The 72,089-nt window shown below is 38.0% G+C and overlaps 1 protein-coding gene and 1 non-coding gene across 2 annotated transcripts; one reads left to right on the top strand and one right to left on the bottom strand.

Annotated features, from left to right (window-relative positions):
- Nucleotides 1-42,757: 42,757 nt before the first annotated feature.
- Nucleotides 42,758-51,035, bottom strand: CCDC160 (coiled-coil domain containing 160). The gene is made up of 3 exons (XM_006215983.4): nt 50,833-51,035; nt 49,649-49,706; nt 42,758-43,804 (listed from the first exon to the last, which is right to left on the bottom strand). The coding sequence occupies exons 2-3, from the start codon at nt 49,658-49,660 to the stop codon at nt 42,803-42,805; spliced, it is 1,014 nt and encodes a 337-aa protein (XP_006216045.2). The 5' UTR covers nt 49,661-49,706; nt 50,833-51,035; the 3' UTR covers nt 42,758-42,802.
- Nucleotides 48,613-48,685, top strand: TRNAV-AAC (transfer RNA valine (anticodon AAC)). Its single transcript has one exon. It is a non-coding gene; the product is annotated as a tRNA-Val (tRNA).
- Nucleotides 51,036-72,089: the final 21,054 nt, after the last annotated feature.

Genomic DNA, 72,089 nt, shown 5'->3' with positions numbered 1-72,089 from the left:
AAAACGTTTCTCACATAATTGCCACACTAACCCCATAAGATGGATACTGCCTGCATTTTACAAATGAGAGACATCACTAAGGTTTAAAGGGGTTAGCTAACCAGCTTGCCCAAGGTCACACAGCTTGTTAGAGGCAGAGCCCTGCTATTTCCACCACAATATCCTGCCTCCCACTGAGTGTGGACCTCATTTTGATGAACCTGCTGATAATATGGAAATGTCAGTAACACTGAAAGAAAGTGGCTGGGTTGACAGTAAGTTGCAATTGTCAGAAAAAGAACTAAAGGCATACTCATAAATGCATCCTTGATTTTAGGAGAGTTGCTTTCAAAGTGTTCCAGGTTGGGGTGAGAAAGTCATTTTTAAGACTTCTTTTGCTTTTTTGAAGGTAATTTTCTTTGGTTGCTTGTAAGAACTTGTCTCTGATCTTTTGCAATTTTACTGTGACATGCCTATATGTGGTATTTTGTGTGTGTTATTTAGCTTGTATGTGGTTCCATCTCTGTGTTAATGTCTTTACTCAATTTTGGAAAATGCTCATCCATAATCTCTTCAAATATTACTTCTGCCCTATTCATTCTCTCTCCTCTCCTTCTGGGACTTTAAATCCATATATATCAAACATTTTCAATATGTCCCACATGTCTGTTTGTTCTTTTCTCAATTTTTTATTCTTTTTTCTCTCAGTACTATGATACAGGTGCTATGTATTTATCAGTTCACTGATCCTGTCTTCTGCCAGGTCTGTTTTGTTATTAAATGTTTATAGTTAGTTCTTAATTTCAGATATTAGTTTTCAGCTCTAGAATTTCCATTTGATTCTTTTTTTCTAGCTTTATTGAGTTATAATTTACATATAATATTGTGCAGGTTTAAAGTATAAAATGTGATGATTTGATACATGTATATATTACAAAATGATTAACCACAATAAGGTTAACACATCCATCACCTCACACATTTTTGCTTTTGTTGTTGTTATAGTGATAACATTTAGGATTTGCTCATAGCAATTTTCAAGTGTACAATACAGTATTGTTAACTACGGTCACCATGCTGTACATTACATTCCCCAAACTCATTCATCTTACAACTAAGAGTTTGCATTCTTTCACCAACATCTCCCCATTTCTCCACTACCCCAGCCTTAGTAACCATGGATCTGCTCTCTGTTTCTATGACTTTGATATTTTTCAATTCCACGTAAGAGATTTACAGTATTTGTCTTTCTCTGTCTGATTTAATTCACTTAGCATAATGCCTTCACGGTCCATCCATATCACAAATATCAGGATTTCCTTTTTTAAAAAAATTTTAAAGGGTGATACTGGGGATTGAGCTCAGGACCTCATGCATGCTAAGCATGTGCTCTACCACTGAGCTATACCCACCCCGCTTTCCTTCTTTTTTATGGCTGAATAATATTCCATTTTGTGTATATGTATATTGTGTGTGTGTATACATATATATCTCACATCTTTTTAATCCATTCATCCACTGAGTCACACTTAGTTTGTTTCCATGTCTTGGCTATTGTAAATAATGCTGCAGTGAACATGGGGTGCAGATATCTCTTTGAGATAGTAAATTTGTTTCCTTTGGACATATATACCAATGAGTGGAATTGCTGGATCATGTGGTAGTTCTAGTTTTAATTTTTTGAGGACCTTCCATACTGTTTGCAACACTTTAAAGAGTGGAGAGTGTGTTGTGGGCTTTACTGTCACATTGACCTACTTCACATTCCAGTTTTGTCATTTTTCATTCTGTGACCTTGGACAAGTTACTCAACCTCTCTATGTCTTGGTTTCCTCAACTGTAAAATAGAGATAACAATAATGTTGTGAAAATTAAATGAAGTAACATGTAGTAAATACTCCATAAATACTAATTTTTAAAGTGATGTAGTCAAAATAGAATATATTCAAAGAGGAGAAAGCACTTCCTTATTCATCCCATGAGGATTTATCAAGCACCTCCATTGTCCTAGGAGGGACACTTCAAGGAACTAAGGATGTTCAGCCTAGAGAAGATAACATGCGGAGTAGGAGTATGTCTTAATATTTTCAGGACTGTCATGTGGAAGAGGCATTAGATTTTTTCTGAATGGCTTCATGGACTAGAACTAAAACCAGTGGGTGTTAGCCACAGATTTTGGATCAATGTAAGAAAAATGGAATTCTCTGCTTTCTGAGATAGTGAGTTAACTGTCAGTTGCAAACAGCCAAGCAGAAGCTAGACAAAGATTTGGCAAGGTGTTGTAAAGGAGATTCTAGTATCACATGGGTGATTTGAGTAGATGACACTCAATGCTCATTAATCCTTCCAGACCTGACGAGTCTATGATGATATGAAAATGCTTTTGCTCTTTCTTATCTGTGAGGTTGTATAAGGTATATACATCTTTTACCTGCTTCCAATTTCTTCATCAAATCACATCTGGAACTAAATAGAATGACTTGAAGTCAAATACAGGTCGACCTGGGAAACTTTAGTTGCTTGTATTTTAGCTATTTAGTTTACAAGTGACTCTTTTGTAACCACATCACTCAGAGTCCCCAACCACTCCCCCAACTCCTGTATGTTACTACTGAGCAAAATGGTGGCCCGGGCTTCCTGGGAGACAGAGGCTGAGGGAAGTCTGACGAATTTTTAAAGAAATTTTTGAAACATTCCTATGTGCTTCTTAAAACAATTGTCATTTGTGGGATGGGGAAAGACGTCAACTTAAAATTTCAACCAGAGATTCAGGAATGGCTTCTGAGAACAGCTAAGATTTGGTAGAGTTTTCTGAAGAGTTGAGTATGAAAAAGACAGCTTGCTATTTTTATAGACTAGTGCTTAGGAATTCATAAACTGTAACTGTTGTTGTTAGAAAATTTGAATCAGGGACGTTTGACTTAGGAAGTGGCTCAGACATGGTCTTTATTTGTCATCTAAATTAAAATGTGAAACAGAATGAACCAAAACAGAAAGTTACATAGAAAAATGTATCATACTTTATTCTTCATTACTTACTAAATGGATGAGGATGAGCCAGAGAACAAAAGCACTAGGCAAATCTGCTAAATAAATGAATAAACTGTAATGCGACACCAGCTAACCTTTATCCACAAAATACATAAATAACCAGGCAATTTAAATGAATCTACAATATAGATTAGTCTCACATACATAAAAAAAGAAGTTGATAAGTACATTTTAAAGTTTCACAACCAGTTTTCTTGGCACTTTGAGATAGTGTCTTTAAAAAAATACAGAGAAGAAATTGAAATGTAAGCCAACAATATAGATTTTAATTCTTACTTCTGGATTAGACGTGAATGGATGTTATCAATAATTCTGGAGCCAGAAAACATGTGTACTGATTTGGCTCAACTTGTTTTTATTTGTGAGTAATTTGCTTCTAACTGACCAACAAAAATCTTAGTAGATTTTGTTTGTGGGAATTTTTTTTCTCGCAGTAATTATTTTCTTACCAAAAGATAATTCATTTTCAACAGGCTGCTCAGGGAAAGGTTAAAGAAAGGACACGTACCATAGTAGGTGACAAAAACACTCTACAGTTCATGAACTACATTGATATCTCTTATAAACCTATTTTTGAATAGCTATAGTGAATACTATTGGCATCCAGTAAGTAACAAAATCATAGCTTATAAAACCAAGTCAAAGTACACTAGACCCATTTTTCCCCAGTTGTCTTTGAGGTTTGTGCCACAAAATATATAATACCATCTGATATACTCTGCAGCACCTCACTGTGTACAAAAGTGTGTTCACATTCCGTCTCATTTGATCCTCATAACAATCCTATGAATAGACAATATTATCCAGATCTTGAAGATGAGGAAACTGATACTTAAAGAATTTAAGTGATTTGCCCAACATCTTACAATGAGACAAGGCAGTTCCAGGACTCTGGGCTATTTACTGCCCCAGAGTGGTCATTCTTTATCTCCGGAAGGATATATTCAGTCTAGAAGTGACAACCTATTGCTCTATTAGTAATGAAACCATTCTGATTAAAAGTCCAAAATACAAAGCATTTCTTATGTTGATTTCCTCTCCTTTGGAAAGAGTTATAGTAAGTGTTAACAATTTTTAAATATTTTGAGATTTTAGTTAAGACTTCCCAGAATGTTTATCAATATATAACATGAGAATTTATATTATGTGATTGCTTCATCTGGGTACCTGAATTAGGCACAAAGCCCTATTTATTTTTCTTACTGGTGGAAGAAGCAATATATCATAGTTATATGACATGTGTCACTCAGTAATAATAATTACATGCAATAACAATAATACCTGTTAGAGATCAATCATCTACAGTATACTGGGCACTCTATGTACATAACTCTGTGAATAACAACTATTACTCTCATTTTGTAGATCAGGTATCCAAGTTTCAGAGAGGTTAAATGATTTGCTTGAGACTACATAGCTAATAACTGAAAAGGCTGGGATTTAAACACAGATCATCTGACTTCAAAACTCACTCTATTAACTGATAAACTATACTACTTTTAACATAAAAGGAGTAGGAAATCATATACGATTTCAAAAATAAAAGATGTTTAAAAAAGTAAAAAAAAAAAAAGAATAAAAGCAGAAACTCTTAATTAAATTCTTACTTTGACAACTTTTTAGGGATCATTTCTCAATCAGTAGTTGTATAGGTCTCTCCCCCTCTCATTTTCTCTATATAAATAATACTTTCTAATAGAATAAAATACATCTGCATATGCATATACTATATATGTGCATATACATAAAGATATGTTTAATACTTTCTAGTCCACATTCTAATTTTTTTCTTAATTTTGGAGAAACTGGAGGTACGTACTGATACTTCCAATTCCATTCCAACTCTACAAGATACTTCCTGCTTGGATCCACTTCATAATTTTTATCTCCCTTCTTCCAACAAGAAGTCTGTTTTCCAACAATATTAACTCATTTTCTCCAATACATATAAAATAGTTTTAGAATTGCTGCACTCATACAACTACATAAAATAAACGAACATAAATATGTTGAGGATTTGTATGAAGTTCCTCTTTATCCCTAGTCCGAGAAAATATAGAAATTAACACATTGTAACTGACTATACTTCAATTTAAAAAAAAGTTACTTGGATTGGTTATTTTCAATGTGGTTATGTTATTCATTTGAAATACAGTTGGGTTCATTTGTCTTTGTTTGCCTTCAGTTTTAGGTTTCTCTCATTTATCCTGTTGATTCAATTTTATTTTTGAAAATGTAGAACATTGGCATGATTTCAAAAGTCAAAACTCTACAAAACTGTATCCTCAGAGAAGTGTGACTCCTTCCTCTACCCTTTCCAACCTGCCCCTGCCCCCTCTTCTCTGAAAAAGAATTTTAGCCATTATAATGATTTGTGGCCTCCCAAAGGTCAGCCTTACCTGATAAAATCTTATTCCTTATTATTTCATTTGGGGGGAGTAATTAGAAGAAAACATCTGAAAACTCTTCTTAGGGGGGGTGATAATGAAAAAATGGTTCAGAAACACTGATCTGTTCTCCATCTTTATAATTTTGTCATTTTTATAATGTTAAATAAATTGAATCATACAGTACATGACCTTTTGAGATTGGATTTTTTCCACTCAACATAATATCTTTCACATCCATCTAAGTTGTTGTGTATATGAAAATTTCTTTCCTTTATATTGCTAGGTAACATTCCATGGCATGAACATATCAGTTTGCTTAACCAGTCACCCATTGAAAGTCTTCTGGGCGGTTTCCAGTTTTTAGAGATTGTGAGTAAAGCCTCTATAAACATTTGCATATAGGTTTTTGTGTGAACATAAATTTTCATCTCTCTGGGATAAATGCCAGGAGTACAGTTTCTGTGTTGTGCAGCATGTGTATGTTTAATTTTATAAGAAACTGACAAACTATTTCCAGAATGTCTGTACCATGTTAGATTCCCACCAGCAATGTATGAGAGATTCAGTTTCTCCACATCTTTACTAGCATTTGCCATCATCAGTATTTTTAATTTTAGCCCTTTTGACAGATGTGCAGTAATATCTCATTGTGGTTTCAATTTGCATTTCTCGACTGGCTAATGATGTTGAACATCTATTCATGTGCTTATTTGCTTATTTGTAGTTTTCAGCACACCAATCTTGTAACCTCTTTTGTTAGAATTTTACCTAATTATTTTATTTGATGATTGAAAATATTGTTGTACTTTTAATTCTGGTTTCCACTTGTTCATTTTTGTGTTTTATCCTGTGCCCAATGACCTTGTTGAATTCATCTATTCTTTGTGCTTCCTGGTAGATTCCGTGGGATTTTATACTTAGGCAAGTTGACATCTGCAAATAGGGACAGTTTTATTTCCATCATTCTAATCTGTATGTCTTTCTTTTTCTTGCCTTTTTGTACTGTTTAGGACTTTCAGTACCATGATGAATAAGAGTGGTGAGAGCAGAAGGCATCCTTGCCTTTTTCTTGTTCCCTGGGGAAAGCATTACACCATGAAGTATAATGTCAGCTGTAGGTTTTTTTGTAGGATGATCCTTATTAAGTTGAGCAAGTTCCCCTTTATTCTTAGCTGGGTGAGAGTTTTTATCATCAATGTTATGGACTGAATATTTGTGTCCCCCTAAAATTCATATCTTGAGGCCCTAATTCTCAATGTGGTGGTATTTGGAAGTGGGGTCTTTGGGAGGTAATTAGAGTTAGATTAAGTGATGAGAGTGAGACTTTTATGATGGGACGAATGCCCGTATAAAAAGAAGAGACACAAAATCTCTCCAAGTGGAAAGGCAGCCATCTGAAAGCCAGGAAGAAGTTCCACACCTCATCAGCTGACACCTCGATCTTGGACTTTGTAGCCTCCAGAACTGTGAGAAATAAATTTCTGTTCTTTAAGCTGCTCGGTTTATGGTATTTTGTTATAGCAGCCTCAGCTAAGATAATGAATAAGTTTACAATTTTGTCAAATGCTTTTTCTGAACTAGTTTATGTGACAACTTTTTTTTTCCTTTTGCCTGTTGTTGAAATAATTTTCTATGCCCACGATGGAGCTGCTCCTGTCCTGGGAGCCATGTCAGCAAGTTGAAATTTAAACTTTCATGTCCCAGAAATGGTCCACTTGACACAGTATATTCAGCCAGCCAATCCCCAAATGCCTAGTAAACTCTGGGCTTTCTCACCCACACAAGGTTGGCTATGTGGCTCCAGCCAATCAGGTATTTTCTAAGTCTCTCTTTTTTTTTTTTAACATTTTATCTTTTTTATCAATTTTTCTTCTTTAAATTATTTTTTGGGGTAATTAAGTTTATTTATTTATTTAATGGAGGTACTGGGAATTGAACCCAAGGCCTCCTGCATGTTAAACATGTACTCTACCACCAAGCTACACCCTCTCCCCTTTAATTGTCTCTTTCTTGTTCTTTATTTTTTATCCTATAAAAGTTTCTTGTCTTCCACCCCATTTTGCAGTTGTTCGAAAGGAGACTCTTCACTTCATGAAGCATTAAATAAAATTTGTTTATGTCACCGAAATTGTTTTCTGTAATCCTTTTTTAAAACACTGTTAACATGGTAGATTACATTTTGACTACTGAAACAGTCTTGAATTCCTGGAATGAACCCTACTTGATTGTGGTGTATAATTCTTTTTACATATTACTGGCTTTCATTTGCTAATACTTAGTTGAGAATTTTTGTGTCTCAGTTCATGCAAGATACTGGTCTGTAGTTTTCTTTTTTTTGTACTGCTTCTGCTAATCTGGGTAACACTGGCCTCATAAATGGTGAATGTCCCTCTTCTTCTATTTTCTGGGAAGATATTGTGTAAAATTGATGTTAATTCTTATTTAAATGCTTGGTAGAAGTCTCTGGGGCTGGAGATTTCTTTTACAGGAGTTTTAAAATCACAAATTTATATTATTTAATAGCTATAGCCTTATTATTATTATTTATTTCTTCTTGAGTGAGTTGGTATTTTGCAGGTCTTGAAAAATTGGTAAATTTCATCTACATTGTCAAATTCCTGTGCAAAGAGTTGCACAGAATCCCTCTACCCTATTAATGTCTGCAGAGTTTATATCTTATCTTTCATTTCCAATATTTGTGATTTGTGCCATCTCTCTTTTTTCATGAGAAGTCTTTCAGGAGACTTATCAATTTTATTGGTCTTTTCAAAGAACTAGAGTTTTGATTCATTGATTTTTCTCTGTTTTTCTTTGTTCACTTTCATTCATTTCCGCTCTGACCTTTATTATTTCCTTCCTTCTTCTTGCTTTGGGCTTATTTTGATCTTTTTTCTAGGTTCTTCAGGTGAGGGCTTGATTAATGTTTTGAGAACTTTCTTTTTTTCCCTAACCATTTAGTGTTATAAATTTCCCTCTGAGTACTGCCTTAGCTGCATTTCACAACTTTTAATGTGTTGTATTTTCATTTTCATTCAGTTCAGTGTAGTTCTGAGTCCTTTGAGATTTCCTATTTTAGCCATTAAATTATTTCAAGGTGTGCTGTTTAACTGCCAAGTGCTTGGAGATTTTACTATTAGCTCTCTGTTCTAGTATGGTTCCATTGTGGTTAGAGAACAGTCTCTATATGATTTCAATTCATTTAATTTTTTTGAGGTTTCTTTTATGACCCAGGATGTGGTCTATTTTGGTAAGTGTGCCATGTGCTTTTAGAAAGAATGTATGTTCTGCTATTGTTAAGTGCAGTATTAAATCCAGTTAGTTAATTGTTGTATTAGTTTTATGCGGCTGCTGTAACAATTACCACAGACTTAATGGCTAGAAACAACACGTATTTACTATCTTATAGTTCTGTAGTTCAGAAGTCTGTAATGGATCTCACTGGGCTAAAAAAAAGTTTGTCAACAAGGCTGCATGCCTTTCTGGAGGCTCTAGGACAGAATCCACTACTTTGCCCTTTCTGGCTTCTAGAGGCTGCTCACATTTTTTAGCTCATAACTTTCTTCTTCTGTCTTTGAAGCCAGCAGTGGGTTGAATTCTTTTCATTTCACATCACTTTGAGCTCCTCTTTCGTGGTTAAGGACCATTGTGATTACATTTAACCTATCAGATAATCTAGAATTATCTCCATATTTTAGGGTCAACTGATAAGCAACCTTAATTTCATCTGTTACCTTAATTTTCTTTGCCATGTAATGTAACATACTCAGAGGTTCTGGGGATTAAACATGAATATCTTTAGGGGGCTATTATTCTGCCTACCACAATGGTATTTTTCTTCTATATTCATATTGATTTTCTATCTAGTAGTTCTGTTGAGAGAGGGGTTGTTAAAGTCCTTGACTGTATTGTGGATTGGTCTATTTTTCCTTTCAACTCTATCTGTTTTTGCTTCATGTATTTTGAAGCTCTGTTCTTTGGTGTACACATTTAGGATCACTGCATCTTCTTGGTAGATTGTACCTTTTATCATTATGAAATGTCCCTCTTTATCCCTGGTAAAATTTCCTCTGAAGTCTGCTTTTCATGATATTAATAAAGCCATTCCTGCTTTCTTTTGATTAGAGTTCACAGAATATATCCCTTTCCAACCTTTTACTTTCATGCTCCCTATATAATTATATTTGAAGTTAGTTTTTACAGAGAGTATATAGTTGAGCCGTGTTCATTTATCCACTTTGCAGCCTCTGTTTTTCAACAGATGTACTAACATTTACTTTTAATGAAATATTGATATATTAAGGCTTAAGTTTTTCATTTTATTATTTTTCTTTTTGCTCATTTTCTCTTTTTAATTGAAGTAAAATTCATATAACTTAAAATGAACAATTTCAAATTGTACAATTTAGTGGCACATTCACAATGTTGTGCAACCATCCCCTCTATGTAGTTCCAAAATAGTTTTATCACTACAGGAAGAAACTCTGTACCCTATCAGCAGTCCATTCTCATTCCCTCCTCCCCTTAGACCCTGGCAACTACTATTCTACTTCCTATTTTTGTAGATTTGCCTGTTTGGGGTACTTCATATGAATGTAGTCATACAATATGCGATCTTTCATGTCTGGCTTTTTTCACTTAGCATGGTTTTGAGTTTCAGCCGCATTGCAGCATGTCAGTACTTCATTCCTTTTTATAACTCAATAATATTCCATTGTATGGGTGTATCATATTTTACTTATTCACTCTGATTTTATAGATTTGAGTTATTTCAAACTTTTGGCAATTGTGAATAATGCTGCTATGAACATTTTGTGTATAAGTATTTGTTCAAATGCCTGTGACATTGTGATTTATAAGATACATATATAGATATATTTGATCATGCAGGTGACCAAAATATATTTCTCATATATGTTTGGGTTTTGTCCATGGTTTCTGGCTCACAGCTCCCCAAACCCCTGGAATTCCCTAAGCGATAAGAGCAATGGGAGCATTTTTTGTTATAATATTTGGTCTCTTGTCCTCAGTTCCTAAAATCCATTCAGAACCATAAAGGGGAAATGGATGTCTTCTTACTCATAATAAGCCCCTTTCCACTTCAACTGGGTTTGTGTTAATGAAGTGACTTTTGGAAACCACCTAAGGATGGGGGCTGGTTGCCAGGGAAACCAACCACGTGATTAGAGGGTTGGAACTTTCAGTCCCTCCCCTTGAATTCCACGGAGGAGAAGGGGCTGGAAGTTGAATCGGTCATCAGTGGCCATCAATTTAATTGATCATTCCTAAATAATGAAGCTTCCATAAAAACCCAAAAGGAAGGGGTTTGGAGAGCGTCTAGGTTGGAGAACCAGAATTCTTCCATGTGCCACTATGCCGGGCCCCAAATTCCACAAGGACGAGCTCCTTCATTCAGGATCTCACCCTATATTTCTCTTCATCTGGCCATTGCTTCATATCCTTTAATATCCTTTGTAATAAAATAGTAATCTAGGAAGTATAAGGGTTTCCCGAGTTCTGTGAGCCGCTTGAGCAAATTAATTGAACCCAAGGAATGAGGGGGTCATAATAGTGCTTCTATGAACATTTTGTGTGTAAGTATTTGTACACAAATAATTGTGTAAAAATAAACCTCTGATTTATGGCCAGTAGGTCAGAAGAACAGGTAACAACCTGGAGTCGCTATTGGCCTCTGAAGTGTGTGAGTAGGTGGGGGGGGGTCAGTCTTGTGGGACTGAGACCTTAACCTGTGGAATCTGGAACTATTTCCAGGTAGATAATATCAGAATTGAGTTGGATTACAGGACAGTCAGCTGGTGTCCAAGAACTGCCTCACGCTGTGTGGACCTTTTCCTCAGTCGCCCTACCCCCGGCTCCAACACATACACACACTGGAATTGGTGACCAGAAACTGTTCATACCTATTTTCAGTTCTTTTGATTATCTCCCTCGGAGTGGATTGCTGAGTCATTTAGTAATTCTATATTTAATGTTTTTAGAAACATCCAGACTATTTCTAATGTGGCTGCCTCATTTACATACCTACCGGAAAGGTACAATGGTTCTAGTTTCTCCATATCTTCACCTACACTTTTATTAACATTTTTAATAGCCATCTTAGTGGGTTTGAAGAGAATATGAACCATACCCCATTGTGAATTTGAGTTGCATATCTCTGATGCCTAATTTTGTTGAACATCTTTTTTTGTGCTTATTGTCCATTTGTATGTCTTAGGAGAATTGTCTGTTCAGAACCGTTTTTCATTTTTAAGTTGAGTTGCTTATCTTTCTGTTGTTAAATTAAAAGAGTTCTTTATATATTCTGGATATAACGTTGTATTAGATATGATTTGCAAATATTTTCTCCCATTTTGTGAATTGTTTTTTACTTTCTTGATAGTGTCCTTTGATGCACAAAATATTTTAATTTTGATGAAGTCCAATTTATCTATTTTTTTCTTTTGTTGCTTGTGCTTTTGATGTCCTTGTTAAGAATCCATTTACAAATCCAAGGTCATGAAGATTTATGCCTGTGATTTTTTTCCTAAAAGTTTAGTAATTTTAGCTCTTCTAATCCATGAATATAGGGATGTCATTTCATTTATTTAGGTTTTTAATCTCTTGTATCGATGCGTTACAATATGTAAGTATTAGAGAAATAAACATGCCAATTTAATCATACTACAATATGGATCTGTAGATTCTTTTGAATTAGCTATGTGCACAAATGATTAGAATTAATTACTGAATTTAGCAGTTACTGCATACAAGGTTAATATTAAAAAGCAAGTGTATTTTTATATAGTAGCAATAAATATAAATTGAAAATTGAAAAGCAATACCATTTACAATAACATCACAAAACATTAAATATCAAGGAATAAAAATAGTAAAAGGTAAAACCTGACCTCTCTACAGGAAAGCACAAAACATTACTGAGAGAGCACAAAAAATACCTAAGTAAATGGATTGGAGGAAGCAATATTGTACAAATGCAAATTCTCCCCAAATTGATCTATAGACTCAATACTATAGCAGGCTTTTTCTAATAGCAGTAGACAAGCTGATTCTAAAATTTATATGCAAATACAAAGGGCTAACATAATCAAGGCAAATTTGAAGAAGAAAAGGAGTAGAAGATTCATAGCACCAGATAGCCCTGCTTATTTTTATTTTTAATTATTTTTGAAGTATAGTTGATTTACAATGATGTGTTAGTTTCAGGTATGCAGCAAAGTGATACAGTTTATTTAAATACACTGTATCTATATATATATATATATAACTGTATATATAAAAGTATATATATATATATATATTACAGGTTATTACAAGATATTGAGTATAGTTCCCTGTGGTATACAGTAGGACCTTATTGTTTATCTATTTTATATATAGTAGTTAGTATCTGCTGATCCCAAACTCTTAATTTATTCTTCCCCCTTTACTTATTTTTAAATTATAGTAATTAAAGCAGTGTGGTATCGTTTTAAAATATAGGTTTTAATATTATTTAGGATGGCAAGGCCAACAGATTAGTAGCTAACTGCCATTTGAAGATAGTATGTTGTATGCACGGATCTCAAGAGAAATGAGCAGGCCATCCCCACAGTGGGAGGGGGCACAGGGAAGCACCAGGGTTGGTTAGGAGGTAGAGGGAGCGGGACAAAATGTGGACAAGACCTTTTATTCTGGTTTCCACAAGAAGGGATGGGTGAGGCAGGGTAAGCAGGTTTAGGATTGGTTAGTTTGGATAATTTCAAAATAGGCTCTGGGGCATAAGGGCAATCCTTAGTTGTCTGGTACCTGGCCCTGGGTGATATGGGAAGGTGATTAGAGACTTGGAGCGTCAAATTCAGATAAAGGAGATAGTGTCCTGGATTTCTTGTTTTGCATTTGAAGGGCGCCCTCCCAGGTGAGTTGTGTACTATTTCTAGGGATTAGCTAACCTGACGAGAGGCGGTCCCTCTAAAGTCAGCAAGGCCCCAGTTGTCAAAGCATCAAAATACAGAAAATAAAAAAGATTTGGTTAACACAGGTATTTATACAAGTATAGCCAATAGACCAGTGGAACAAAATATAGAATCCAGAAACAGACATATAAATATCCAGCCAACTGATTTTTGACAAATGTGCTATTTTAACTGAGTGGGAAGAAAAATGATCTTTTTCAATAAATAGTACCATATTTGGAATCTATATGGGAAAATAAGAATTTGGACTCAACTTCACACAACACACACATTTATTCCAGATCAATTGTAGAACTAATGGTAACAGGTAAGATGATAAAACTTCTAAAAGGTAAAATAAGAAACTATTTTCATTAACTTTGGGTAGTCAAAGATTTATTAAATAGGAAATAAAAATCAATAAGCAAAAGACTAAAGATTAATAAATTGGTCTTCATTAAAATAAATAACTTCTAAGCCAGAAAGGAAAGAAAATGCCATATGATATCGCTTATATGTAGAATCTAAAAAAAGGACACAAATGAACATATCTACAAAGCAGAAACAGACTCACATAGAGAACAAACTTATGGTTACCAGGGGTTAAAGGGGGTGGAAGGGATAAATTGGGAATTCAAAAATTGCACCTCTTGGGGAGTGATGGAAATGTTAGCTATCTCGATTGTAGTGATGGTTTAAAGGGTGTATACATCTATCAAAATTCATCAAATTGTACATCTGAAATATGTGAAGTTTACTGTACAGGTACCATACCACAATAAAGGTGATATAAAAAAATAAATAAAATAAAGAACTTCTGTGTACCAAAATACACAATTTAAAAAGTGGAAAGGCAAGCCATAGAGAGAGAATATTTGAAATACACTTATCTGACAAAAGCCTACTAGTGTGACTATATAAAGAATTCTTACATATCAATGAGAAAAAGAAAGACAGTTGATGTTATTTAATGAATAAAAGACTGAACTGATACTTCAAAAAATAGGATCTACAGATGGCCAATTACCACATGCAAAAGCACTTAACATATTATCAAATTAAATACATAATGTGATAACAAATCTATCTGAAAAATCTAAAATTTAAAAGCTTGATAATGGCAAGTTTGGCAAGTACATGGAGTGATAATTTTTAAAAATCATTTTTAAAACCATTTTAAAAATTCAAGTATAGTTAATTTACAATGTGTTAGTTTAGGTGTACAGCAAAGCGATTCAGTTATACATATATACTCTTTTTCAGATTCCTTTCCATTATAGGTTATTACAAGATATTGAATATAGTTCCCTGTGGTATACAGTAGGACCTTGTTTATCTATTTTATATGTAGTAGTTTGTATCTGCTAGTACCAAACTCCTAATTTATTCCTCTCTCCCTTTCCCCTTTGGTAACCATTAGATTGTTTTCTGTGTCTATGAGTCTGCTTCTGTTTTGTAAATAAGTTCATTTGTATCATTTTTTTTTTAGATTCCACACGTAAGTGATATTATATGATACTTGTCTTTCTCTGTCCGGAGTAGTAATTCTTATACTCTACTCACTGTAGTAAAAATTGGTAAAATCATTTTGGAAAACTGTTTGGCAGTATCTGTCTACCAAGCTGAACATGTGTACCCTATGACCTAGCAATCCAAGTGCTAAAAAAACACCCAAGAGAAATATGTAAGGAAATATGTCCACCGAAAGACACCTGCAAGAATGTTTACAGCGTTATTCAGAATAGTCCCAAACTGGAAATCATCCAAATGTCAATCAACTGTAGAATACATAAATATATTGCATATTTATCCTGAAGAATTTTATATATACACATATGTCTGTGTATATATATATATATATATATATACACACACACATACATAATATATATATTTATGCATTTTTAAAGTTATGCTACAAGCAATAATGTGGATTGTTTCACAGATATAATGTTGAAACAAAGAAGACTAACACAAAAGAGTGTATTTTATAACTCCATTTACATAAAGTTCAAAAACAGTCAAAAGTAATCAATAATAATAGAAGCCAGAATCGTAATTACTGAAAGCCAGTTAGTGACTTGGAATGAGGCAGGCTTCTGGGATGTTGGTCTTGTTCTTCAGTTTGATCTGGGTGGTGATTACACAGGTATGTTCACTTTGTGACAATTCACTGAGCTACACATTTAAGATGTGTGCACTTTATGCACTGTATGTAGTATGAAAATATTCAGAAAAATATTTGCTCCAAAACTGCCTTTGAGAATTCTAATAAAGAGGTGGAATCAAAGTCAGAATAGGAAAGTTTGGTTATTTTCTGTGATCTGAATTAGTATTAAACTACCTTTACCCAGAAGTATAACACAGATATAGTGGGACATATTTCCTTTCTGTGTAATTGGAATTGAGAATTGGTCATAGGAAGAAGAATAAAAGTAAATAAAATGTATATTCTATGGGTCAAGTTACATCCCTTTTCCCCTACCCAGTTCATTTCTTTCTTATTATAGCACCAAAGATGAGGCAGTGTTCTATGGTTACAGGATCTAGTCTCTTAAGACAGATAGACCTAGTTTTAAATTCCTGCTCTGCCACAATGTAGGAAGCTGTGTGATCTTGCCCAAAGTATTGTATCCTTTCTGAGCTTCGTGTCCCTCGACATTAAAATCAGATGAATAATACCTCCCTCATAGGGCTGAATGCCAAGTGCCTAGCCCCTAGTACCTACTCAATAAATGGTAGCCATCAGTCTTTTTGTTATTACTGTCAGGTGTGGAGGCTGGAAGTTGGAAGTATGGGGATGGCTGTCATGCAGAGACCAGGTGGAGGAGAGGTGCTAGGATTGTGTGATCCTTTCCTTTTTACATTTTTTGGGGGGAGAGGTAATTAGGTCCTTTAATTTATTTATCTTTTTTAATGGAAGTACTGGGAATTGAACCCAGGACCTTGTGCATGCTAGGCAGGCACTCTACCACTGAGCTACACCCTCCCCACCCTTCCTTTTTAAAATAAGAAAAAATTTGTTCAATTTATTTAACTAAAAAGACCCCCCAAAACAGTTCAGCCATTTCTCCCATCCACCACCCCTGCCTCTTGTGACCACCAATCTGTTCTCTGTATCTATGAGCTTGGTATTTTTTCCTTCAGATTCCACGATAAGAGAGATCACATGGTATTTGTCTTTCTCTGTCTGACTTACTTCGTTTAGTATAATGCCCTCAAAGTCCATCCATGCTGTGGAAAATGAGAAGCTTTCACTCTTTTTTATGGCTGAATAATAATCCATTATATATATAGATATATACACACACACACACCACATCTTTGTTGATTAACTCATCGATGGACACTTAGGTTGTTTCCATATCTTGATTGTAAATAATGCCGCAATGAACATGTGGATGCATATGTTTTTTGAAATGGTGTTTTCATTTTCTTCAGAAATTTCTTGAACAATTCCTACATTCATAGTTCTATACCAGCCAGCATGCAAATGATGTGACCCCAATGCTTAGAACCCACTTTTTGGCAGAAACAAGACACACACAAAAAGGTTTGATGGGAAGTGGACCTACCAGTGGTGTAGGCTTGAAAGATAAGGATAAAAGTTACATTTGAGCTTGGTAGTGGTAGGAGTCTGGAACCAAATTGGCTGTGGAGTAGATGATAAAAATCCATGCAAGCTTCCAAATTCAGGTGAGAAATGTCGACAGCAAGAAGACGCTGCAGCAAGAAAGGAATTTGAACCTGCCACAAACATTGTTTCGTTAGTCCAATGATGCCCTGAGTTACTGCTAGGAGCAGGCACTGTTGTCCAAGTGTGGGTGGTGTTCAGGTTGGAGTTTACAGATCTTTCAATACGCTCTCAAAGAAGGGGAGAAAAATAGGGCTGACAAGTCTAGGAGCAGGGCAAGAGCAAACAGTCAGGGCAAGGACCCCAGTGAGCGGATCTCCATCATCTACAAGCAAGCAAGCAAAGCAACGTTCAACCAAAATAGTTGCTAAGACTCTTCGACTTTTGATTATTTCATCTCCCATGATGAAGCTGTCTGTTCTTTTCAGTGTATCAGGCTGTAGTCCTTCTGAGCATCCACAAGGGGCAACAGAGAGCAGTAAGTCTTCTGCTCAACAAGCCCAATCTTCGGGGGTTCTTTAAGAGACTATACTCCACGCCAGAATGAAGCCTTCATTCAGTAACTGGAGTTAAGGGGAGGTCAGTTGCTTGGAGGAGGAAGTAAAGAGCCTGAACACAGGCAGACCCACCTTCTTTTATGGCCTTAACCTTCACTCTTGCCTGGCTTTTTTTGGGGGTGGGGGAGGGGACTCCTAGCTGTCATGTTCTTGGTTAGGGACAAAGATGATCCATGTGCATAAAAGATCCCACCACGCCACTGTCCATCTGCTTCCTGACGTCTGACTTCTCATTGAAACAATGGTGAACCTAATTTCTTAGTGGCTGAATCACAACATTAAGCATTTATTTATGATTCTGTACCCCCATGAAAAATAAACAAGAAAAACACATCATTCATTCATTCACTCATTCATTGATTCAGCACATATTTGTTCAGAATTTACTATTGCAGAAATCTTTCAGATGACAAGATGACAATGTGGGGTAATTGTTACTGAATTGGCGGGAAGCCCAGCAGCATTAACAACAAACAAGCGAAGGAAGAAGTTTCCCTGGCAAACTAGTTGGCAAAATCGTTACTCATAAACCTAAGAATTTACAGTCTCTCGTTTCACTGTAAAAACAAATGCTATGATCACAAATTTATGGGATTTCAATTACAAACCAGAGCATGTAACTCAACTGACATTAACCCCCCTTCATAGGCCAGCAACGTGTATAAGTGAGATTCAGCTTCTTATCAGGTATGATCAGCTCACTGGCATGTCAATAGCCCAGCCGGAGAGGAAAACTTCTTTCTAGAACAACCTATGCATCTAACTTTTGGATAAAACATGGAACAGAAAACATCATTGTGCTTGTAACAGAAATTGTTGGGGAAAGCAAAATATACTGCACACATTTCTGCAGAAATTACCAGAATGACTATTAGAGGAGTGTTATTAAAATTTGTCCCGCAGGGCCCTGGAGCACAGCCATTCCCAATTAGGTGTTGGCTTTATCAGGAGCCTGCCCCTTTCCTTCATAGAGAAAATAATTGGCACCTTAGGAGATTCTGTGACAACATCAGCAATTTCATTTGCTTGGTAGTGGTATTTTTTTTTCTCCTCCTTCCTTCCTCTTTTTTCCCCCCAAGATATAATGCACATGACATATACCATTTTAAAGTGTACGTGCAGGCTTTTTAGTATATTCACAAAGTTATGCAACCCTGACCTCTAATTACCTTTCTGTCTCCATGGATTTGCCTATCCTGGATGTTTCAAATGAATGGAATTATCAATATGTGGCCTTTTGTGGTTGGCTTATTTTGACTTAGCATCATGTTTTCAAGGTTTATCTATGTTGTGCGATGTGACATTGCTACATTCCTTTTATGTCTGATTAATATTCCATTGTATTGATATACCACATTCTGTTTATCAGTGTATCAGTGGACACTTGGATTGTTTCCACATTTTGGCTATTAGACATATGTTGCTATGAACATTCACAGACAAGTTTTGTGGGATTGTATATTTTTATTTCTCTTGGGTGTATACCTAGAAGTGGAATTGCCATCATATGGTAACTATGTTTAACTTTTTCAGGAACTGTCAAACTGTTTTCCAGATACAATGTTGAATAGAAGTAGCAAAAATGAACATCCATGAACATCATTCATGCTCTGATCTTAGGCGAAAAGCTTTCAGTCTTTCACCAGTAAGTTATTAGAATTGAGAGGTTTTTTCTTCGAGAGTTTTCTTTTAATCATGAAAGGGTGTTGGATTTGTCAAGTGTTTTTCTGCATCTATGATAATGTTGTTTCTGTCTTTTGTTCTATTAATATGCTATAATACATTCATTGATTTTTGTACTTTGAACAAACCTTATATTTCTGAAATAAATCTTACTTGGTTATGGTATATACACCTTTCTATATGGTGGTGGATTTGGTTGGCTAGTAATTTTGTTGAGGATTTTTGTGTATTTCATAGGGGATACTTCTATGTAGTCTTATTTTCATGTGATGTCTTTGTCTGGTTTTAGTATCAGGATAACACTTGCCTCTTTGAGTGAGTTGGGAATTGTTCTGGTTTTTTGTTTGTTTTTGTTTGGGGGAAGAGTTTGTGAAAGATTTTTGTTAATTTGTCTCTAAACTTTGCTAATTCACTAGTTAAGCCAACTGGTCCTGGACATTTCTTTGCTGGAATTTTTTTTGAATGAATGGCTCAATCTCTCTACTTGTGATAGGTTTATTTCCATGTCTATTTCTTCTTGAGTTAGTTTCAGTAGTTTGTCTTTCTAGGAATTTGTCCACTTCAGCTAGGTGATCTAATTTGTTGGCATGCAACTGTTCATATAATCTTATTTATCTTTGTAAGGTTGATAATAATGCCCTCTGCTTCATTTTTGATTTTAGTAATTTGAACCTTCTCTTTATTTCTTAGTCTGTCGAGCTAAAGACTTCTCAATTTTGTTCAGAGCTAACTTTTAGTTTTGTTGATTTTATCATTTTTCTATTACCTATTTCATTAATTTCTAATTATTATTATTTACTTTCTTCTGTTTGTTTGGGTTTTATTTGCTTGTCTTTTTCTAGTTCCTTAAGATGGAAGGTTGGGTTATTGATTTGAGATATTTCTTTTTTAATATTGGTATTTATAGCTATAAAATCTTGCTAAGCATTGCTGGACCTGCACCCCATTAATTTTGTACATTGTGTTTTTCTTTTTATTCACCTCAAAGTATTTTCTAATTTCCATTGTGATTTCTTATTTGAACAATTGATAATTTAGTAGTGTGTTCAATCTCCATATATTTATAAATTTCCCCATTTCCTTCTGTTATTGATTTCTATTTCCATTCCATTGTGAATGGAGAACATACTTTGTGTGCTATAAATTCCTTAAAATTTATAGAGACTTATTTTATAGTTAATACATGGTCTGTTCTGGAGTATGTTCCATGTGCACTTGAGAAGAATGTGTATTTTCAGGTTTTGGGTGTCATATTCTATAGTTTCCTCTTATGTCTATTTGGTTTATAGTATTGTTCAAGGCCTCAATTTCCTTGTTGATATTCTGTCTACTTTTTCTATCCATTATTCATAGTAGGGCATTGAAGTCTCCAACTATTATTATTGAATTGTCTATTTCTCCCTTTAATTCTGTCAAGTTTTGCTTCCTGTATTTTTGGGCTTTGCTGCTAGGTGACTACATGTTTATAATTGTTATATCTTCTTTTTGATTGACTCTTTTATCATTATAAAATGTCCTTTTTCTGTAGTAATAATATTTTACTTAAAGGCTATTTTGTCTAATACTAGTATATCCACTCCAGCTCTCTAGTGGTTACTGATTGCAGAGTATATCTTTTTTCACTGTTTACTTTCAACCTATTTATGTCTTTGAATCTAAGTGTGTTTCTTGTAGACAGCATATAGGTGAATCATTTTTATCATACCTGTTCTACCAGTCTCTGTCTTTGATTGGCATGTTTAATCCATTTAGATTTAATGTAATTTCTGATAAGGTATGATTTACATCTGCAAATTTTCTATTTGTTTTCTAAATGTCTTATGCATTTTTTGTTCCTCTGTCCTTCCATTACTACCTTCTTTGGGGTCAAATAGGCATTGCCTAGCATACTATTTTAATTCCTTTGCCATTTCTTTTATCATAGATATTTTTTAATGATTTTCTTAGTGGTTGCCTCAGGGGTTATAATTAACATATTAATTTGTAACAATCTAATGGATTAATAATAACTTAATTGCAATGCTATAGAAAAACATTATTCCTACACAACTCGTTCCCTTCCCCACTTTGTGCTATTATTATTATACAAACTACATAATTATATATTATAAGCTCTTTAACAGGGTTTAATAATTATTACTTCATGCAGTTATGTTTAAATCAAATAGAATGAGAACAGTTATCAACAAAACATATTTTACTGTAAACTTAACGGTCCTCTTTATTTATTCATGATTCTTTTAAATAATTTTTATGTCTTTATTGATATTTTCTATTTAGTGAGACCTTGTTCTCATACTTTTATCTAGTTTTACACATGATTTCTGGTAATTTTTGGAACATATTTAAAATAGCTTAAAGTCTCGTCTAGTCAAAGACCACAAGAAAGCTAGAGACCAATATTTCTAATGAACATTGATGCAAAAATCCTCAAAAAAAAAAAAACTAGTGAACTGAATTAAGCAGCATATTTAAAGGAGTATACACCATGACTAAATGGGATATACCCCTGGAAAGCAAGCATGTTTCAATATACAAAAATCATATAAAACAATACATTAATAGAATGAAGAACAAAAACCACATGATCATCTCAGTTGATGGAGAAAAAGCATTTGACAAAAATTCAACACACTTTCATGATAAATATATGCAACAAACTAAGACTAAAAGGAGACTACCTCAACCTAATAAAAGCCATATATGAAAACCCACAGCAAACATCACAATCACAAGTAAAGGACTGACAGATTTTCCTCTAAGTCAGGAATAATATTTTCACCACTTCTAGTCAACATAGTACTTCATGTTCTAGCCAAAACAACTGAGCAAGAAAAAGAAATAAAAGGCATTCAACTTAGTAAGGAGGAAGGAAAACTATCTCTATTTGCAGATGGCATTATCTTATATGTAGAAAATCCTAAAGATTCAACCCAAAACAGTGAGAACTAATAAATGAATTAAGTAGCAGGATACAAAGTCAACACACAAAAATAAGTTGCATTTCTGCACACTAACAATGAATCACCTGAAAAGAAACTTATGAAAACATTTCCATTTACAATAACATTAAGAATAAAATATTTAGAAGTTAACTTACCCAAAGAGGTGAAAAACTTATGTAATGAAAACTGCAGAACAGTGCTGAAAGAACTGAAAGAAGACACAGATAAATAGAAACATGTCCATAAATTGGGAGACTTAGTATTGTTAAGATTTCAATATTACCCAAAGCAATCTACAGATTCAATGCAATCCTTATCAAAATTCAATAATATTTTTCCAGGAATAGAAAAACCTATTCTTAAATTCATATGGAATCTCAAGGGATCCCTGAATAGCAAAAACAGTCTTGAAAGAGAGGAACAAAGTTGGAGGTCTCACACTTTCTGGTTTCAAAAGTTACTACAAAGCTACAGCAATCAAAGCTGTATTATACTGGCATAAAGGCACATATAGAACAATGGAATAGAATTGAGAGCTCAGAAATAAACCCTTATATATACGGTCAAATGATTTTGACGAGGGTGCTAAGATTACTCATTGGTGAAAGGACAATCTTTTCAACATACGGTGCTGGGGGAAAATGGATATCCACATACAAAAGATTGAAGTTGGATCTTTACCTACACCATATTCAAAAATTAAGTAAAAATGGATCATATTCCTAAATGTAACACCTAAAACGAAAATTCTTAGAAGAAAACATAGGGCAAAATCTTCAAAACATTGGATTCAAGAGTGATCTCTTGGATATGCATGATACTAAAGACAGAGGCAACAAGAGAAAAAATAGATAAGATGGACTTCAAGAAAATTTGAAAATTTTGTGCATCAAAAGACAATAATAACAGCAAAAAGGAAACTCATGGAATGGGAAAAAATATTTGCAAAAGAAACATCTGATAAAGGGCTGTTATCCAAAATATACAAAGAACTCTTAAAATTCAACAGTAAGGAAAAGTTTTTTAAAATGGGCCAAGGACATTAACAGACACCTCACCAAAGAGGATATAAAGATGGCAAGTAAATAAAAATATGAAAAGATGCTACACATCATATGTCATCTGAGAAATGAAATATTATTAATATAATAATATTTTAACAGTGTTATAAAGAAATGAGCTATCAAGCTATGAAGAGATGTGGAGGAATCTTAAATGTATATTACTAAGTGAAAGAAGCCAATCTGAAAAGGCTACATACTGTATGATTCCAACTATGTAACATTTTGGAAAAGACAAAACTACGGTGACTGTAAAAATGTCAGTGTGTGCCATGGGTTGCGGCAGGGGTGAAGGGAAGATGGAAAAGCAGGCAGAGCACAGTGGATTTTTAGGGCAGTGAAAATACTCTGTGTCATACTATGATGGGGGATACAAATCATTATACATTTATCTAAACCCATAGACTGTGCAATACCAAGAATGAATGGCACATAAACTATGGACTTTGAAATATTTTTTTTTCTTTTTTGGTGGGGGAGGCTAGTAATTAGATTTATTTGTTTATTTATTTTTAAAGGAAGTACTGGGGATTGAACCAAGGACCTTATGCATGCTAAGCATGCACTCTATGCCTTGAGCTATAGCTTCCCCCATCCCCGTAAACTATGGACTTGGGAAGATTATGATGTGTCAATGGACGTTCATCAATTGCAACAAATACACCACTCTGGTGGGAGAGGTTAATAATGGGAGAGGATACAGGTATGTGGAGGTAGGAGGTATATGGGAAATCTCTATACATATTGCTCAGTATTGCTGTGAACATAAGACAGCTCTAAAATATAAAGTCTATTAAAAATAGAAATCAGGATAATGCAAGAGGCATATAAGAAATAGTGCTAAAGAACACGTATATGCTTTACATTAAAATACAATAATCATATTTTTAATGTATTAACTTTTGTGATCTTGACTCCGCTTCTAAACTATAAAGACCTTGAAACTATAAAAACCTTGATAAATCATGGTTTATCTTTTATGTCACATTTAACCTTTAATGCAATGAATGTAATAAACTCTCAGAATACACTTTTACCAAGAAGAAAAATGAATGGATAACATCTCAAATGGACAAATCAAGAAATGATAACATGCATATAATATTACTTGGAAATATCATGGTAAATATTGTCAGGATTAATTTAAATATTTTGAAAATGGTTATCTTTTGAAAATGAAAGCAGTCCCCGAAATCACATATTTAATTTAAAAAACTCCCCAAAACATAGCTTATTTTGAATGAAATTCATAAACTTTTAATATATTCATTATTATACTCCCTTGTTCTTCTAACTCCTCTTTTTTTCAAAAACTATTTTTGAGTCTTTAGCTAAAGGTATTTTTTACCTGGTTTCTAGTTCTCCTCCTGTTTTCAAAATGTATGCAGCTTTTCAAATATATACTATCAACCTTCTGAAATGAGTTTGATTTCAAGGGTAAGGTCCTGAAAGTAAATGGCTAAAGTCATAGCCTCCAAATTTCCAGGTCTTATGTCTTATATTCAAAACATTCTAAATTGAAGACAAAAACATCCAAGTGTCCATCAGTACGAACCTGGTTAAGTTATGGTGCATGTACCCAATGCAATATTATAGAGCTATTAAAAAAATAAGGAAGCACTTCCTGCTTCTGGGCATATATCCAGAAGGAACCCTACTTCAAAAAGACACCTGCACCCCAATGTTCATAGCAGCCCAATTTACAATAGCCAAGACATGGAAACAGCCTAAATGTCCATCGAAAGATGACTGGATAAAGAACATGTGGTATGTTTATACAATGGAATAATATTCAGCCATAAAAATGACAACATAACGCCATTTGCAGCAACATGGATATCCCTGGTGAATGTCATTCAAAGTGAAGTAAGCCAGAAAGAGAAAGAAAAATACCATATGAGATCACTCATATGTGGAATCTAAAAAAAAAAGAACATAAATACAAAACAGAAACAGACTCATAGACATAGAATACAAACTTGTGGTTGCTAGGGATGAGGGGGGTGGAAAGGGACAGACTGGGAATTCGAAATTTGTAGATACTGACAGGCATATGTAGAATAGATAAAACAAGATTATACTGTATAGCACAGGGAAATATGTACAAGATCTTGGGGTAGCCCATAGCAAAAAAGAATGGAATAATGAATATACGTATGTTCATGTATAACTGAAAAATTGTGCTCTATGCTGGAAATTGATACAACATTGTAAACTGACTATAACTCAAAAAAAGTAAAAAAAAATTATCTTTAGAAGGCAAAAAAAAAGCCTCTCTATGCACTGATATGAGAAGATACTTTGTTAAAGATTAAGATACAAAGTGCAGGACAGTGTTTGGAGTGTGGTACTTTTGTAACAAAGGACAAGAGAATCCATATTTCATAAACACTGGAAGAACATACAAGAAACATAAAAACGGAGAAGGGGAGAGGGAGGGGGGACTTGTCAATGTGTTCAATGTGTACCTTTTTTGGTACTTCTGATTTTTAAACCATTAGACCATACTACCCCATTAAATAAAATAGGGAAAAGGACAAGAGATTGATTACTTCTAGAGAAGTAGAAATAGAGGGGAAGTGTCAGGAGACTGTTTTGCATTATAAGCATTTTTGGCACCATTGAAGTTTTTTAAACTATATGTGTGCTATTTAGCATTAAGTGGGTGACCACCAGAATTAAAAGGAGTAATGGTTAAAAATAGTTCTAGGAAGTACATATCAAATAGAGAAAAGTGGGGCAGAGGACTATTTCATTTCATTAAAAACCTGTACTATTTCACATTTTTAATCTTACGCTTGTATTACTTCGATAGAAATTAAAATAGAACACCTCCCCAACTGCTGAAAAAAATAGCAGTAAATGGAAACTATATCAATAGAGATAAAATACCTACCAGTCACACAGAGGGACTGTGAATATTCTCTAAGCTTTCCCAGTCAAAACTGTCTCTTTAGTTCTGGGTTAGTACCATGTAGTTTATTAAAACAATCAAGACTTAGCCTCTTCAACAGGAAGAGCAATGCCTGGTTGTGGTAAAGATACAGTTAATCTTACAGAGAAATATATGTCGGAAACCATTCCATGTCAGTTCATATAGATTAATGAAATTTTTTAAGCTGCTGCATAGATTCCAAAGCATGGAGATAGTGTAATTAAACTATTTTCTTTTTGATGTACATTTCTGTTGCTTCCAGTATTTGGTTGTTACAACAGTGCTATGGTAAACATCCATGCATATCATAAATCACTGAGCCCATGTGCAAAAACAGAGTCCTAGACATGGAATTGGTAGGTCAAAAAGCATGTTCTATTTTCTGGATTCTCCACAATGAATATGTATTACTTTTATAATCAGAAAAATACAAACAAAAAATTAACTCTAGGGTGAAGGTCTTGTTTTCCTAGTTTCTTGTAGTATGTACAAGTTTTTAACCGTTCAGATTCCATGTGGGTCGAAGGACGAGGACCTGGCCTGAAATAATAGACCATGGTGACTCGTCATGACTGGTTCATCGTAAGCTATAAAGGGCCACCTGCCGCCTCAGACACACACACAAATGTCTGGGACGAAGCCGCTTCGGGAGAAAGCATTTCATTTTGTTTTGATACAATGTTAAGGCATTCTCCAAGCCTACAGCTCTAAAATGAGGTAAAATTAAAAGTCTTATCAGCTGGGTTCTAAATAGAAAAGACCCAAAGCCCAAATTATACCGCCCCCGTGTGTATCCTGAGGACCATGCTGTCCTTACAATCACTTGCATTTGGGTAGTGTAGACAATTAGAAAAATTTAACACAAACATTGTCATTTTACCCAAGAGCCAAGTATTTGCCTGAATTACCGGGATAATCAGTGCAGCTCTCAAATCCTGTTTGCCTTTTGCCCGTGTAGACACAGTTTAAGAAAACTTGTAAAATAAAACTTCGGTGAGATTATAGATCCCCTAAAATAAATTCCTCTCTGCAACCAGGACACAGGTGCAACTTAAATAGTCATATCAAGAGATTGGAGCTAAGTGATGGGAAGCTGAAGCAGGAAGCTACTCAAGATTTTTCTATCATGCTAACCTAACCCAGAATGGCTCATTGATGCATTCCCCCTGGCCCTTTTCTCAAGGGTGGAATTATTGTGGGAGAATAGGGGAGTTCAGAATTGGGGTGAGTATGAAAGTTTGTGCTCAAGTCGAAGTAAAAGTAGGAAGAGGATGGAAGAGGCTAGTTGTTGGCTAATTCAGCCAATTCCTTTTACATTCCTATTTAAAGCACCATCTTGAGCAAGGAACCTAAGCACATCTTTGTGAGGCCAACTCAGGAAGTTAAAGAGGCTGGTGGTCTAGACTTCAGCAAAGAAGATTTTTTTAAAAAGTTAAGTTTCAAGTCTAACTACTACCTTCGACCATGTTGCTAAAATAACAGCAGAAATACTAGTGAGATCTCAGTGGTATACTTGATTTTTCATCGTTTTTCTAGTTGATTGGAGTAAGAATGACCCAAAAACAAAGAGGACCGTGTGTAAATTAAATAGTAGCAGTGGTTCCGCATTATCCAAAATTTATATATATATTTCTTTGTTATTTTTGGTTGCCTAATTCTATTTGTGATTAGGTTAATAATTAAATTTGTTTTTATTCCCTGAGCAGACACCAAAGATCAGGGAATATATGAACAACAGGGATGCAAATGTGAGATTAAACTGGATGGTGAATAATTCATGAAGTAAAAAAATTTGCATGCTGAGAATTAAGAACTGAATTTCTATGAAACACACCCAGAGTTCCTTGACAGGTGAAACATGGTTACCACATGACCCAGCAATTCTACTCCTAGAGAAATGAAAACATATGTCCTCACAGAAACCTGTACATGAATGTTTATAGCAGCATTATTCATAATAGCCAAAAAAGTGGAAGCTACCTAAATATCCATCAACAGATGAATGGATGAACAAAAAGTGGACTAGCAATACAATGGAAATATTAGTCAGCTATAAAACGGAAAGAAGTACGGATACAGGATGAACCTCAAAAACATTATGTACAGTGAAAGAAAACAGACATAAAAGAACACATAGTTTATGTTTCTATTTACATAAAATATCCAGAATCCCAGAATAGGCAAATCCATAGAGACAGAAAGCGGATTGGTAGGTGCCGGGGGTGGGGGGTGGGGGTACGAGCTTTCCTTTTGGGATGATGAAAATGTTCTAAAATTAGATGATGGCGATGGTTGCACAAGGCTGTGAATACAGAAAAAAATCACTGGATTGTACACATCCAATGGGTGAATTGTATGTAAATTATATCAATAAAACTGTTAACAAGAAAGAAAAGAGCAATTAGGACAGAAAAGGGAAGGACAACAGGTCATAGATACGTATCTCCCTGGGAGACCTGACAGCTAGGACTTGCCTAGAGACAAGCCAATGAGCCTGAACACCGCTAGATGTGAAGCCCCTCAGGCTTCTGTTCTCAGACCCTTGGGGTTTTAAAGGACCCACAGCCGTGGTTTGCCAAGCCCTTGAATGGCTACGTCAGTTCCCACCTGTCACAGCACAGGCCTAGAGAAACATCACGACCAGAGAGAAGCTGGGTGCTTGGTCTGCATGGCCACCGCCTGGCTCTCCAGCCACCCAGGCCCATCAGTGAATGATGTCAGCTTCCCGGCCAGGAACACCAGCCACTGGGAGCTGGGAAATGGAAGTCACAGGCTCAAGTAAGGGTGGTACCACCTGGAGGAAGAGCACAACAGAAGGTGTGTGGGAAGCTAGGCCTTCCCGGGGATGTCCGTGGGATACACAGGAGACTGTCAACAGCCAGTTCTGACATAGGAGATCACGACACGCTAACTCCAAAATCACTCTAAAAAGAGAAAAAAGATGCATGGACATTTTCTGCTACCTTAAAACCTGTACTCTTGCTCACCGATCTGTTGATTTAAGGCCAAGACTGTTTCCCCACGTGTGGATGTGCTGAGGGGTTTTTCTCCTTGTTCTTGTTTAAACACCACATTTATGTTTCATCTATTTCTGTTTATTTAAAATGGATAAAAGCCTTAGAGACATGGCAAAGAAATCTCAGAACAGAATATTCGAGATTTTCCTATTTTTTCCCATCTTTACAGATGCCTCAACCACCATGAAACCGACAATGAGGTTTTAGCAACTTGAGTCTTTTCATAATAATTGCTATAAGCATTAAACTTAGTTTTTAGAAAAACATCTTTTCATAGCCACGTTTATTCGATTATGTAATATGTAGCTATAATATAATTACAATAACTTGTGTTACGAGTTTAGGGACTACTATGGTCTGAATGTGTCCCTCCAAAGTTCATAGGTTGACATCTTAACCCCCAAGCTGATGGTATCAGGAGATGAGGGCTTTGGGGGGTGACTCGGTCACAAGTCCAGAGCCCCACATGAATGCAATTAGTTGTCCCTGTAAAAGGAGCTCCAGAGAGCTCCCTTGCCCCTCTCACCACGTGCAGACAGAGGGAAGTCAGCAGTGTGCAGTCTAGAAAAGGGCCTTCACCAGAATGTGGCCATGCTGGCATGTTTATCTAGAACTTCCAGCCTCCAGAAGTATGAGAAAAAAAAAGTTGTTGTTTGTAAGCCACCCAGTCTGTGGCCTTCTATTACAGCAGTGCAAATGGACCTAGACAAGGACAAACTGAGCTGACCTGTGGAATGCATAGCGCCCAAACAGACAAGATGAAAGTACTTGGGGCTGGCCTAAGGGAAGCCTTCCACCCTCCCACAGGCAGTCACCTCGGGCATTAGTGAGCACATCCACAGAGAGCCTGGAAAGCATCTGTTAGTTCAGCCCATCAGATTAGTGGAGGTTGACTGACAGACCTTTTGTTGCACCCAAAGCAATCTTTGAGAAAGAGCAAGCCCAGAGGCATCACGCATCCCGATTTCAAGATATATAATAAAGCTATCATAATCAGGCAGCATGGTATTGGCATTAAAAAAGATACATAGGTCAATGCAACAGAATAGAGAACCTAGAAATAAATCCATGCATATTCAGTCAACTGATCTTTGACAACAGTGCCAAGAACACTTACCTAGAACTTACATATGGAATCTAAAAAAGCCAAGCTCATAGAAACAGAGAGTAGAATGGTGGTTGCCAGGGGCTAGCAGGTGGAGGAAATGAAGAGATGTTGGTCAAAGGGTACAAACTTTCAGTTATAAGATGAGTATGTTTTAGAGCATAGTGAGTATAGTTAATCACACTGTATTATATACTTGAAATTTGCTGAGAGAGTAAATCTTGTGTTCTCAGCACAAACACACACACACACACACACACAAGGTGGCTATGAGAGGTAATGCATGTGTTAATTAACTTGATTGTGTTATTTCACAATATATATGTATATTAAATCATGTTGTATACCTAAAAATAATAAATTAATTTAAAATAATGCCCATATTCTATTCAAATAATAAAAAATAGAGAGAGAGGAATATTAAGTATATGGCTGACAAGATCTGATGACAATAGATTTGAAAGCCAGGTATGAAAGACAAGAAGGCTTCTTTGGTTAAGTATAAAAGAGCTCTCATCTCCTATGTGGGAGGGGACAGAGAACTCTGAGAACCAAACCCAGGACTTAATAGTCAGAGTGGCTGAACTTCAGCTAATGTGAAACACCCAACCAAGCCAATGGCCTTTGTTGGGAAAACCTGGCATCGTGACGCATGGATAGGATCTTCTCGCTGAGTACTCACAAAGATTTTGACTCTGCAGGTTCCATGAACCATCCGAACCAGTAGACATAGGCCACCCCCATCCCTATTAAGAGCTAACACCCTCCCAGCGTCATGCAGGAAGACCACGCAGGGGCCTCTCCCCACACAGTAACGTGTGCTCCTTCTTGTGACCCACCCCCAGCTCCCTGTCTGGATACTAACCTTCTAGTTCGGGTAAGTCTAAGCGTAAGTGCCCAGTCTGGGCATGCACTGGGCCTGATCGGGAGGGGCGGGAAGGGATTATGTTCCAAAGAAGCTGCAGGAGGCAGCCAGCATGTGCCTGCAGGAGGGGGAGGGACGTACATGAGGCTGGATTTTGAGGGTGCTTGATCAAGGTGGGGGTGGATAAACTCAGATAGAGGTAATGGAGTTTATTGAGTACTTTCCTGAAATACAGGTTTAACACCCTATTAAGGACCCCAAGAAATGGTGTAAATTTTCTACTAGGCTAGCTCCTAGAAGGAAAACGTGATAGCCTATGCTGAGTGGAGTTGAAATGTCAATTACTGTGGTGGCAAATAGTTGAGGATGGGATTAGAAGCCTCAAGAAACGAGGCATGTTGAAACGAATATCCCCACGGACATCCCCAGCAGAAAACTATTCCGTAGAAGGCGCACTATTTAACAAAGCCATCGAGAATGCACTGGTGAGAGGAACACCAGCATCACACAAAAGTCCAGCATCGGCCTCCTCTGCAATCTGGGACTAACGGCAGAAAAACTGTCATAAACTTAGGTTACTGATAGCATTGTAGATGAAAAATCTTATAACAACAGAGGCCAGGTGGTGCTGCTTAATCGCCAGATGCCAGGAGATTGCAATTATTGTAATAAGACAAAGTTCACATGGCAGCCAAGGGGTCCGACCCACAGAGAGTTATGGAGATGGTTGATAGAACATGGCATTCCCAGGGGGAAAATTTATGGGCAGCTGAAAAGGGTATTACTCAGCTTGTAATAACAAAAAAATATCTGGGCGACTAAGGGCAGTTGTTTTAATAAAAATGTATGATCCCCTGTCCAGTTTCCAGGCCTGAGCCAGTTTTCAACTCCCTGATGGAAGAGGTGGCTGAATCCCTTGGAGAAAGGACCTTGCAATATCACAGCAAGAAGGCACTGCAGTGATCCCCCTTCATCTTTCTGCAAAGGGACCTCTCGTCATTTATTTGGGTAACTGTGTACTGGAGAAAGAGTATACTTAGACATTTTAAGGAGTGTTGTACATAGTCTGAGTTGACATAGCCACCTAGAGACCCGATATCATCATGGCCTCCTGTGAGAGTGGGAACATGTGAGGAGCAGGTAATAAATGGAGTCCTGGCCAAGATACAGCTCATGGGAGGTCCACTGGGTGCAAAAACGCAGTGGTCAACAGTCTAGTCTATAAGTATACAATTGGGAGCTTGGCACAACCACCACTTTGTGTCCTTGGCCAGTCAGATAAGAGGTATCACAGTGGGGAGGGCCAAGTGGAAGACTGTGATACTAAACCACCATCACCACCACCTCCACCACCCTGGCCATGACAGCAAACTATCATGTGGTGGGGGGTGGGTGGGCTGTGGAGATTAGTACCACCCTTAAGAGTCTAAAGGATGCAGGGTGGTGATTCTCATCATATCTCTATTTAATTTACCAGCCTTGTGCCTGCAGAAATGAGCTGGGAGATGACTGCAGACTAGCCCAAACTCAATCAAGTCGTAGCTCCAATCACAGCCGCTATGCTAGATATATCTTTCTGGGAGCAGATTAACATAACCTCAAATACATCCTTATGGTCATTGATTCAGCAAATACCTTATTTTATGTCCCATGCAGAAAAAAGAATCAAAAAGAGTTGGTGTTCAAATGGAATAAGAAATAGTACATACATCTACAGTTTTGTCCCAGGGCTATGCTAGTTCCTGTATCCTCTATCATACTTTGGTCTGAAGACATCAGAACCATCTGGACATCCTGTAAAACATCTTATTAGCCTATTACATTGATGATGTTTTGTTGATCAAAGCGGAAGAGCAAGAGGGAGCTATTGTGCCACCTGTTGGTAAGACACACGTCCTGAGGATGGGAGATAAACCTCACAAAGATTGAGTGGCTTAGCAGATCCACACATTTTTTTAGAGGTCCAGTGGTCAGGGGTATGCTGGGGCATTCCCTTCAAAGTAAAAGACAACTTCTTGCACACTGCGCCTCTTGCCACAGAGAAGGAATCTTGACACCTAGTGGGCTTCTTTGGGTTCTAAAGGCAGTGTATCCCATACCTATGGATTCTACTCCATCCCTTATACCAGGTGAAGAGGCAGCCTGCCAGCTATGACTGGGCCTAAGCAGTAAAGGGCTCTGCAGCAGGTCCAGGCGGCCATGCAAGCTACCCTGCCACTTGGGCCCTGCAATCTTGGTAGGTCATATGGTATGAGAGGTGTCAGCGGTGGGAAAAGACACAGAATGGAATCTGTGGCAAACATCTATGGGAAAATCAAATTGCAGGCCCATGGGGTTCTGGAACAAGGCCATGCCATCTGCACAAGAGAATCACATGCCTTTTGAAAAATAACTTCCGGCGTGCTGCTGAGCCCTGGTAAAGATGAAACACCTGACCATGGGACGCCAAGTAACCCCGCATCTAGAACTATCATGAACTGGGTCTTAGCAGATCATGACGTCAGGCAGACCCAGCAACAATCCATCACAAGATGAAAGGAGGGTATCCAGGGGTGATCATGAACACGACTAAAGGGCACAAGCAAACTGCAAGATCAGGTAGCTCAGACAGCCACAGTATGCACCACTGTTGTACAGAGCACCTCCCTCGGTTCACGTCTCTAGCTCTATGGGGACCCCATCAGATCAACTGAAGGAGGAGGAAAAAGCTTGGTTTATAGATGGGTTGGGTGAGTATGTGGGTACAAGTTAAAAACGGACAGTGGCTGCATCATCACCTCAGTTGGGGGACTTGAAAGACAGTGCCAGGTGAAAATTCTGCCAGTGGGCGGAGCTTTGGGTGATATACTTAATCACCCACCTCAGGTGGAAAGAGAGGTGGCTTAAGGTTAAAATATTTATCAACTTATGGTCAGTGGTGAATGTCCTGGCTAGCTGGTTAGGGGTTTGGAAGGAGAAACACTGGAAGATCAGGAACAAAGGGAGCTGAGGCAGAAGCAAGTGAATGGACATGTGAGAATTGACTCTAAGTGTGACGATCTTTGTATCACATGTTACCACCCACCAGAGAGCATATTGCTCAGAGGAGGCACTGAACAACCAAGTAAACCAAACGACCTGGGCAGTTGACATAAACCAGTCTTTGTCATTGGCCACCCCAATGATGGCATGATGGGCACATGAAGAGAGGCAAAGATGGAGGCTATGCATGGGTCCAACAGCCTGGACCGCCGCTTACCAAGGCTGATCTAGCTACTGCTACTGCAGAATGTTCAACCTGCCAAATGCAGAGACCAACACGGAGCCCCAGGCTGGCACCATTCTTTGAGGAGACCAACTGGCCACTGGGTGGCAAGTTCACAACCTTGTGTCCCTTTGATCCTGAAAAGGCCAATGGTTCATTCTCATAGGAATAAACACGTATTTCAAGTATGGGCTTAGCTTTCGTGCCTGCAGGGCCTCAGCCAGCACCTCTTTCTCTGGACCCAGGGAGTATTCGATGTACTAGCATGAGCTGCCATATAACATCGTGTCAGACCAGGAAGACCAGCTTTACAGAAAGAGGGGTACAAGACTGGGCCAGGACCATGGGACCCACTGGTCACATTACATACCACACTATCCAGAAGCTGCTTTTTGGAAAGAGCATTGGAACAGCCAGTTGAAGGCACAGCTGAAGCCTTAGCTTGGAGGCAATCCTCTGTGAGAATGGAGGATCACCTTCCGGATACAGTAGATGCACTGAATCAAAGAATTTTAAATAGTGCTGTGTTCTCAGTTGGAAGACAACCATGGTCTGGGAATCAAGGGGTAGAAGCAGGAGTGGTTCCAATTACCAGTACTTTCAATGACCCAGAGAGATGCTGCAGGTTTGTAACGTAACAACTAGCCTAGATTGAACTACATTTCCCAGAATTCTCTTACTTGTGGGATGTTCCACAGATCCGATGGGCCTTGGTGAAGCAAAAGCCACAGAGTTTCAATGTTGGAAATTCAGTGCAGGGGCACCGTGTGCAGTTTCAGCTCATGTACACTGTCACTTATCTATTGGCTCCCCTCCCTGGTGTGGGGCGACGACCCAGCCTGCAGCTGCCGTTACGCCCTCCCCTCAACCCTCCTTCAGCTTCTCAGACTCCTAGACCAGGGCCAGGTGTAGAGGTGGGCAGAGAGCACCGGCTTCTCCTGCAGGAAAGCCACACCAAAGATGGAGAAAAATGAGAGACTGATACAGACTCCAGTTCATACTTCTGGCTTCCAGCTCATGCTTCTGGCTTCTAGTTTGTCCTCATTCCCAGATACTTTACTTTCACTGCCCCTGCCCTGCAGGCCCTGCAGACCTCAAGCTCCGGCATTAGATGTGGCGGTTACAGAGACTATTTAACCAGCTCCCACAGCTGGGCCAGGTGAGATCTCTGATGTCTGTATCTACAGGGACAGGTAGATGATGATAGAGAAATGTAGATGATATGGGTTCAGATATAAAAGTAAAATCTCTTAATGGTTCTTCTCTGCTTGAATCCTGACTGACGCAGGAACTTTGTGTTACCATCCCAGTAACTCAACAGGACTAGAGGACCTGGTCTTCGGAGGCACACTTTCTCTTGGGGCACAGCAAGATTCCCGTTGAATTCTAAGCTATAGCTGCTGCCTGAACACTTTGGGCTCCTTATGTCCAGTGATCAGAAGAGGGGACACTGACTTGGCAGGGCTGATTGAGTCTGATTATTAGGAGGTAAGGCTGCTGTTGCATGAACAAATATGTGTGGAAATAGGTTCCTCTTGGGCATATGTTAGCACTCCCTTGCCCAGTGGCGACTGTAAGTGGACAGGTACAGCAGCCCCAGCCCAAGAAGGGCATAAGGACCAGGGGTTCAGTCCCTTTAAAGATGAAGGTCTGGGTCAGGCCAGCTGGTAAGGCAGTGAGGCCACTAGAGGGCAGTAGCTAAGGGTGAGCATGATCTAGAAAGGACAGCGGAGGAAGGAGGGGCTGAGTAAGGACTGCAGCCCCAAGACCGGCTGTGGAGGTTGGGGCTGTTGTTAGTCCCACGAACATCACTCTTCTCAGGTGCCCCTATAGAAGAGAGGCCTGATGAAAGCCAGAAGGAGAGGTGCGAGGGATGGACCATGGTGGACTCAAAAGATGCACTACCCAGGTCTCCCTCAAGGAAGGACTCGCTGCCCAACAGAGGGGAGGGAGGGGATAAGACAGCCTTCAGCGTCAGTTCTGAGAATCACTCCACCTTCCAGAGGCAGCCCATGTCTGGCGACTCGAGAAGGTGGGATTAAAGGCCCAGCCATTTTCACCCCGTGGGGGTCACTCTGATGGCTACGACTTCAGAGCTCCCTGCAGGGTTGTCCAGACTTGGTCATACACATGGCAATTCGACTTCTCTCTCTGCTCAATCCTGCTTCCTCCCCTTTTCCTTCAGAGGTGCTGATCCCTCGTAAACTTCTGGCACTCCAAACCCCATCTTCTACAGGGGAACCCAACCGGGCCAAACCCACATCTCTTGCTTTTTCCAGTACACTGCCCTGCCCTGGTACAAACTGAGGAACTGAAGTCCTTCGATCTCAGCTCTTTATTTATAAACATGCCTCCGTATGTACCTAAAGGAAAAGATTTCAGATAACTCATGTTTTATGGGGGAAAAGTCCTTATGCTACATGCAAATATATTTTTGTACTCATTGAAACTACATAAAAGTATATTATGCATTTAAAAGGTTGATTACCTCAAAACCAGAAATGCCCTCCAAGGCTCTCCGCTGACATAACCCACATTTATGAACGCCAAAAGCAGCTCTCCAGATTTTCTTCCACTTCATTATATGAAGGGGAGATGTTTTGTAAAATCTTGAATAAATTTGTAAATTTAAAGAAAACATTTTGTCTTGTTATTGAAGATATTTTAATAAAGAGATCTTGAAATGTTTTTTTCCAAAAAGTGTTTCAGTTACGAGTGAACAGAGTATGATTCCTTCATTATAACTTGGAGAAACTGACCAGCACAGCATGGAAGGAATAAGAAAGAAATCTATAAATCATCAAGCACATTTAACACTTTATAAGCAGTAAAGGAGCTTACAGCTTTTTTTTCTTAGAAAGTAGTCAGCTTTCAATGAAAACACTTTAGAAGGCAAAGATTTCAAGGGAAAAATACTGACTGAAGCATGATAAATAATTTTGAATTATAAAAAATCAGACCCCAATGCTATGAGTGTCAAAGACTCCTGGTTGTTTGTTAATTTGGTTCCATCAGTGCTGGAGCTTGTTTTAGAGAGCTGTCAATTGGGCTTCGTATTTCAACTGTTTTGTTTATGTTATTATTAGAATTAATTTCATCACTATAGGAAGAGAATGCTGTATCCTTCATGTAGACCTAATAACCCACCATCAGAAGACATACATTTTATGTACACTCTTTCCAATAATGAGATGCATCTTCACTACTCAGCTTGCCATTAAGAGATAGCTGAGTCAAGTTGAGTCTAGACTGCAGTAATAAACCAGTTTATCTTTGAGAAACTTACATAACCTCTGTGTTGAAACTTTGGCTCATTAATCTTAGTACAAAAGGTGGCCTGATATAAGGGAACGAACACCATATGTGAAGTTGGATAGGCTGGGTTTGAGTTCCAGATCCACTACTTACTGTGTGATATTGAATAAGTCATTTAATATCTCTGAGCCTTGGTTTCCTTATCTGACGTTCAAAGATTTTTGTGCAGATTACATAAGAGGATGTATGTGGACGTGTGTGGCACAGAGTGAAGTTTTGTAACTAGGGTCTAACCAACAGTCCGAGTGCAGGCTATAGTGCTAGTGGCGTAAGAACACTCTCTCAGGAATGTCTTCTATCATGGTCTAGAATACATGTGATGACACCTAATGTGGAGTCAACAGGCATGGGCTGAAAAGGCCAAGGAAATGCTGCAAGGACATCCCAGAATACTTGCTCAGAGAACCAGGTATAAACTGAGTCTCCTGGGAAATGCAACCTGAGCCCACCGAAATGCTACAGTCATCAAAAGGTTGGGTGTGATGAATGGTGAGAGAGAAAATGAAGAAAAAGAGAGAGAGAATGTAAACAATAGCTCTGGCCACTAAACAGGGGAGACACCACCTTGATACTCCGTGTGGAAAGGAGGGCACACCTACAATACATGGGGAACTACAGCTTCAGTGTCTTATGACTACAAAGAACAAGACAATGACTTATTCTTATCTGAGCAGCTGTAGTAGTGGGTCCCCAGCTGCATGGCTCCCTGTGCCAAGGGGAAATGGAAAATAATAGCCTCACTTGTCTCCATTCCCTCTTCCTAGATGAGCTTTTTCCCACTGGAGCACTAGAGCAGGGCTTTCTTCCTCCTTCTGGGATTCTGCCTGCCAGGGCCAGGGGCCAGCCTTACACTGACCTGATTGGAGGGGGACCAGGGGGGCTCTAACCCAAGAAAATTCCCTTTATAGGGCCTGTCTTAAGGCCAGAGAATCCACACGGCAGATTCACTACTTTGGCTTAAGGCTTCAGATACTAGTTAAATCAAAATATTCTCCCTGCAAATTTGTCCCATCTTCGAAACATATCACACATCATTGATACACATACTATGAATGAGTTTATCATATCGCCACCAGAGAACACAATCTGACGGTCAATAAGTGTAAAAAGCTCGGTGAGAGTAATAGCTAGGAAGACACAGATGGACTTGGTCAATTTCCCCTGGTGAGTTGTGTAATAATAACAATAACACTAACAACATGGTGACATTTATTGACTATACATGATCTCATTTTATCTTCCCAACAACACTATTTATTAACCCCATCCTGCAAAATGAGAAAACTGAGCTACAGGGAATCATGCAACTTGGCCAAGGTCACACGGCTAGTAAGTGGATAACCAAAGTTTGTGCACTTAATCTCTCTGCCATTCTGCTTCCCGAGCAGAGAAGCAACTGTGCCGTTTCTCTTTCATACATCTCTTTGAAACCAGACCGCTCGCAGTGGACTTAGCTGGATATTAGTGACAAAAATCTCTTAGGTCTTTAGTTTCCCAAACAGAAACGATGGCAGCCAAAAGTACAGTGGCACCAGCAAAAATTTATTTCCTGCAGTTTGTTATCTGGAACCTGATGTTTCTGTCACGAGAACTTCATTCTTCCATCTCTCCGCAAATGGCTGGAATCACGGTAGTTTTCAGAGTAGAATTTCACATGGGACTTTAAAATTTACTCAGCAAAATGTAGCATCCCAGTGTTCTAATTCATTGCCATTAAGAGTTTTCTTTGAAGCCAAATAGACCTTCCACATTCACATTCCAGAAATGCCCCCGCCCCTGCCCCCATGCTTTGCCTGGAAAAATCCTTCTTATCCTTCAAGGCCCAGCTCAAATGTCACCTCCTTTATGAAGTCCTTCCCAGCCCCACAGAAAGAATTAATTGATCCTCCTCTGTGCTCCCAGAGCACTTTCTATTAGCACTGTTGGAGAGCACTTGCCACGTTGTTTTAGTTAGTTGTGTAAGTAAGGTCCCTGAGGTCAGAGACCTGTCTTATTCATAAATCCTTTCATCCCCATATCCCTGGCCTGGCACATACCACATTTCATCAAATCTAAAACCCCATTGATTGTAACATACACCATTACTTTATGAACCAACCAAGAAAGATTTAAAAAACCAAACACTGACAATTATACTATGACATGCCATCAATTTAAAGATGTGTCCCAAATTCACACACACACACTATATATATATATACACACACACACACACAAATATATATACAACACTGTGTATATGTAACAATAACACTGTATATATAATAATGTGTATATATAATGTGTGTAAATATATATATATATTTAGTTAAAAGCGTGTCTTTGAAGTGATTAACTATGATAATAAGTGCTCAGCAAATGTTTCTAGGACTAGATTGTAAACTCAAAGTGGAGCAGATATTCCTAAAGCTCATGCTTCTTAGTAAGTCCGGAATTGGGAGCTGGTAGGGAGTAGTGTGCAATTGCATTGCTAATTTCAAATGTTTTACCCACCAGATTAGAGGGACGAGTGGCCTGATGAGCCATTCCTGTTAACAAACACCTCCACATCGCCCATCCTATAGACTAGAAGGTACAGTGACAATATGTTCTGATGTAAACTGGGGGCCACCTGATGCAACAAGTGAGTATGATTGTAGAGACAATGGGACAGAGCATTTGCATCTGCCTGGATTCTGGGTCTTTAAGCAGTTCAACTCACTGCTATTCCCATCTGCCCATGAAGACGGACAGCAACTGCTTGGCTTTCTCCCAGTTTGTTGCGGCCCTGCTTTTAAAAGTAAAAGCATCAAAAGATGTGATCCCTTCCCAGCTCCAAAATGTTGGCTCTCCTTGGCCCTCTGGACTTAGTGATTGTATACTGGCTCCCTGGAGAGTGTCTGGATCTCGGCTTTCTCTAGGGCCTTTCCACATGGAGGGCCTTGCTGGGGCCCAGCATCCCAGGCTGTCTCATCAGGAGCCTGTGTTTAAGTTCCATCCTGGAAATACACCCCCCAACCTGAGAGCTGGGCTAATCCGTGCACTTATCTTTTCTGCACCTCCCTCCACCACACTCCTTCCCCTCCCCTCAAGCACGAGCACACACACACACACACACACACACACACTCGCTCATGCAAGATAAACCAAGTTGTCACTGAAGACTTTAGATGTGTGGTTGGTTGCTAGAAATTCTCCTGGAGTAAAAGCTCCTTTTTAAAAATTGAAATATACTAATAGGATTGAGCCTAGTAGCTTAATACAATTTGTGAAATATTTTAAATGTGTAAGCTGCTCCGCACACTAGCAGTCAGGGACTGAAGGTCCTTCTGGGGCAAGGACAAAGGAGTCATTTTTAACGGGGTGATGGGGAAGAGAGTAAACAGGGCAAAGACTTCCTAGTCTGCTTTTGTGCCTGGACTCTTGGTGGGAAGCAGTGACCATCGAAAACCTGAAAGTCACCTTCCTCTTTGAGTAGGCTGCCAGCTTCTGGGTGAAGTCATCAGGACTAAGTCAGAAAGCTCCAAAGATCATCATCTTCCAATTTAGTCCAATCTTCCCAGGCTGGGCAAGCCCTGCTCAGCTCCAGGTCAGCCTAGTTCGTCTCCATTCAGTGCCTTTCCTGACCTTAACGAACAAAGAGGAAACGAGAACGGAGAAGAAATAACCTCAAGTACTCCCTTTCTCCTGATTTATTATTGACAGTATTTGGAGATGCTCAAAGTGTGAAAAAAAAAGAAGCTGTTGTATATTTCCTTTGAAAGGAGGGGGCCAGCAAAGCAGGTCCCCCAAAGTATTAGAACTGAACACATCCAATGCCATGGGAGTTGTACTTCTTCTGGTACATGTAACTACATGGTAGTTACATTTGTGATTAAAAGCACTGTGGTGAAATCACAGAACATTGAATTGAACAGAATTTGGATGATAGATCTACTCCCTCATTTTATAGACTAGGACTTTTAGGCCTAGAAGGTTAATTAGCTAGTTAATAACAAAACAGGTCCTAGAACCCAAGTGTCTAGAGTCCCAGTTTGGGCATTTTCCATCAGGGAAAATACCTAAACCCTTACCATTGTATTCCACCTTCACAGTCTGTAGTTACATTTGGTTCATTGGACTTAAAAATACCATACAAATAGAGCTCCAATTACAAAAAAATCTTGTTGATTGATACAAACAAATGCACAGTCAATTGGCCCATAGTTTCCACCAAGGGCCTGAGTAAGTATAAAAGAAATTGTCACTGCCCGGGCTCTTTACAGGGCTGGATTCCTGTATAAATCAAGCCAGCTCACTAACAGCTTATCTAGATGACATCCAACATCTTTCACTCCAGTCCCTGCCAGCTGGTGATGTAAACGGGACAGGAAGCTTCTACATTTTCCCCTGGTAGAATTTCAGAAGAACTGTGTCAACAACGCCCCTTGCTGGTCAACATAAGGAAACGCAAAACCCACTGCTGACAAAACCAGGGCTCTAGCGAAGGTCACAGCCATGTCTCAAAGTCTTCTAGTCTATGGGAACCATGGCCAGGTCAAGGCAAAAAGCCTGGGGAAAGCAGAGGGGAGGAATAAACTGCATTTTTGGGGAGATGTTAATATGTGCCTAGTTGAGGTTAGATCTCAGAGAAAGCAGATACATTTCTAGTATCCCACTGAGTCTGAATGGGCAGCTTTAAGACCCACACACGAGTTATGCTTATATACATGAATGAGATTTTTATTGCTAATATCAACAAACCCAGATGGAAGAATATTCACGTGTCAAGGACATATTGCTCACAGATCACAAAATGGCTGTGGATTTATATTCATTGATGATCTGGTGAATCACTACATGTTTTTGAGTGAAATATATATTTAAAAAAGATAGCTGAAGCTTCATTTCTGTTTGGATTCTGGCAAGAAATTCATTAGAAAGAGAAAACAGAAGCTTTGAAGTTAACATCTACACCTTTTACAGATATCCTGATTTACCAAAGATGGAAATTATATCCCATTACACACGTTTTAAGTTGCACACAAAGAAAGCACCAGAAACACTGATTTGGCTCAGTGATTTGCCTAATGAAAGGTTTATTTTATTTTATTTTAAGTTTTAAAAAAATCCTCCATCAAGCTGTCAGGGTTATTTGATGACGATACAGAAGCAAAGTGTTTCCTAAGCAACTCCAGGGCTCTGTTATTTCTTGCTTGTAGGGTCTTCTCCGCCTTCAGTTCACTCTTGATGGCACTGAGCTCTCCTCGGATCTTTTCCATTTCTAATTCATAATACAATTTCATTTCCTCCTTAAGGAGTGCATTTCCAACCTCAGTTTGCCTCTTTAACTTCTTAACAGCTTCTTTTAAATCTTTGTTCTCGAGGCTCAACTTGTGGATGACTTCTTTGGCTTGCTCGAGCTCTTCCGTTAAGTTTTTGACATTTGTTGCTTTTTCAGAGAGGTCATTTCTTAAAGCTTGAAGTTCCCAGTCTTTCTTGGAAGTTTCCACCCCTGCTTCTTTAGACTTTAGGGGTTTTGTGGAGACTTCTTTTTTGGAGTTCAAAAGTTCTTTTTCTGCATTTTCGAATTCCTCTTCTATTTTTCTGCATTTCATCTTAAGCACTTCAAGTTCTTCATTCAAAATACTCAGGCGAAGTTTGGGAGACATTCCTTCAAAGAATTTCTTCTCTTTGTCTTTTTCTGGTGGAGTTAATGATTCCTCTGTACCCCAGGTAGGAGGCTCTTCCCTGCTATTAAAGCTTTCTTCAGGTGCAACATCCAAGTCAGATGACTCACAGGAGGCAGAATTTGTGTCTGCCTCATTCTTTGCAATGTTTATCTTTCTTTCTCTTAAATTTGGTTCCTGTTCATTTTCATTTAGTTGAGAAATAAATTCTTTCCTTTTACATTTATTCTCTTCTTGAAACTTTCTACTCGACAAATTAAAAATTCCTTCCATTCTCTTGGCCTTATCTAAGGTCATTTGTTCAGAAGAAGAGTCAAGCTGAGAAGCCTCATCTAGAATATCCTGTGCACTGAAAAGAGGAGCTAACACATTCTCCTTCCAGTGTTTTCTTCTAGCATCCATTTCTTCAGGCACCTCTTCCAATTCCTGAAAAACAAAATTTAAAATCAAGGCACATATTGACCCTGGCAGCTGGTGTAGTGGAAAGAACTAAGAATCCTGGCTCCTGGGTGAAAGAACCTAAATATTTGAGGGCTGGCTCTCCCTCTAACTCGCTGAGTGAGTAGGGCCTCAGTTCCTTCATTTATAAATGGAAAGGGCTAACTAGCTAAGTTCTACAGACTCCTCCAGCCTTAAAATTCTCTGATCCTATGAAACAGAACCAATAAACAGGAAAATTTGGCTATTTATTGTGGGTAGAGAAAATAATTCTATGGGAAAACAACATGAAAACAGACTGCTTCAAAATAGTAAAAGTGATTTTAAATTAATAGGTTAATGTTAGTAAGTTAAACCTGTGCTTCCAAAGTGCTTGATTTTTTTTCTAGTTCTCTTCGGTTGGACTACTGTTTATTCACTCTTTAAAGTGACTAAAACATCAGGGCTTAATGCAATGTGAGCCACTTTAGGTAAAGTATACCATGCAGACTTCCTTATGACTAACTCTGCCAAACGCCCTTCTGTCTTGACCTGTAAATTCCTGCTATTCCAGTCTTGGGCTTTGCTTCTAGGCAAGACTGCCAAGTGGACAGAATTCTATCCTTTTTGACAGCAATTTCGTGATGAGAACCGAATGTCAACAATTGAAAATATGAATGCCACCAAATGTGCTTTTCTCGAGATCCTGACTGCAAGTATAGTTTTAAGGTGACAACTTAGCATACTAAACCACAACCAGCCTTCTAAATTTATAAAAATTAGAGGCTATTTATTTTGTTTCCAAAAGAGTCTTCCCTATTCAAAGAGAGTCCATAACATACAGATTTCCTAAAGCACCAAAATATTTGATAAGTAACTATTTTTGAGTGAAGGGAGAAAGAAGGACCCAAACAACACACTGAAGGGCCACTGGCATCTGAAAGCACCAAACCGGTAACTGCAGTTCCTGCCAAAGGGTGGGAAGAAGGAGGGGGTCACTTTATCCATTTTATACATAAATTTGCTGTAATATATTTGTAGCATCACCACTGAGAAAAATCAAAGTATGCCTGCATCTATTTTTCCCACGCACCCAAATGCAGTTTTATCTCGGCAACAGAAAAAATGGCAGTTTGTGTTCCTTTTTTAATTAATATTTTCTCTAATATTATTAAATATTACAAATGCAATATTATGTTATTTAATATACATTTATATAGTATTTTATATTATATAAAGATACTAACAGATCTGCAGATTTCGGTTAAATACTGAAAAGCACACACACACACAAAAGGAATCTCATACCCACAGCCCTGAGATAAACACTTTTTTGTATATTATCTATCATTTTCTTTTTTAACAACTATAGTTTAAATGCTAACACATTTTTCTTGCTATGGACAATAGAGAATAAACTTGATACCTACATGTACTGAACATGCCTGACTCCCTCCCACAGAAGAGGGAAAACCTCACTACCCCCATGGGTCCATCCCCACTGACAACTATTTGGCTTTGAGGAAAAGGAAAGGTACACATATTCAGTGAAGGTGTTAAAATGACTGGTTCCAAAGCCATAAACCAAGCTTTGAGTTGAGTCAATCGGCCCACGGTAGGAAGCCAAGACTGGCAGTTCATGATGTGTATTTCCCATTGCAGCAGCATCTCCTTTCTCTTGAAACTGTCCTTTCTGACTTTATCACTCTATTAGTCACCATCCAGAAGCATCAATGATCTATCTGTCCTTAAAGAGGAAGATGATCACAATCCTGCTTTCTCCCCTCTCTAGAAATACAAATGCAAACGACTGGGAGTGATTACCGTGATCATAAAGGAAAGGAACAGAGGAAAGAGAAAAACATGGTGAGGCTAAATGCCACTCACATTTTTTAGCGGTCAAATTTTTACCAGATGATTCTCTCAAAGTTTAAAAGTGCTTCTAATCAGGTAGCAAGGGGAGAGAGATGACTATTCTTTCTATCTAATTCTGGATGAAAGGCACTGGTGAGACTGATCAGGAAGGAGGTTTGCAGAGGGGCAAGTAAGGTGAGGCCACTTTATACCTGGAGACAGCAACAATGACAAGCCTCAGATCTGGGTATAGAGAAAGGTTAAAATGGAAAATTAATAATTTTGCACCTTGAAAAAGTGACTCCTATCTCCAAACCTCCTATAAATTTCTTGTGAAAAATTATATATATATTTTTCAGTGTCACTACCTTTCTTCCCTGAGCCTCTGTACAATTTTCTGATATAGCCAACGCTTTTCACAGAACTGAGAAGAGTCCACTTATTTTATAACTGAGACTCAGAGAAGTTAAGTGACTTGTCCAAGTCCACACAGCCTGTAGTGGTAAAACTGAGACCCTGTCTCCCAGGTCAGTGCTTGTTCTAAAATTCCTTTATTCTTCTGCTAGGTTTCACTCCACAGATTGAAAGAAAACAACCCACTACTTTCAGAGCTTAGGTATTTTTAAAAGGCCACAAAAGGAGAGAGGAAAAATGAAGAGGGGAGGGTAAGGAGAATTCCATGTCACATATCAAAGGACAGAAAGAGAAAGGTTTGAAAAGCCTTTTGGAATTTCCCTCCCATGGCTTACACAGGGCAGGGTCAAAGGGTCTCTGAGCTGCTCCTTTCTTTCCCGTTCGTTCTTTCTTTCTTTCTTTCTTTCTTTCTTTCTTTCTTTCTTTCTTTCTTTCTTTCTTTCTTTCTTTCTTTCTTTCTTTCCTTTCTTTCTTTCTTTCTTTCTTCTCTTTCATTGGCAAGATATCCTTTAAGGGCTTGTTCCCAAATCTAGTCACAGAGGAGGGCAAAGCCCAGACTGGGGGTAAAAGGGGCCAGTCTCATTTTCTCTTCACAAATTGCGCTGTTTGTTTTTTACACAGAACAAGGTTGACATTAGTATTCTCTGGCAAGGGCAAGAAATATGCTTTGAGACAATGAGCCTCCTTCCTCTACCCTGGCGTGGCAGCCATTTTGCTTTCAATAAACTTGATTAGGTAATATGTCACAGCATAAGGCAAATCAAACCAAAGCCATTACTGAAAGTATAAGCATGCCTTTTTAGTGGGTCAATTGTGAATATTTATTATTTTCAAGTGCCTACCCGACACTATATTGGGCATTGAAGGGCTGAAGGGTAGGGGAAGGAGGTCCAAGAGAAATGAAAAATTTAAAGAAACAAATAGCCAGGACACAGGAAAACAATATAAAGTCATATGACAAAAATAACATTAGTGGTCCTCTGAGCCAGTGATCCTCAGAAGTCCTTGGGACTGCACTGTTAAGGCATGGCCATCCATAATATGGCTACACCTATCCCTTTGTGGCTGACATGAATTAATAATGGACTCCCGATGATTCTAGTTAGTGTCTCCCTGAAAAAATCACCATTCATCCGCTGGTGACTTTCTTCTTTTTGCAGGGGCAAAGTAGTAGGACATTTTGGTGCAGTAAGGGATTTCTTGATTCATGGAAATGGTTTCTATTCACCTAAAGAATTTGGGAACCACTGATAAAATAAACTCAAAATGAATTTATAATGTAATATGATGTAACATAATGAAATTGTTGAGCTGAGCACAGAGTGATCACTTATTTTGGATCTTTAGGTAAATCGTTTTGTAAAGATCTCAGGTGAATGTATATCTGTTTTCAAATAGCTCCAGAAATGAATATGCTGCTTATTGAAAGGAGAAACCCACAAAACCATCTTATTTTCATATTCAAGGTATGGGGCCCTGGAGAAAATGCTCATATTAAGATTGATAAGTGATCAAATATGTGAAATCTAATTATTTGTTTTCTAAAATGTTCATACTTTAAATCACATGCTTTAGGAAAACTTAATAACATAAAATCAAAGATCTTTTTTCTCTGTTGCCTTATCTCATTTACATTAGAATTTGATTTCAAAATTTCAGGACCATCTCTTTTCCGTAAATCTAGACCTGTCTGCAAAATGCAATTATTTTTCCAGGCTAGGGTAGGCAGGGACCGGGAAACAGTTTGGGAAACCTCCAGGGGCTTTTCCCCATCTCGCAAGAGTCCTTTATCCCAGATGTTTAGAAAAGGTCATGTCCATCCTGTGATGGGCAACCTTCTGTCACTACCCTCCGCCCTCCTGAACTAGAGGTGTGGCTTTTAATCTCAGCTCTGGGGCAGTATGGGGAACACAAAAGGCCCTTCCTAGCCCAGGAACTTTTCCCTATCACTCTTGGATGGTTTCAGTTCTCCCAGCCCTCAGAAAAACTGCTTGGCCAAAATAGGAAAAAAAAAAACAAAAAGAAAGGCACTGGCTTTATTTCTTTGCTCAATTGTCCAATCTGTTCTCATTTAAAATAGTAGTCCTCAACCTTTTTTTTTTCCTGCTTCCACTGTTTCCAGGCACAAAATAGTGCCATCATTACCTTCTCTTTGAGAAGATTCTGACCTGCCCACACCAGGGGAGTGTCCCCATCCCCCACCCTTTCAAAAATCACTGGCTTGCAGAAAACTATTAAATACCAAAATGAGGACCCCCCCCAAACTGTCTGAAAGAAAGTGGACAAAACATGTTTTACCATGCAGAATTGTAGGGAAGAAGGAAAAGGAAAGGAATTAATTCCTTGAGAAAGGAATTAAGCATGGACTATGGTGAAAGAAAGACTGAAGGAGTCAGATATCTTGGCTCCCTCATGTTAGAACTATGTGAAAACTTACCTTTTGTGAACCTCAGTTTCTTCACGTGTAAGATAGGGACAATATACCTATTTTCAGGTGGTTAAGAGAAATTAATGAAAATGGAAGCAATTTTAAAGCATACTGTAGAAGGGGAGAGTATAGCTCAGTGGCAGAGCACATGCCTAACATGCATGAGGTCCTGGGTTCAATTCCCAGGATCTCCATCAAAATAAATAAATAAATAACTGAATTACCTCCCCTCAACAAAAAAATTTAAAAATAATAAAGTATACTGTAAGCAATGGGTTTTGTTCTTCTTTATGTTTTCCTTAGCCTCCTTTGGAACATAAACCAGTCAAACAACCCAACTCTTCTCCAAAGTTGCCAGTCTGAAGTCATCAGACGTCAGAAAAAGTCAGTTTGAAAAAAAAAAGTAAGTACTGTTAAGGTTAGTAGAGGGGGACCTACACTCAATCTTACATTAATTTCACCTGCATCTTTAGGGAAGAAGTAGCCCTACATCTGTAAGTTGTTGATGCCCCCAAATTTCCAAAGCTACATGGATTCTATCTAAGCAGAAAAGTGGTAGTTTTTTTCTACAACGGAAGATATTTGCATTTTTATCACCAGTTGCTTTCCCATGAACTTTCCAAATGTCGCAGTGTTTTTCAGAGCCACCCACAACTTCTTAGAAACATTACAGTTGGGGTACCAGTTTGAAGATCAGCGAGGGTGACTCTGCACTTGGAGTTTTCCCTGTGCTTCTGCATCATTTCGTACACAGTTTTATTTCACCAATTCGCTGTGACCTCCTGGCAGCTTACTCATCGTTGCAGCCCTTGCTGTCGCCTCACACATAGTAGCCCTCAATAAATATTTGTTGAATGAATGATTCTTAATATTCTTCCTGAAATTTCCGTACTTTGGTTCTAATTTAGTTTTTGTAAATACTTACAATTTCTCCTCTGGTTTATGAGGCTCTTTGAGGTGACATTTTAGGGAAAGGACTTTCATTTTTCCCTCAAAGTTTATTTGGCTCAGTTAAAGTCTTCAGGACACTTTATGAGGCTTTTTTTTTGACAATGCACAGACAGTGCTGATTAATGGTCTCGTTAAAAGGTTGAAGATTTACTCTCCGTCTTTCTAAACACCCATAACAAGATAGCAGGCGGCACAACGGTACTTACAGTTACTGACATCCAAGACCTTCTGTCCGGTGCTACTGTCGTCCTTCTCCAGACCGAGCTGAAAAATAAAATGCCACAGCTTAATTAGAAAATATAATTACCCAGAATGCCTAAATCTGTGTTCATATCTGCGATGTAGCTTAAAATGACAAGTGACAGACTTAATGCTGTTTGGCCTATCTGAAATGTGATGTCAGACACTCTGAAGCAAGTTTTCTTTTAAATTTGTCAACCCAATTCCCCAACAATCACCCCACTAAGTCTTCCTTCTCCAAGTGGTGCAAATATCAGATGGGGCAAGAATCATGGTTGCATCTTATTCAACACAGTATCTCTTTGCCTTTAGCACCTATTGAACAAACGAGCCGCCACTGGCGGCCGCAGCAGCAACATGCTTGTTAGTAATGAGCTTGCCAAGTGCCACGTTAGCAGAGGCTGGAGCCCAGGCCTTGCCTCCCTCCCCCAGAGTCCAGTGAATTTGAAAAATCATTGAAAAGGGAAGTGATCCCGATTCTTGCCTTCATCTTTCAGAGTCCTCACATATGAGCCAAGAGTCCACTTCACGGGACAAACTGTCTCCTCTATTGTTTGGCAGATATTGAGAGCAAAGCAAAGTACCATTGAAAACTGGGCCCTGGGAACGGTTCCTACTCCCAACAATTCTTTGTTATTAGTGTGGAATTATTCCTTCTAGAAGAAAAGATACGGAGTCACCTTAATTCTGAAAGGCTGAGCACTATTAGTATGGAAATCACATTCTTGTTATAAAGCTGTATCTATGCATGCATAGTTTGGGGGTTTTCTCTGTAAATGGTTAACTGAAACTCCTGCCACCGCTGCTTCCAGTGGAGAGAAGGTGGCTCAGGTCAGGGTACTGCCCCTCCTCCCCGGTTCCCACCGCAGGTGACCCCGTCCACCTCCCCAGTCCCTATCCCCTGGCTGGCGGGGCGGCGGGGAGAGGGCAGCGGGCGAGGCCTGACCCCACTTCTCTGTCCACACCCCGACTTCCACGCCCTGTTCCCTTCCCTCCCAAACGCCCGCCAGCTCCAGGCCCCGGCCCTAAAGGAGGAAGAAACCCGCAGTGGGGGATCAAGGCGGGGGAACGCGGTGCCTCCGCCCCGGGTCCCCCAGGGAGGGCGAGGGGCGAGCCCCGCGGAGCCTCGCTTTCCCGGGCGCAGACGTACCTGGCGGCGTGGGTGGGGTCCGGTGGGCCCTGGCCCCTCTTCCCCCAAGCCGGTCACGAGCGTTGGGCGGCTGCCCTGGGTTCGGTGCTGGCCACCGCGACCCGGCCGGGCCGGTCCCGAGCAGAGCCTCCGCACTGCAGCGCCCGCGCGGGCCGCGCCGTTGCCTGGCAACCGGCCGGATCGATTTAAAGGGACCCGGGCGCCTTAGCTCCTCGCGGCGGGCCGGGCGCTGCCTGGCGGCGGTCACCGCCCGCCCGAGCTCTGAGCATGCCCGGCGCGGCGGGCGCCGCAGCGGCTTCTGCCTGCAAGAAAGCCGAGCTCGAAGAGCGAGAGAGCCGAGTCGGGGTGGGAAGGGGCGAGAAACTGCGAGACGGCCCCACCCACGGTGGGCTTATTACGAAGGGTCTGGGTGACTCACAAAGCCTGGACACTGCGATTGCGGGGAAGGAGGAGGTGGTACGGGGCTAATCCCTAGGCCTACAGTTTCGCAGCATGACATTGAGGACGGTTAGCACCTTCCAAGGTCGCCTGGATTCGGTTCAGGGTCCCTGACAATGTGGGAATTGCACCCCGCCCCCTGCCCATCAGCACAATGGTCCTGCCGGAATTTCTGCCTCTGGCCAACGTTCTAAGGGCCTGTGTCAAGAGAGCATGTCCCCTGGTCGTGCCGCTCTGGGAGAATGGGCTTGTAACCCGGGTAGCCCATGGTTTCCTCATTCAGCACTCAGAAATTTCTGAAAACCACTCTTGCACCTATTTGAATTAAAATCTATTGCAGGCAACTAGTCCTACACTATTGGCAATGTAAAGTGATTTCCTTTTATCAGTCCCCAAACTAGTCTCTTCCAGCTTCAAAGGTTGCTCCCAAGTTCCAGGATTTGATTGGGAGAACAAGCCCATGTTCTTGATCATATTATAGATTTCAGTCCTGGTATTTTGTCAGATAAATCAATGATCTTCTCAGACTTTGATTATCCTGGTTGCCCAATGTTGATTCATCCATCATCAAATTGGCCAAACACACTGACAACAGGCCTTGACCATAGTCTGACTGGGACTCAGCCTGGGCCTGACCAGAAGACAGGCCTGGCAAAGGTTGTGGGGCCTGAAATAGAGAGGGATGGGAGTGTCCAAAATAGTCATTGTAGTGACTTTTAGGAAAGCTGGTATTTTCTAGGAAGCATGAGGGTGAAAGGAAACGCTGACTCTCAAGTGCAAGGAGGTTTATGCACATTTTAAAAGTGGCTGTCTAATTTTTCAAGACCTAGAGAAGGGACTGACCTAGAAACAAGACCAGGATACATTTCAAAACTACAAAACTTCTTGGGAACTGAATCTAACAGGTGTTCGGTGGCTGGCAAGGTTGCATTCAGGTGCCCAGAGGCCTAGTTCTGTCTCCTTTTCCTCCTTAGAGAACCAGTATCAACAAGGGTTGGAGGCAGGAAGAAGCCTAATGTCAAAGTGTGTTTTTTTTGTGGACACCATCAGAATTAGTTTGTGGGATTCTGACATTTCTTCCCTTGACGTTAGTTCTCCAAATTGCCTTGCATGTATCATGTCTATCTTAATTATTTTTAAAAGGATTCCATTTATTTTTGCTGGATGTAAGATCCCTTATTAATACAAGAAAAGAATCTTTCCTAATTGCTCTATGCCTCAGTTTCCCTGTTCGTACAATGGGAATAATATTTGTACCTAACTCATAGGAGTGCTGTGAAGATTGAGTGAATTCATATTTTAAAAAGTTTTTTGTTTTGTTTTACAGGGGGAGGTAATTAGATTTATTTATTATTATTATTTATTTAATGGAGATACTGGGGATCAAACCCATGACATGCATGCTAATCCTGCGCTCTTCCACTGAGCTATACCCTCCCCCCTGAATTCATATTTTTATTTATGTATCTGTTTTGCATTAATATTTTTAAAACCCTTAGAACAATGCCTGACAAAGAGCAAATCCCATATACATGTTTGCTATTATTGTTAGTATTAGTATTATCTTGTCTTATAAATTCATTACCCTCCTAAGATATAAACACACTGATGGTGATAACTCAGGGTGTATTCTGGGAAGCGGAGTCAAAAGTCTTAAGAGTTAGAATGCCAAACCTTTATTTTCAGTAAAGTCCCAGACTCCCATTAGGCAGCCCCACTCTACTTCCATATCCCTGTAAAAATGCACAAAGGGTTACTTGGGTCTTGCTGTAATTCTATTTTTAAATATGGTGGGTCACTCCTTCATGTACTCAAGTATCAAATGGCCGACAGTAAACAACAGTGAGGACAGAGAGCTTTGTTATTCGAAGCCACTGCAGACTTGGAGATAGATTTTCAAATATGGAAGACAGAAACAGTTTACTACCCTCTGGAACTTTTATCAATCAATTCCAAAGCAACAAGGCACTTGATAATAATAGAATCATAACTCATACAATGGAACCCAACCTTCCTGTTTTAGCAAGTAGAATACTGAGACCCAGACAAGTACTGTGATTTACCCTTTGATCACACAGCAAAATCAGCTTCTTTTTGATTCCCCTGGCAAATGAGCCTTGCTTGAGTAGCCCCAAACCTAGGATATTTGGGGTGATGAAAAAGTATACGTTTATAGGTATATGTCATATGTTGATATTGAAATTATTCATGCAGATAATAGTAATAGCTAATATTTCTCACACCTCACATCCTAGACATCAGCATTCTGTTGGCTGTGCCTTGACAATGTATTCCGAATCTGATGGCTTCTCATTGTCTCCACTATTATGACCCTGATCCCGCCCCCATCGTCTCTTGACTGGACTATGGCAGCAGACTCCTAGCTGTTTCTACCCTCACCCAGTGTTAGTTTTCTATAGCTACCATTATCACAAACCCGGTGGCTTAAAACAACAGACACTTATTCTCCCGCAGTTGTAGAGACTAGAAGTCTGAAATCAAGTTGTTGACAGGGTTGGTTCCTTCCGGAGTCTCTGGGAGAAAATCTCTCTCTCTTTATTTCTGGTGGTTGACTGCAATCTGTGGCCTCCTGTGGCTGTAGACACATCCTCCAACCTCGGCCCCTGTCTTCACACGGCGTTCTCTCTGTGTGTCTTCACGTAGCCATCGTCCCTCTGTGTGCCCCAATTCCCCTGCTCTTATAAGGATGTTAGTTACTAGATTAGGGTCCACTTTAATCCAGTGTGACCTCATTTTAACTTGAATACATCTGCAAAAAAAAAACTATTTCTAACAAGAGCACGTTCATAGATACCGAGGGGTAAGGACTTGAGCATATCTTCTGGGGGGACACAGTTCAACCACAAAACCTACCCACCATCTATTCCCAACCCAGATCCAGAGAGACCATTATAAAATATTAAGTCAGATCATGTTACCACTCTGCTCAAAAGCCAACAAAGGCTCTCAGTTTGACCTTGTAGTAAAATCCAAAATCCTTATAATAGCTTGCAAGGCCCTACAGGATTTGCACAGAGTATCCCCTCCCTCCTCCCCACTCCCCTGCCAACCCCGCACACAATACCTCTTTGACCTCCTCTCCTGCCACTTTGTCCCTTGATGATTCCACTCCAGTAGTGCTGGCTGCCTTGTGGTTCCTAGAATGCCCAGGCAGTATCCCACCATTTAGGACTTAGCTAACCTGTTCTCTCTGCCTTGAATGGTCTTCAAAACGTATGTGATTATCCACGTATCTTATCATCTTGCCTTCCTCAAGACTTTGTTCAAATCTTAGCTTCTCTGTGAGACTTACCTCGACCCTTGTTTCTATCTATGTATCTATCTGTCAGCTCTTTTCAGTTTATTGCATGAAAGAGTTACACTAGCCCATGTTAAAAGCAGACTGCAGCGACCCTTCTACTTAATACTGTCAGCTTTCAACCTCTCCAGCATCCTTAGAAAACTAGAAATAGACTTACCATATGATCCAGCAATCCCACTCCTGGGCATATATCCAGAGGGAACCTTAATTAAAAGAGACACCTGCACCCCAATGTTCATAGCAGCACTATTTACAATAGCCAAGACATGGAAACAGCCTAAATGTCCATCAACAGATGACTGGATAAAGAAGTTGTGGTATATTTATACAATGGAATACTACTCAGCCGTAAAAAATAATAAAATAATGCCATAAAAAATAATAAAATAATGACATTTGCAGCAACATGGATAGACCTGGAGACTGTCATTCTAAGTGAAGTAAGCCAGAAAGAGAAAGAAAAATACCATATGAGATCACTCATATGTGGAATCTAAAAATAAAAGGACACAGATGAAATTATTTACAAAACAGGAACATACTCCCAGACATAGAAAACAAACTTATGGTTACCGGGGTTGGAGGGGAAAGGGTGGGAAGCAATAAATTGGAAGATTGAGATTTGCAGATACTAACTACTATATATAAAATAGATAAACAAGCTTCTACTGTATAGCATAGTAAACTATATTCAATATCTTATAGTAACTTATGGTTAAAAACTATGAAAATGAATATATGTATGTTCTTATATGACTTAAGCATTGTGCTGTACACCAGAAATTGACACAACATTGTAAACTGACTAGACTTCAATAAAAATATTTTAAAAAGAAATAACTTCTCTGGCATCCCCACTGCTCCTTATCCTACTCTACTTTAAAAAATATATAGCACTTATTATTTTCAAACATACTACACTATGTTGTTTTTCTTCTGTTCTCCCCTTCCACCCCACTTCCAGGTTGCACTACGCATAAGCTTCAAGAGGGCAGGGATCTTTGGTTTGTTCACTAATATATCTGAAGCACCAAACAGTGCCTGGCACATGGGAGGCACTGAACAAATATTTGCTGACTATATGAATGAATGAATGAATGAATGAATGACTCCATGTGCCAGGAGTGATTCCTTTAACTTTCACAACAATCTTAATGATGGAGGTACTATTATTACCTATGTTTTACAGATGAGAAAACTGAGGCACAAAAAGTTTCAGTAACTTGCCTTAAGGTCACATGGTTAGTAAGTGGTGGAGCTGGGATTTGAACTCAGGCAGGTCTGGCTTTCACAACTATGCAGCCCTGACATATAAAGGACATCTGACCACAGTTCCTGGGAGACCCTATAGGTAGCTGTCTCTTGTTCTGCCATTCACGTTTTGCAACAGCAGGGGATGGGCAGTAATAGTTTTTAAACTATTGACAGATCGTATGTTGCTGAGATGTAGTTTGATGTTTTTGTACATTGCATCGCACAAACTCTGAAGACTTGTTGTCTGGGTTCAAATACCAGCTCTACCACTTAGCTGTTATGGGTCTTTGAAAAAATTGCTTAACTTGTCTGTATCCCAGGTTGTTCACTGGTAAATTGGGAGTAATTATAGTACCTATTCATAGGGCGGCTTTGAGGGTAAATTAGCCAATATATATATAAAGCAATTAGGACCATGCTTGGTAACTAGAAAGCACTCAGTAAGACTTAGCCACTGGTAGTAGAAGTCACATGTAATAAAAGTGTCAAATTTTGACCCAGTCTTGCCTGGAGTACAGAAGTTGTTATACAGGTAAATCTTATCTCTGGTGTTAGAAGTTGGAGTAATAGTTATCTTAGAGGAGATCGTGACCGAAAAAGGGCACCAGGCAGGCTTCTGGGGTTCTGGTAATGTTCTATTTCTTGAGCTGAGCACTGGTTATATGAATGCTTTTCCTTGTGAAAAATCATGGAGTCGTACCCTTAAGATTTGCAAATTTTTCTGTTTGGGTACCTGAATAAAACCTTTATTTAAAGACAACTGATTTCAGCCTTATGTGACTTTCTTCTAATTCCTCTATTCTTTTCTTAAATTTCCCCCAAGTCACATTTATTCAAGCAACAAATGCCGAGTATCTCAAAGTGCCTGGAGTTGGGCTAGGTGCTGAAAGTGTTCAGATAGACGAATGCAGTGATGGAAAGTATTAATAAAATAAGGGTGAGCTCAGATAAAAAAGCGGTCAGATGGGAAAGGGGTTTGAGTCAAGAAGTGTTAAGCTCCTTAGAATTTGAACCTCTAAGGTGGATCTTGAAAGATGAATAGTATTTCTCCAGGCAGACAAAGGAGGTAAATAGCAAGTGCAAAGGCGTGGAAGCACAAAACAGCATGACAGGTTGGAAAACCTAAGATAATTCAGATTTACTGAAACTTAAAGTGCAAGATAGGGGAAGCTGGACTGAAATTAAGAGCCTTCAGAAAAAGGTAATACTTGCTGGTGAAAGTGATTTTGGTTAAACGAACTATTTGGAAATCCAAATAGACGCATTCGCATAGTTGATTTGCCTTACAAAATCATTCTGGATTCAGGAAATATTTATTGATTTATCTGCAGCTTGTCAGGTAATGTGCTAAGTAAGTACTGGACACTCAAAAATTAGTAAGATCAACAAATCATAAGCATAAGAAACACGAAGAAAACTACACCAAGGCACGTGATACTCAAATTGCTTAAAACTAGTGATAGAGAAGAATCTTAAAAACATCCAGAGGAAAAAAGAAATGTTGTATACAGAGGACAACAGATTTTTTTATCAGAAAAAAACGAAAGCCAGAAGACCGTGGAACAACATCTTTAAGGTTAAGCAAGAAAAAAAAGTCAACCTAGACTTCTTTACTCAGTAAATGTATCTTTCAAAGCAAAAGCAAAATACTTTTTCAGATATACGAAAGCTCAAAGACACATTGTAACTGACTGTACTTCAAAAAAGAAAAAAGCTAAAAGAATTCATCACCAGAAGACCTGAAGTCCAAGAAATGTTAAAGGAAGTCCTTCAGTCCTGATAGAGGATGAAAATCTGGATCTACACCAAGGAATGCAGAACCCTGAAAAGAGTGAATGAATGTGAAGGTAGGTATAAAGACTTTTTTCTTATTCGAGTCTCTTTAAGGATGGTCAATTGTCTATAGCACAAATTATCAGTATTTTGTGGATTTATAACACATATAAAAGTAAAATGTAAGACAAAAATAGCACAAATGATGGGAAGGAAGAAATGGAAGCATAATATCACAAGGTTATTGTATTATATGTGAGTGTTATGTAGCACTTGAAGGTACTCTAATAAGTAAAGCATGTATGCAGATAGTTCTCATTTTGCTTGGTTTCAATATGCACAGTTTCATTAAATTCAGTTACCACAGTTGCATTAAATAACATCGCTCTCCCAACAACACGGTTCAAATTTTAGTTACCACAGTGTATTAACTGTAATTGCATAAAGTACAGACTTTGCTGCTAGCTCTTCAGTCCACAAATTAACTATGTAAATAACAGATGTGCAACATGATCAGTAACCAATCACATCATTTCGTTCCATGTTTGCTGGTGATTAGTCATTTCACAGCTGTATTCAGTTTATGCACAGACAGCAAATGTGTAGTTGCGTTGATTCCATGAATCCCAGTGATCAATCCAAGTGACATTTTACTAAAATGGATTAAACAAGAGAATTGGCCAACAATTCCTTTACATGTGGACATCCAATTTACCCAGCACCATTTGTTAAAGAGATTATTCTTTCCCTATTGAATGCCTTGTCACCCTTGTCAAAAATCAATTGACTATAAATTTGAGGGTTTATTTCTGCATTCTCAATGCTATCCCATTCATCTATGTCTGTCTTTGTACCAGTATCACACTGTCTTGATTACTGTAGTGCTGTAGTCAGTTTTGAAATTAGGACGTGTGAGTCCTTCAACTTTGTTCTTTCTCAATATTGTTTTGGCTATTTTGATCTCCTTGAATTTCCGTATGAATTGTAGGGTCAACTTGTCAATTTCTGCAAAGAAACCAGCTGGGATTTTAATAAGAATTGCCTTGAATCTGTAGGGGCTGTATACATTTTTTTTGGTGTATACTTTTTCCATTCTTTTCCTTTTTTATTGTTTTGCTTCCTTATATTTTTTTATAATTGTGAAAGTGGTTGGTATTTTTTACTCTTATTTTTTATTGAAGTGTAGTCAACTTATAATGTTAGTTTCAGGTATATGGCAAAGCAATTCCATTTTATATATATGCATACATACACATATATTTTTTTTCAGTTTCTTTTCCATTATGGCTCATTACAAGAAATTGAATATAGTTCCCTGTGCTATACAATAGGACTTTGTTTATTTTATATAAACTTTCTTATATTTTTTCTTTGCCAGTTTTTAAAAATTGAGTTATAGTCAGTTTACAATGTTGTATAAACTTTCTTATATTTTTGATATATCTCAGTGGCTCGCATCTGCCTCTGCTCAAGCCTGCATGTTCTCAGCCACCATTCTGCCTTAAGCTACCAGCATCTATCTCTTATTTTCCTTCAATAGCCTCCTCGTCATGTCCCCTGCCTACTCTTCTCTCCAAGCAATCCATTCTCCCCGCAGCAGCCAGAGTGATCTGGCTAGGCTGATCCTTTCCTTGTCCTTTGATTAAAGAGTGGAGGTTTTTACTCAGGATTTTTTGGTCTGTTCCTATTGGCATTTCTGGGTTGCCAGCTTCTTCATCCCGATGTCTGGGGGAAATGAGACAAAAAGAAAACCCAAGGAATACAACACCATCTTGTTCCTTGGGGCCCAAGGTCCCTAACCAGTATAGTTTGCTTCAGTCCAACATTCAGAGTCTTCTGGTTGTTTCATATATAATGTACAGGACTTTTGCTTGTACTTGGAGACAGGAATAAGAAAAAGTATGTCTACACCATATTCCTGAAAAAGGACGTCTTCTTGATAAGTTTTTTTAAATTGAAGTATAGTTGATTTACAATGTTGTGTTAGTTTCTGGTGAACAGCATAATGCTTCAGTTATACATATATATATATTCTCTTTCATTGTAGGTTACCACAAGATACTGAATATAGTTCCTTGTGCTGTACAGTAGGACCTTGTTGTTTATCTATTCTGTATATAGTAGTGTGTATCTGCTAATCCCGAACTCCCAATCCTCCCAGTTCCCCCCCCCCCGTAACCATAAGTTTGTTTTTTACGTCTGTGAGTCTGTTTTTGTTTTGTAAATAAGTTCATTTGTGTCAATTTTTAGATTCCACATATAAGTGATATCTTATGGTATTTGTCTTTCTCTTTCTGACTTACTTCACTTAGTATAATAATCTCTAGGTCCATCCATGTTGCTATAAATGGCATTATTTCATTCTTTTTATGGCTGAACAGTATTCCATTGTGATATATACACCACAACTTCTTTATCCAGTCATCTGTTAGTGGACATTTAGGTTGCTTCCATGTCTTGGCTACTGTAAATAGTGCTGCTATGAACATCTTGTGTCTTTTCAAATTAGAGTTTTCTCTGATAAGTTTTTTTTTACAAAGAAACAAAACACTTTAATTCTCCATGTTTCTAATATTTTAAGTTACAGTATACTTAATATTCACTTTAGTATATTTCTCTTTTCTGTATACATTTATAAGCAACAGTAAAAGAGTTTTAATATTTTAATAAAAAATTTCAGGATCACATAACAATTGCTACTTTGTCATTATTAGGATCTCTTTGTATAGTTCAGCTTTCATGGTCATTTTTATAGTCCAGCACTACCATGCAAAGAGAGGACTTCCTGTACTATAAGCCCTAAAAAGCAACCATTAAAATAACACTACAAAGACTATCACTAATGTGAACAAAGGAGGTAAGAAGTAATAACTTAAAATACTCAACCCAAAGGAAGACAGAAAAAGAAACTCCCCCAAAGAGAGATGGGACAAACAGAAGATAGATAGTGAAAAGGTAGACTTAAACCTAAACACACAAATAATCACATTAAAAAGCAGAGATTGTCATGTTGAATAACAAAGAAAGCTTCAAATATATGTCACTTTCAAGAAACTTCAAATATAAAGACACATAGGTTAAAATCAAATGAATGAATATAAAGATACTGTACTATCACTAATCAAAAGAAAGCTGAAGTGGTTATATTGCTATCAGACAAAATAGATTTCAGATTAAAAAGTATTACCAGAGGTAAAGAATATCATTTCATAATGATAAAGCAGTCGATTCTTCCAGAGTAGATAAGAAGCCTAAATATTTTTGTGCCTAATACCAGACCTTCAAATTATATGAAGCAAAAGCTGATTGAATGCAAAGGGAAATAGACAAATCCATAATTATGTTGGAGACTTCAACAGCTTCTCTCAATAACTGATAAGACAAATAAACACAAGGTCATTAAGGATATAGAAGACCTGAACAACATTATCAATTAATTTCAGGTAATTGATATTTATACAACATTCCACCACCAGCATCAGAATACATACTGTTTTAGTTATGCACATTGACCAAGATAAAGCATACTCTGCACACAAAATAAGTCTCAGTGAATTTAAAAGGATTCAAACAAAGCATATTCTCTGATCACAATGGAATGAAATTAGAATCAACAACAGAAGGACATTTGGGAAATCCTCAAATATTTGGAAACTAAATAGTACACTTCTACATGACATCTGGGTCAAAGTAGAGCTCAAAAAGATTTTAAAAGTATTTTGAACCAAATGAAAATGAAAACACAAGATATGAAATTTTATGATAGGCAGCTAGAGCAGTGCTTAGAGGAAAATATAAAACACTAAATATCTATATTAGAAAAGAAGCCAGTTCTAAGTTCTCAAATCAATGACTTCGACTTCCACTTAAAAAATCTAGAAAAAGAACAAATGATCTCAAAGTAAGCCAAAGAAAATAAATAACAAATTTCAAAGTAAAAATCAGTAAAATAGAAAAATATTCAAATAGAGAAAAGCAATAAAATTGATTCTTCTCTTTGAGAAGACAAATAATACCTATGAACCTCTGGCCAGACTGATCAGGAAAAGCGAGAGAAGACACAAATTACTAATATGGAATGAGACAGATGACATCACTACAAGGTCTGTGTATATTAAAAAGACAGAAAGAGAATGTTATGAACAACTTTACATCAATAAATTCAATGATTTAAATGAAATGGACAATTTCTTTGAAAGAAACCATTTACTAAAACTCACTCAAGAAGAAATATATAATTTGAGCAGCTCTCCATTAAAGAAATTGAACTTACTGAAAAGCTTTCCACAAAGAAAACTCCAATCCCAGATGACATTATTTGTGAATTCCATCCAGCATCTAGGAAAGAAATATTAATTCTACACAAACTCTTTTAGAAAATGAAGAAACTGTATACTACCAATTCATTCTAGGAAGCCAGTGTTAATCTGTTACCAAAATTATACAAAGGAATCACAAGTAATGAAAACTGCAGGCCACAGTCCCTCATGAATATAGATACAAAAATTCTTAATAAAATATTAACAGATTAAATTAAACTATACAAAAGATAAAGCACCCAGTGGGGTTTTTCCTGGGAATGAAAAGTTGGGTTAACATTTGGAAATCAATGTAATTTAGCATATTAAGCCAAAAAGAAAAAAATTTTTGATCATTATAATAGACATAGAAGAAATATTTGACAGCAATCAACATTCATTTCTGATAAAAATTCCCAGTGAACCAGGAATAGAAGGAAACTTCATCCACCTGATACTGGGCATCTACTCAAACCTACAGCTGATATTATAGTCAGTGGTGAAAGGCTGAAATGCTTTCCCTCTAAGATTGGGAGCAAGGTTAGAATGTCTGCCCTCTCCACTCATATTCAGTATATTACTAGAGACCAATGCAACAAGGCAAGAAAAAGCAGTAAAATCTTTCCAGATTGAGAAGAAAGAAGTAAAACTGTTTTTATTCTCTGAAACATAATCATCTTCGTAGAAAGTCCTATGGCAGCTACAAAAAAGTTACTACAATTAATGAGTAAGTTTAGCAAAGTTGTTAGATACAAGATCAATATCAGAAAATCAATTGTATTTCTGTATACTAGCAACAAACAATGGGAAATGGAAATAAACAGTATCTTTTACAACAGGATAAAATTATGAAATACTTAGGGATAAATCTGGCAAAAGATGCTAAAGACCTATACACTGGAAACTATAAGACACTGATGACAGAAATCAAAGAAGACCTAAGTAGATGAAGCAATATACTGTGTTAATGGATTGAAAGGCTTAACACTGTTTAGATATAAATTGTTCCCAATTGATCTATATGTTGAACACAATCCCAATCCAAATTCCAGAAGATTTTTTGGTAGAAATCAATAAGCTGATTCTAAAATTCATACGAAGTATATGAGAACTGATTTTTGACCAAGTGCAGATGCAGTTCAGTGGAAAAGGGATTGTATTTTCAACAAACAATACTGGAATATTTTAATACCCATATGCAAAAAAATTCTTTATCCATATCTCACATCAAATGCATTCACTCCAAATGTGTCACAGACCTAGTATAAAGTATGGTCTTAAATCTATATAGCTTATAAAAGAAAATATTTTTTGATCTTAGATGAGGCAAAGATTTCTTAAGTATAACACCAAAAACACATCCATGAAAGAATAAATTTATAAACTGGACTTCATCAAAATCTAAAACATCTGCTCTTCAAGGTAACCAGTTTAAGAAATGTAAAGGCAAGGCATTGACTGAGAGAAAATAATTGCAAATCTTATATCTAATAAAAGGCTTAATAAAAAGATAAGTAACCCAATTATGAAGAAAAAGCAAAAGATTTGAATAGAACTGTTACCAAAGAAGACATATGCATGGCAAATAAGCACACGGAAAAGATGCTGAATGTCATTAGTCATTAATGAAATGCAAATTAAAACCACAATGAGATACCACTGCATACCCATAAGAATGACTGAAATTAAAAAGACTGATTATACCAAATTTTGGCAAGTATGTGGAAGAACTGGCACTCCTATATACTGCTGGTGGGAATGTAAAATGGTATAAGCGCTTTGGAAAACAATCTGGTAATTTCTTTTTTATTTTATTATTATTTTTACTGAGGTGCAATTGACAAACCACATTATATAAGTTTCAAGTGTACAACATAATGATTCAATATTTGTATATATTGCAAAGTCATCACCATAATAAATCTAGTTAACATCTGTCACTATACATAGTTACAGACTTTTTTTTTCCTGTGATGAGAAATTGGGGCAATTTCTTAAAAAGCTTAATATACACCTACTATATGATCCAGCCATCCTACTCCTAGTTTATTTATCCAAGAGATATGAAACCATATGTCCATTCGAAGACTTGTATGTGGTTATTTATAGCAGTTTTATTTGTAATAGTCAAAAACTGAAAAGCAACTCAAATGTCCATTCACAAATGAGTGCATAAACAAATTCTGGTATATTCACACAGTGTAACACAATTCAGCAATAAAAAGGAGTGGGGCTTTCGTTACATACAACAACATGGATAATCTCAAAATAATTATCTTGAATGAAAAAAGCCAGACAAAATGACTATATCCTACATGATTCCATTTATATAAAAATTCTAGAAAATGCAAACTCATCTATAGTGACATAAAGCAGGTCAGAGATTTTCAAGAGATGGGATGGAGGAGGCAGGACTACAAAGGGGCACCAAGAGATTTTGGGGGGTGATGGATATGTTCATTATCTTGATCGTGGTGATGACTTCATGGGTATATACAGATGGCAATAATTATCAAATGACACACACAGTTTGTTTTATGTCAATTATACCCCAATAAAGCTGTTTAACAAGTATTTTTAAAAGTTGCAACTAAAAGATGAATAAATTCTGGAGACCTAATGCACTGCATAGTGATTATAGTCAACAATACTTTATTATGTATTTCAAAGTTGTGAAGAGACTGAATCTTAAATGTTCTCACCACAAAAAGAAATGACAATTACGGTGGTAATCACACTGCAATATATAAGTGCATCAAATCAACACATTGTACACTTTAAACTTACACAATGTTACATGTCAATGATACCTCAATAAAAAATAAAATAAACAACAAGAAAGAGGAATAAGGACAGTGAGCATTCTGGAGAGAATTAAAGGAGATTGTAGGCTAAGACACTGTTGGACTCTCTAGGGAGGGGCATGTGTGAGTTTTGAAAAGAGGACATTTTGTTGCATTGCCATGATTTGTTTGCAGCTACAGTGTCCAGTTTATTTTTAAATTTCAAATAGCACTAAAGGACGACACATTTTTTAGTCTATCAAAAGAGGCATAGGTTTTAAAAAATTACAAAATCATGGTATTTTGTTTTCAAAGAACAAATTTCAGCATCTCTCTTTCTATTGCTTTAGACACATACGCATTCCTTTTTAAAGTCAAACAGTAGAGTAAGGTTAAAAATGAAAAAACAAAAGTCTTCCTCTATCTTTGTCCCACTTTAATCTTGTCCTTGGGTGTTACCATCATTAATAGTTTCTTGCAAATTCATCCCCAAATTTTCTACAATATACAAGCAGAGAAAGAAACATTTTTGGGGTTTATTTTTATTTTGTTTGGATGCTGATAGGATCACACTAAACACAGAGTCCAATACAAATAGCCCTCCCTTATTATTTTTAACAGCTACATGTTATTCCATTGCCTGATGTACCTTAATTTATTTAACTGGTCACTCATTCATGAGTATTTAAGCTCTTCCCAGCTGTTTGCTATTTCGGTATTGTAATGAACATTCTTAGACAATGTTTGCTGTACTTGTGGGCATATATTTGTAGGAGAAAGTCACAAAATTTGGATGGCAGGGTGGTGTAGAGTGATAAAATGCATAGACGTTGGCCCTAAAGAGGTTGCCAGGATTTGTATTCTCACTGTTACGGTTTGAAGAGTGCCTGTGGGCTTCCCCTGAACCCCTGCCAACAAGGGGAGGTGCATGATGCTGTTTTAATGTGCATTCTTGAACTGTGAGTGAGGTTGAGCATTTTCTTATGTTTTACTGGGTATTTGTATTTCTTCAAAGAAGGACTTTGCTAAAGAGAGTTGAAAATGAATGGATGCATATACACTTTAGGGGAACACAGCTATTATGGTAAATGAAACACACTTTTACGTTACTTGCTCTTAAAAAATAAAACTTTTCTATTACTAATCTAAGTGTTCAACATATAAAGCCAAGAACAATAGAAATACAGTTTTCTGGCATTTTAAAAAATAGACCAATGATCTGTAATGTGCCATGGGCAGTAAAACATATGGTGGGAATTAAGATTTTCAGAGGGATAGAAAGGATGGCTTGTTTCTTTCACTGGCTTAAAGGTTATGACCCACCGTGCACCACGTGACCCGTCAGGACCTAGTGACCTACCAATTATCCTGTGGAAAATGGAACTCTCTAACTCTTCCTAACTTTTACCCAAATCCGCAGCTCCTGCTGTGTTCCCCATCTCTGTTAAAGGTATCACATCTGTCCAGTTGGCTGAGCTAGAAATCTAGGGGCGTCACCACTTCTTTTTCTTTTTCTTTTCTTTTCTTTTTTTAAATTGAAGTCTAGTTGATTTACAATGTTGTGTTAGTTTCTGTTGTACAGCAGAGTGATTCAGTTATACACGTATATATAGTCTTTTTCATATTCTTTTCCATTATAGGTTATTAAAAGGTACACTTCTTTTTCTGCCCCACGCAGCCACTCCCCGCCCTCACCTCTTTCACAGGGCCTTTGTGAGGCAGAAACAGGGTCCCAGGTCTAGAAGAACCTGACACGTTGTCAGGCAGGCAGTGGTCAGCAAAAGGGATTTAAGTCTTTTGCCTTTGGCAGCATTTGCTCTATCCATCAGCTCCACGCCCAACAACAACAAAACCCCCCAAAACCCAAAAACTATTTTTTGAAGTAATGCCCCCTTATCAGTGATCTAGGGCTTCCACATTGTCTATCTAAGGCTTCTGCCCTCCCTGTTAAGCTGTATACCTGGAGGAATTAGTGTACTAGACATTTACCTTTCACCAGGCGGGGATATCGGAGTTGTCCATGTAGAATATATTACTTGAAAAATACTCTAATCTTTTTTCTTTATAAATAGAAAGGATGCTAATGATTTCTTCTCTTCTTACAGACCAGCATTGTTATTTTAAACTTCGGTTTGGAAGGAAAATTAGATGGAATGCTCTCAGTAAGATTTTGGCAGGGAGATCATATGAAGGCAAGGGCAGAATGTCTAATTGGTGATGGGAAGTGAAATAAAAATCTACAGTCACCACCTCCTGACCCAGTTATAGGTTATCAGTATCTCCTCTACCACAAAGCAGATTTCTGGCCCATGTCTTCCACCACCTTCTCTTGGTGGGTGCTCCGAGACTACAAATTCACTTTAATATGTCTATTATCCTCAGCAAAACATAATTAAGAACATAAATGGCCTGCTTCTAAAAATAATATTGTGCATTTCAAAACAAAATATTATGAGGTTTGGATTATCTGCTGTTTCGGATTATCTCTGCCACTGCCCTAGAGGGTTGAATTTCCTCTGCAGCTTTGGAGCCCTTGAAAACATGTGTTTAGTTATAAACATAGGTCCCTCTGGGGAATCTCCAAATGGGAATGTTTCTCTAGTTTGTGAGTGAGAAATGCATGCATTTCCTTTGACACAAAGGAGAACATTAATGCTTGCCAATTTGCAGATAATTTCAAAGTGTGTTCTAACCCCCAAATTTTACCAGTCAGCAAAAATTTTTCTAGCATCTATTTGGCAATGAGCATGCATCAACTCAAGAAGTTTAGTTCTTAAATACTATCCTGCAACATATTTTAAAGTGTTAAAAAAGTGAAAAGTATTTGTATGCAGTTTTTCTTTCTTTTTTCCTTTTTTTGAAAAATTTGTTTGTTTTTTGTGGGAGGAGGTAATTAGGTTTATTTATTTATTTATTTTTAGAGGCGGTACTGGGGATTGAACCCAGGACCTTGTGTATGCTAAGCATGAGCTCTAACCATTTGAGCTATGCCCTCCCCTGTGAAAAGTATTTTTTAAATTAGAAAAGTAGTCTCCCAGAACACCCAGACCCTTATGCAGGGGCAAACACTGTGAGCAATTTCGTAAGAATATATTTAGAAATTATATATACAAATACATGTACATCTGTGTATATTTGTCCACTCCTTTTTACATAAATGGGAACCTATTATTCACATTGTCCTACATTATTTTTCACTCACTGTATCTGAGAGATTGTTCCATATCAGGAGATCTATCTGTCGATCAACTAGCTTTATTTTTTAACAATATCACGGTACTCCATTGTGTGACTGTACATTAATTTATTTAACCAGTTCTTATTCTAGATATATAGGTTGTTTATAGGTTTCTTTCCCATTACAAGCAACACTGCTATAAACATTACACTCGCTCCTTTAAAAAAACAAATGTAAAACATATGCAAAAGGAGAGAAACAGCACAGTGAGCTGCTACATACTGAACACCCAACTTTAACAATAATCAACTAACTCATGGGAAAAATTGTTTCATCTATACTCCTCCACTTCCCCCATCAAATTATTTTGAGGCAAATTTCTTTCATAAATATTTCATTGTGTAACTGTAGAGATAAGGACTCTTAAAAAAAAACCACATACCATTGCCATACTTAAAAAAAAATAACAATTTCTTGATATCAAAAACATACTGTCAGTGTTCAAATTTCCCCTAAGGACAACTGTTTAGAGCTAACCTATGAAAAATCAGAATCCAAACAAGGTCTCCATACTATATTTGATTGGCATGCCTCTTAAGTCACCTTCAGTTTAGAAATTCTCCCTTCTTTTTTTTTTTCCCCTTTGCAGTTTATTTGTTGGCAAAACTGTATTGCTTGTCCTGCAATTTCCCACATCCTGGGTTTTGCTGACTGCATTGCGTGGGGTTGTTTAATATGTTCTCCTCTCTTTTCTCGTATTTCCTCCAAACTGGTTGTTTGATCAGTAGGCTTCATCAGATTCAGGTTTAATGCTTTGGCAAGAAGACTTCCTAGATGGTGCTGTGTACTGGTATATAGGTGGGAGGGTGACTGTTGGATAAACTCCTTTAAGTAAAATTGCTTGCTCCATTTTTAAATTTTTGATAGTTATTATCAAATCTCCAAATGCCTTTCATAGAAATTATACCAATCTCCATTTCCATCTGAAATAAACAAGAATCTCTGTTCTCACATACCAGCATTGCTTTATCAAGCTCTTCTCCATCTTTGCCAATCTGATAGATAAAAACTGTCATCTTGTCAAGGGTTAATACAATCTACACTTGACTAGCACCAGAGTTCATATTACTGCAGCCCAGTTTCTTTCTTTTTAAAAATTAATTAATCAATTAATTTTCTAGTGCCGGTACTGAGGATTGAACCCAGGACCTCCTGCATGTTAAGCATGTGCTCTACCACGGAGCTATTTCCCTCCCAGACTCCCACAATTTCTTTCTTCATTAGCTCACGTGAGTACAATACTGTAGGTTGATATATCTATAACTGCGGTAACATGACAAACGCTCTAAATCAGCCAAAATGAATTGGCATGGGTGAAATATTTGTTAAAACTTAATGTAAAGCTACGTGTGCAATGCTACTGCCTTTGGTTTGCCAGTGCATACACAGTTCCAAGAAATCTTGTGTGTATATTTAGAAAACTGGTACAATTTTCCAAGTTTAGAGCAGCAACCCTGGGTTGAGTATGTGGAGGGATCCAGTGATGACTAATACCAAGATCATTGTGCCAATGAGCTTACAGTCCAGTAAGGGAGGTGAGACCCTTAATTATAGTGCAGAGGAAGGAGGGGCCACTTCACCTGGAGGGATCAGGAAGAGGTGGTATTTCAAATGGGCCTTTGAAGAATGGATACCTCTCAGAAAGGCAGAGATGGAGATGGCATTTCAGATGGCAGGGAGGGCATGAGCAAAAGCTGGAGATGAAGAAAGCATGTGATATAGTCAAGGATTCCTGATCCAGCCAGTTGGGCTCCAGAATAGATAAAGGACCTGTGAGGAACTGAAGGGACCACAAACCAGGGGAGCTCATTAGCGTAGTTATTTATGAGACACAACTTTTTGAATAATTAAAGGAAGATAACTGTTAGTCTAAAAAGTAAAAGGCCAAATAGGTGATTTTTAAAAAACAGTATCAAATGCATCTTTTGACTAGTAGTCGCTTTCAAACATGTTATCATTATATCTTCTCTTAACAATCTTCAATGAGAATTTTCTGTGCATTTAATATATGCCAACCAAACACAGTTTCTATAGTGTTCCACGTAGCCTGCTTAGGAAAAAAAGAAGCAGCTACATCTCTTCCTTGCTTAATCAAAGCTGGATGGCACCGAGGGATTTTGTTTGTTTGGTTTTAATTATAGTTTAGAGTAACAAACAACTCTTGAGGGAAAATTTCTGAACTCTTAATAATCACACCACATTCAGCCCCAGTGAATTTCTCCACATTGTGACTGGGAAGAAGCGATACCATTCATCTTCCAGAAAGCGAGGCTTCTGTGGACAGCAGGCTACAACTATCATTAGCATTTTTTCCTGCCAGATCTTAAGAGTCATGTCAAAGAATAAGCACACTCTGAAGCAGTGCTGTCCAATAGAACCTTCTGCCATGATGGACACATTCTACATCTTCATCTTCATTGTCTAGTACAGTAGCCACCAGGTACATGTGGCTATTGAGTCCCTGAAATGTGGCTAGTGAGACTGAGAAACTGCATTTTTTGTTGTTTAATTTTCATTAACTAAACTTTAATTATGAAATAGCCACATGTGGCTATTGGCTAGTGGTGCAGCTTTTCACTAAAAATGGTTATTCACTTTTTCCCTGGAAGATTGAGTTATCTATGAAAATAACACACACCCATACAACGCGAACTCACAAAACACTTTAATGTTCATGCTCTAATGAGGATGAGAGAGTCCGTCTGGAGCAATAGAACGTTTCACACCATGAACATTCCACTTAGAGTCAAAGGCAACGGTAATTTACTTCTTTATGCCGGTTTACTGAGTCCTATTCTCACAACAAAGGCAAGCATGCCTGCGTTGTCCAACACACTTTCAAGTACAGATAATGAAAGATTAAAACCCTTAAATGGCAATAATCAAACTAGGAACACCGCTGCTAAATTCTTTGACTTTAATGGAGCTGGATTTTCTTTTTCCCCAAATGTCTTCAAGGCTAACCCCTCTGGATGCTTCAGGCAGTAGAATTATGCCTCAAGTTACTAACCAAGAGCCCCTTTTGCAGACTTTTTAAAATGGAATTTCAGATTCATTAGAACAAAAGGATGCACTTTTCTCGACCTTGGGAGCTTGTGATCATTGGGAGATGAAAAGAGTAGTGACACTAAGGAAAACTATTGTCCAGAAAAATAAGCCTCTCCAAGGGGCACCAGGAATCCACAATAAAATCCCTGTTTCCAAGAAAATCCAGGCATTTCCATCAAAAAAGCCTGGAAAGATAAATAGAATGTCCTTAAAAGCCACAGGTTTTTAATAATACAAAATGTCTAAGTCCAGAGTAAACAAAGAGCTAAGAAAAACTAACATCTACTAACTCAAGTTTCTCAAGACCCAGGTCGTGACCTAGAGCCTGATCACAAGGTATTTTCAAAAGAGCTGCTTTTCCTGCGCCTGCGATGAGTTTATTTTGTGGAACTTATTTGGCTACAGAATGCAACAACTTCAAGAAATTTTAAAGCCAGGTGAATTACAATGACTCCTTCAGTTCGCAACAATAAGAAATGGGATTTGGGGCTCATTTAAAAATGGATGTCAATGCCTTTCATGTAACACCCAGAATGAACCGGGCTCCTTTGTTGAATCTGAAGTTAATAGTTATTTTCAGCGTTATCATTATCCTTATACATTAGTTCCCCTCTCACCTGAATTCCCAAAAGTGATTAGTGAAGCTTTTCAAAATGTGATGGATTCTTCATCTTCGATGCTTTCTGAATGAGCTATTTAAGTATAATTCTTTCCGATTTCAACCCTCTAGGAGGCAGAAGTCAACAGATCTCTCTTCCCTTTGTTGCACAAGCTATTTAAACTTGCTGCTATACCACATCCTTTCTCTTACCGGCTGACTTCCAGGAACTAACCTGTGGTTTTGAAAACAGTATTTTCCATAGCAGGCTATATTAGTTATTATTGACATTATTCATGTATTCTGAAGGTGTGCCCCAGGGCTTCTACCGGGGGCTATTAAAAAAAAAAATCAAAGAGCAACAAACAAAAAACAGAAGTCTTGCTCAACCACCTAAATCTTAATTCATTTGTTTTTGTACTTAGCATTTTGTTCACTGAAACAGGCTCTGAAAATATTAAAAGCAAGAACAAAACTTATTTCCCATGGTCCCTAAAGTGTTTTT

This window comes from Vicugna pacos, chromosome X (assembly GCF_048564905.1).
Source record: "Vicugna pacos chromosome X, VicPac4, whole genome shotgun sequence".
Classification (NCBI taxonomy): Eukaryota; Metazoa; Chordata; class Mammalia; order Artiodactyla; family Camelidae; genus Vicugna; species Vicugna pacos.
Note: the sequence above shows the minus strand (reverse complement) of the source record. Positions and strands in the feature narration are given on the sequence as shown.